General features: G+C 56.0%; 2 protein-coding genes and 2 non-coding genes across 6 annotated transcripts; 1 reads left to right on the plus strand and 3 right to left on the minus strand.

The window, feature by feature from the left end:
* Nucleotides 1-4,511: 4,511 nt before the first annotated feature.
* On the minus strand, nt 4,512-30,642 carry DPP9 (dipeptidyl peptidase 9). Of its 3 annotated transcripts, XM_059388705.1 has the most exons (17): nt 30,456-30,642; nt 30,206-30,374; nt 29,340-29,453; nt 26,593-26,721; nt 25,440-25,501; nt 23,496-23,596; nt 21,843-22,020; nt 21,509-21,671; nt 18,154-18,233; nt 15,094-15,246; nt 14,522-14,657; nt 12,749-12,894; nt 11,646-11,792; nt 10,305-10,457; nt 9,510-9,652; nt 7,901-8,012; nt 4,512-5,534 (listed from the first exon to the last, which is right to left on the minus strand). In XM_059388705.1, the coding sequence occupies exons 1-17, from the start codon at nt 30,456-30,458 to the stop codon at nt 5,442-5,444; spliced, it is 2,082 nt and encodes a 693-aa protein (XP_059244688.1). In that variant the 5' UTR covers nt 30,459-30,642; the 3' UTR covers nt 4,512-5,441. The 3 variants fall into 3 exon arrangements, with proteins under 3 accessions (XP_059244688.1, XP_059244687.1, XP_059244686.1); XM_059388704.1 differs by lacking the exons at nt 4,512-5,534; nt 7,901-8,012 and adding an exon at nt 10,052-10,183 and having other exon boundaries at nt 9,564-9,652; nt 30,456-30,537; XM_059388703.1 differs by lacking the exons at nt 4,512-5,534; nt 7,901-8,012 and adding an exon at nt 10,052-10,186 and having other exon boundaries at nt 9,564-9,652; nt 30,456-30,537.
* Nucleotides 30,643-33,785: 3,143 nt separating this feature from the next.
* LOC132009588 (dipeptidyl peptidase 9-like) lies at nt 33,786-41,278 on the minus strand. The gene is made up of 4 exons (XM_059387628.1): nt 41,093-41,278; nt 40,076-40,128; nt 37,793-37,883; nt 33,786-34,146 (listed from the first exon to the last, which is right to left on the minus strand). The coding sequence occupies exons 3-4, from the start codon at nt 37,846-37,848 to the stop codon at nt 33,786-33,788; spliced, it is 417 nt and encodes a 138-aa protein (XP_059243611.1). The 5' UTR covers nt 37,849-37,883; nt 40,076-40,128; nt 41,093-41,278.
* Nucleotides 41,279-41,512: 234 nt separating this feature from the next.
* Nucleotides 41,513-41,584, plus strand: TRNAG-UCC (transfer RNA glycine (anticodon UCC)). Its single transcript has one exon. It is a non-coding gene; the product is annotated as a tRNA-Gly (tRNA).
* A 209-nt stretch (nt 41,585-41,793) lies between these two features.
* TRNAV-CAC (transfer RNA valine (anticodon CAC)) lies at nt 41,794-41,866 on the minus strand. The gene has a single exon. It is a non-coding gene; the product is annotated as a tRNA-Val (tRNA).
* Between the last annotated feature and the right edge of the window lie 27,321 nt (nt 41,867-69,187).

The following is a 69,187-nucleotide window of genomic DNA, read 5'->3' on the forward strand; positions in this document are numbered from 1 at the left end:
GTTCAGTCTGTTGTAACAAAAGTACAGCAGACCGGGACAAACAAACACAGGTCTAATTTCTCATAGTTCTGGAAGCTGGGAGTTCAAGATCAAGGCGAGTATCTAGCAGGCATGGTGTTTATAGGCATCCCTATGCTCCTCTTCCCACTGTCCTCACGGGGTGGAAGGGATGGGAAGCCCTCTAGGGCCTCTCTCGCGAAGGCACTCATCCCATTCGTGGGGGTCCACCCTCATGAGCTAACCCCTCCCAAAGGCCCCACCTCTCCATGCCATCACATTGGGTGTTAGCTTTCAACATACGTATTTCGGATGGACGTGTTCGGTCCGCAACAATCCTGGACCAGAAAAATGGCCTCTACGTAGTAGAAAATAGGATTGTGTTGATGCTAATTTTCTAGCCAGAAAATTAGCATCAATACAATCCTATTATCTATTATCCTTAACCTGATTGCACCATGGTTATGTGGTGATGTGACCATTAGGGGAGGCTGGGTGAAGGGTCTCCAGGAGCTCCGCACTATTTCTGCAGCTTTTCTGTGAGCCTAAAATTGTTTCAAAATAAACTAAAAAGAAAATAATCCGTACATTGGGGGTTGTCAGGAAAATTAGCTGAGGAAATGCAGGTGAAATTTCTAAAAATAAGAATTCTTAATACAAGCTCCCTCCTGCCCAGACACATAACTTTTTTGTCACAAATTGCTTAAATTTTCAAGAATACAAGAATGATGAGGTCTGTAGTGTCTGGAATTAAGCTTGTTTTCTTAGTCCTTCGTTTTTTGTTTTTTGTTTTTTTTTTTAAAGATTTATTTATTTATTTGACACACAGAGAGAGATCACAAGTAGGCAGAGAGGCAGGCAGAGAGAGAGGCAAAAGCAAGCTCCCTGCTGAGCAGAGAGCCCGATGCGGGGCTCAATCCCAGGACCCTGAGATCATGACCTGAGCTGAAGGCAGAGGTTTAACCCACTGAGCCACCCAGGTGCCCCTTTCCTCATCCTTCTTGACTTGAAAAGATAGAATCCAGAAAGAAATTAGCAGAGGTAACCCCTAAGCATGGCTCTATCAAAAAACCTTTCAGGTTCTCAAATCCCTTTAACTCCCTCAGACACAGAATGAAGGTCAGTTTCAGGGAGGTCTGGAGGGTCTTCCAGCAGGCTAACGGCTCCGCAGCTAACACTAATTCCAATACTGATGTCCTTCTGGTATGGGCAGCCTGTCCTAAATTGGCCTATCTGCTCACATTAAGGAATTTCTTTCTCCTTGCAACTGCCTGCTCTGGACCCATTAGAAAATGGCTCCATAAACTGGATGATGACAGTCTTATTCTGTGTTTCACACAGCATGGTCCTGTTGGATGTCTTTCCCATTACCTCACCTGCTGTGTTTGACCTTCAGTCCATCACTCTGAAGGATTCAGTTAGTGGCCAAGAGCTGTTACTAACAAGATACTTCAGTTGTGAGCTGTTTGAGTCTCCCACTGAAGATAGGGAGGGCTGTGTGTGCATGTTTTCTTTTCAGAAAGACTGAGCCCAAACCTCTTTTGTTTTTCCTTTTTTGCCTCAAAGGGGGAAAAAAAATCACAATGGAGAGATTAAAAGTAAAAAAAATACAACTGCAACAACAAACAAAAACCACAAACCATTATTCCAAAGACCCTGCTTTTTAATCATGACATGAAAACTAGCAGTCCTTAAGGAAACCATTCAGGGACACAAATATCCATGGACATCTCTCTCTGTGTTCAGGGCACCATAAGCGGGATAGGTGTGGATATAACGGGATTGCACGGAGGAACTCCTTTCTTGAGAATAAACGGTTCTATATTATGACTGTGGTGTTGGTTACAGGAATCTATACAGGTGACAAAAAGGAACAGACACACAGTCACCAGTGAGCACATGCAAATGCTGGTAAAATCCATATAAGGTATGGAGTCTAGTTAATTGCACTGCACTCGTGTTGGTTTCCTGATATTGACAACGTACTGTGCTTAGGTAAGATGTAAGCTGCGTGAAGGGTCCGTGGGACTCTTTACTTTTCTGCAACCTCCTACATGTCCACAGTTTTTGTTTGTTTGTGCTGAAATACCATAAACATGTTGGCAGACAAAGGCCAAACTGGGAAGTCTCTGCATCCAATATGACACAGGCTTTGATGTCCATCACATATGGGTTCTTGCCAATTATGGAAGAGATGAGCTTTTCCAATAGGAAAGCATATGCACAGGCAGCCTCAAACAGTGCTGGGGACCCCCCCACCATTGACGAATCAGATTCCCCCACCAGTGGAGGAGAAAAGTGGCCCACAAAATAGTCTGGAAGAATCAAATGTCTCTACCTGCCACCTCTGAGACCTTGACCTTCTGCCAAAGGACACTTGTCCTTTTGTAGCTGCCCATTATCCATCGTCCTTCCTGTTGGCGCCCCACTTCCTTTTCCAGACCCCTTGTCAGGTAGGAAGGTGAATGACTGAAGCTATGCCAACAGGTGCTGTTTCATGGCAATCTGAATACCGACTGAGTGAGGCAGAAGTAGAAGGTTCTCAGGAAGAGTTCCTGCTTGGAAACAAGTGCAGGTTTCCAGCTGCCAAGGCTCCTGAAGCAAGCCCAGTGCCCTTTGCCACAGGTTTCTGTCCTTCTGTGATTTGTGACCAGTCCCCTCCTCCACTTTGTTGCACAGAGGTTTAAGCGAAAGGCATCTTATTCTCAAGACTGGGATTTTAGGCATGCCTGAGTGGCTCAATTGGTTAAGCAGTTGCCTTTGGCTCAGGTCATGATCCCTGCGTCCTGGGATTGAGTCCCACATCGGGCTCCTTGCTCAGCAGGAAGCCTGCTTCTCCCTCTGCCTCTGCCTGCCACTCTGTCTGCCTGTGCTCACTCTCTCTGACCAAAAAAAAAAAAAGTTTAAAAGACTGGGATTTTGGGCGCCTGGGTGGCTCAGTGCGTTAAGCCGCTGCCTTCGGCTCAGGTCATGATCTCAGGGTCCTGGGATCGAGTCCCGCATCGGGCTCTCTGCTCAGCAGGGAGCCTGCTTCCCTCTCTCTCTCTCTCTGCCTGCCTCTCCATCTACTTGTGATTTCTCTCTGTCAAATAAATAAATAAAATCTTAAAAAAAAAAAAAAAAGACTGGGATTTTAAACATTTCATTGGCTGAGCTCCCTACCCATAAAACACATTGAGATTGACAACATTGTTGTTTCCAATATGGATGACAAGGGACTGATTTCCTTCATATGTAAAGAGAGTCCACAAATCAATGAATCCAATAGATCAAACGATCTATTGATCTATAGCAATGATTGCTAGTCAACAAGTGTCTTAAAACATGAAAACATCCCCACACTTAAAAGAAAGGTGAGTTCAGATTACAGCGAGATACCACGTTTCACTCCTAAGATCAGTGAAGATAAAAATATCTGATAGCAGGTACTACTGGCGAAGGAGTGGGGAAGAGGCACACTTCACCCTTCTTGGAGCGGTTTACATTGAGGTGTTCTCTTTGGAAGGCAGCCTGGCAGTACTCTGTCAAACTAAAGAGTATGCCTTTTGATAATTCTAGGAATTTACCCTATGAACTCAAACATATGCCCAAAATATGTGCAAGACTATTTGTTACAGTATCACCTATACTGGGGGTTGATCAATAACAGCCTGTGGGTTAGATCTGGTCTGCTGCCTGGTTTTGTAAATAGTTTTATTGGCACCAGCCAAACACTCCTTTACAGATCATTGGAGGCTGCTTTTGAACTAGGAGGGCAGAGTTGAGTAGTTGTACCCCAGGCTGTCTGGCCCACAAGGCCTAAAATATTTACTCTCTGGCCTTTTGCAGAGTAAGTCCACTGACCCCTAAATCAGACCAGAATAACTGATTATCCCTTAACATGTGCCTGGTAAAATAAATTCTGGCACATTCAGAGGGAGGAAGAGAATTCGGGTGTTAATAATAGAGACCTGGAGGTGATCGCCTCTCTGGAGGGAAGGCGTCTTTTCTCTGTGTATCCTTTTGTGCTAGAGTTTAACTTGTTAAGCCATTAAAAATAAAAGCAGGACTTCTCCAAGTCCGGGGAGGGTGAAGGTGCCAGGAGAGGCCATCCTGCTTTTGGGAACTCAGGTTACCAGTGTGCAGCCGGCCTCAGCTCTCCCTAGGTCTTGGCTGCTGGGACAGATGGGAAGAGGGGAATGGCCTGCCCTCCTGAGCCCAGAACCATGCAGTCGAGCCTCTGGTCAGATACTAGGTAAGTGAAGGCATCCAGGGCTGGGTAACGCCAGAAGGCTGTGCACCATGGCTGGAGCTGTTAGGAGGAAGCCTGTGGGCTGGACCGCTGCCCAGGACATCCCGGGCTGGGTCCCTAGGGGGACAGAGCGGGGCTGCATCCCAGAACGGTCCTCCCTGGCACCCTCTGATGAGGGGCAGGCCCTCTCCGGGACCTGGCGCCTCCCAGGACCCCGGCGGGTGGGAGGAACCCCCAGTCCCAGCCCCAGGCTTGGAAGGAACCTCAGGCAGGCCTCGGCGTGTCCATCTGGAATCGTTTACTGAGTCCACTTCTTACACGCATAATTATAAAAGAATAAGAATCGACAAAAATATTTTCTTTCCATAATATGTAGAGGTGGTTCGTTTCAGGTGGGGTTTTTTTGTTTTTGCTTCTTTTCTTTTCGCCCGCCCCGCAGAACGCTTGGCAGGGAGGAAGAGGCAGGAGTAAGGATAACCCTGAGGCGGGGAAGGGTCCACTGCCAAGGCCGAGCCCCGGGATCGGGCGGGACCCGCGCTTCAAAGCCCGCTGAACGCTCAGGGGCAGGCGGGCGGCTCGCGGCCCGCTGCGCACCTCCCCGGCCGCACTTGGAAGAAGGGTCGCCCCCGCTCCCACATGTGCCGGCGGCTGGCTGGGACTCTGGGTCGGCGGCGGACCCCACGGCAGGTTCAGGCCCCCCTTGTTTTGTCTTTTAAATAATCATCAAAAACGCCCCCCCCCCCCCAACAAAACACACTCGGACCGGGGCGGGTCTGGAAGGAAAGGCGAACGCATGCTTCTGTGCGGGCCTCTGTGCGGCCGCTGCCGGCAGGGAGAGGGCCCGGCCCCGCCCAGTGTCCTCGGGGTCCCCGCCCCCCCGGGGTTCGCGGTGGAGTTGAGGCTCCAGCTCCCGGACGACGTGGAGGGGAGGAGGATGGCCTGAGGAAGTGCCTCTTGGATGCGGGGCTCGTCTCTCCGTCTTGGCAGCCGAGAAGCAGCAGGCGAAAAACCCAGGAGCGTTACAAAAAGGAGAAGAGGCGTGGGGGCAGCGAAGGCAGAGGCTGGGTTTGGGGGGCGGTCCAGCGGGGGCGGTGGGAGGGGGCGCCGCGCCGGGGGGCGGGGCTGCGGGGGCCACTGGGGCCCTCCCGCTGGCTCCCGGGTGGCGGCAGCGGCAAAGCCGTTGTGCTCTGAATGTGCGGCCGGCGGCGAGGGCTCAGAGGTGTTCCTGTAGAAAGTGCAGCAGTGTGACTTCGTAGTGCTCGCCGGACTCAGGGCAGCGAATGCTGTGTCTCTCGTTGGGGTAGATCTGGGTGGACAGAGAAGGCAGGGCTGGTGACACAGAGGGACCCTGCCCCAGGCGATCGCTGCGGGGCATCCTGCCCCTGCCCCCCACCAGTCCCCAGCTCAGGGCGGCTCCTGGGGGGGCTGTGGAAAGAGCAGGCACCCTGGACTGATGGACCTGGGTTCCATACTCCCTCTGCCCCTGCTTCCCCCAACTCGCTTGCTGTGTACTCTGGGCAAGTGACGACCTCCCCGACCACAGCCACCAGCCTGGAAAACCGGATGAAGACTGTGGACCTCTCCAGGGCTTTTCCAGGGCTGGCCAAGCTAGTCCCCGGAACACAGAGCCCGGGCATATTAGGAATGGCGCATCCGGGAGCCCACCTCTCTGCCCCAGGCTAGGAGCTGTCCCCGGACCTGGGGAGGTACAGTGAACCCACCTCAGCGGGGAGTGGGGGGGGCATCAAGTCTTTGAGACCCTTGGTGCTGTTCTTTGGAGCCACCTGCATTGGACCCAAAGGCCGAGGGAGGACCGCACCTGCCGTGCCCCACCTCCCACGGCAGGCCCTCCGCCCCAGGCTCTGCCAAGTGTTTCCTGGGTCCTCCCTCACCACCTGAGGGGGCACCGTCCCCAGAGGGGAGCCCAGGACTTGATGCCAAGGGCCACCCCCAAGGAATCACCCAGTCCCCGAGACCTGGCTGAGCAAATGTCCAGGCTCAGTGACGGTGGGTGACAGTGACAGGAACTTTTTAGATCTTGCCTCTGACCCTCGTCTCAAGCTGGGTGGGACTGGCTGGTACCAGGGCCAGGGAGCCCGTTCCTCACCTCTCCCTGCCAGCAAGATGGGTTTGTGAACCAAACCATTCCTTCCCCTCCAGGCCCACAGCCACTGTTCCAGTTCGCTACTCTGGAATACAGCCAAGGGCCCAGAGGCCTCTCTTCCTCCTCCCTTGCCTCCTTTAATCCATCCCCAGATGAAGTACAAGTCTGATCATACTGCCCCCAGCTCAGACCTCTGCAAGGACTTGCCAGTCTGGCATCAAGACCCAGTCTCCTGGGTCCTGCTGGGTCCTGGCTGCCCTGCAGCCTCCCGAGCTTCACGCCTCCCGAACTCGGGCACCAGCACTGTCTGGGACAGAGACCCTTCACACCACCCTGGGTCTGGCTGCCTGGTTACTTCTTCCTCCTTTTGGCTGTGAGGAAAGGGAGAGGCTCTGTGTGGTTTCCTGCTGTGCTCTCAACCCTCAGGCCAGGGCCTGGTCTACAACAAATGTGATGTGGGAACCAGGAGGACCCGGGACCATCAGCCTCCCAGACGTCTGTTCCAGGGTACCTGGAACCAAAGGGGGTTGGTTTGGGGTCTGCCCCACCTCCCTCACCCGCTGCCCTGCTCCGGCCCCAGCGGAGTGTCTCATGTCACCTCCAGCTCCTCACAGGGAGGCAGGGGCACAGGACTCCTGTTCCACCCTGCGTGCTAAATGCTCTCCCAAGAGAACCCACAGTTTCTCCATCTGTCAAACCGAGATATCGCACTCCCCTGAGGGCAGTGTGGGAGGCTTCTGAGAGGCAGACACACTGGCCCTGGCGCAAGTGATAAAATCTGCCCCTCTCACCTCTCCTGCTTGGCCAGCCCCTTTCCTGCCAGGGCGACTGAATATGGCTCACATCCCAGTGGGTCTCATGGGCCTCTGTCTGGAGAGGGCTACAAGGGAGCTGGGCTCATCACCAAGGTCCCACGTCTCACGGACCAGCCCCACCTGGGTACTGCAGAAGCCCCGCCCCTCACTCCAACCTCCGCCGCCTCCCAAGGTCCCAGGTCTCACGGACAAGACCGGCCCCTATGGTGGAAGCCCCGCCCCTTGCCCACCCCACCCCCATGCCGTGTCCTGGCCATCCCCTTGCCTTGGCCCCCAACTCCGTTCTGCTTACTCCATCCACCCTGGTCTCCAGCCCCAGGGGAGGCCTCCGACACTTTGCCGTGCCAGGTGTTGAACCCCCGGCCTCCCTTCCCAGGGCTGAGCTGGGTACCCCCTACTCTCCAGCGTCCTTCAAGGTCACCTCCTTGGGGAGCTCCTCTCTGATCCCAGTGACCCTGAGATGCTCTCAGTGCCCTGTACTGTTCCTTCCAGGCAAATTTCTCAGGTTAAGGTAAAATGGTGTCGGCTAATTTCTGTAACACTGACCTTCCTCCACCAGACTGAGCTGGGAGGGGGGCAGGCGCTGGCCTGTCCCCTCAGTGTGCCCGGCGTTGAGGCACCACCAGTGACCAGTACATGATTGCTGACTACATGTGGGGACATGGGGGGGGGGGACCCTGCCTTGGGGGGCGGCGCAGCGGCAGGTGACACCGCCCCTCCCCACCTGCGGGCTCCTGGAGAGGCGCCACCTACCTGGAGCTGGTAAGGTTTTCCCGCCCGGATCAGCTGGGAGACGAGGAAGTTTGTGTGGAAAAAGTGCACGTTCTCATCCAGGAAGCCGTGCAGGATGAGCAGGCGGTTGGGCCTGGAAGACAAGGCTGGGTGAGGGTCTGAGGCAGAGCCCTTTGCTCGCGCCCAGCCCTAGCGGCAGGCGGGACCGCAGCTCTGCAGCTCGCGGTGGGCAGAACTGAAAGCCTCAAAGCTGGGGGTGTGGCAAGCAGGGCTGAAGACCCCCCCACTTCCTTCCAGGCAAGGAGCAGAGCGGCGTGGGAAGGTTTCTAGAAGAGTGCCGCCCCACAGCACTGCAGGGCGATGGAATGTTCTAGACCTGCCCTACCCATTGCATTCACCACCATCATCACCACATGCAGCTACTGAGCACTGAAAATGTGGCAGGTGTGGCCAAGAGCCTGTCATTTAAAAAAATTAGATTTTTTTTTTTTCCCAGCGAGGAGGGGGAGGGGCGGAGGGAGAGGGAGAGCGAGCCCCGAGTGGGCTCTCCGAGACCTCCCGAGCCTGGGGATCATGACCTAAGCTGAAATCAAGAGTCGGACACTTAACCGACTGAGCCAGCCAGGCGCCCGTACAAGTTTGATTTTTAAACATAATTTATTGAGGGGAAATCTACAAAACTTCAAACTCCCTCATGTCCAACTGAATGCTTCTGGGGCATTTGGTGGATTCACAATGTTGGGGAGCAGCAGGTCTATTCAGCTCCAGCAGAGACCCCCGACCTTAGCGGTCTCCCCCGACCCCCTGCCAACCAGACAGTCCGCGTCTGTCCCATTGAGAGTTACTCTGTCAGTGGCTGTGAACCCACGTGAACTGACATTCCGGGGGAACATGGGGGCTCCTGGCTCCCGGACTGGATGGCACAGGCTCAGAGCTCTGGGTTTTCGAGCTCAGCTGTCCCCAGGCGTCTCCGGAGAGCCTGGGCCGCACTCCAGCCCACGGAGAGCGGCCTCACTGGGAGAGGGGGAGAGGGGCCCAGGCGGCGCCGGCCTGCACGGAGAGCCCAGCACGGAGGGCAGAGGCCCAGGGAAGTGGTTCACCAGACGGAGCCACACCAGACGGCGGCAATACCATGCTTCCCTTCAGAGAAAGAGGCCGATGGCGAAGCATGACATGGTATATGCCTCAGCCAGTCCCATGGCCCCAGATGACCGTGGGGACCCGTGTCCCGAGCCACTGCATGTCAAAGTCCACAATACAGGCCGATCTGGTTCAAGACCAGGCAACGGCCCCACAGCTCGCCCCGTGCTTGGGGAGTGAGGGAGGCCTGCGTGTGCAAAGCAGCACGACTCTAGACCCTTCTTTCCATCATTCTGAGGGCAGGCCCGAGCCTCCTCCCTCCCAGGGCACCCTGGGCGCCGGCCTGCTTCCGTGAGCAGCAGTGACACGGGGAAGGCTCACGGGGGTGTGAGGCGGCCGCAGAGAGGGAGGCCTAGGGCCCGCCAGAGAACAGCTCGGATGTGGGAGACGCCGCGGCCGGTCTGCCCCAGCAAGGGCAGGGGCCAGGGAGGGGCGGCAGGAGGAATGGGGGGCCTTGGCGCCCGCCAGGCTGGGGCGGTGGGGGCCTTACTCGTTGGGCAGCTTCTCCACGTGCAGAGCTACAGAACCCGCCTCGTAGCCCAGCTGGTTGTTCTCCGGGACGTCCATGTAGCGCTCGGTGTAGCCTGTGTCATAGGCCATCCACACCGTGACCGGGGCGCCCGCGATGGCCACCTGAGGGCCACAGTGGACAGAGCGGGGTCAGGGAGCCAGAGACAGAGAGAGAAGCAGAGGGAGAGGACAGGAGAGGAGAGAGAGAGAGACACACACACGGGTCAGGTCTCAGGAGCCCTCGCTCGCCTGCCGGCGGTCCTGGGGCCTCCCCCGAAGGACGTGAGGAGCGGGCATGCACACGGGGGGCTGGCGGGGAGGGGCCCTCAGACTGTGCGTCCCCCGCGGATCGTGCGTTGCCGAGGGAGGGCGGGTGAGCTGAACGAGTGCGCTCAGGCCGGGATCGGCCCCTCCCTGGTCCCACTGCCTTCCTGCCTCCTCCTCCTCATCGCCGCCCCGCGGTGCCCGGACAGTGCTGCCGGCCTGGGCCCCTCCCCCGACGCTCTTCACACCGTGCCCCACCTCTGCCCATCCGAGGCCGGGGTCCCGGGCTCAGCCTCCCACAGAGAGCTGCTGGCGGGGTTTTGTGCAGCCGGACGCCATCCTGGGGTCAGCAGTGGCGGGCAATGAGGAGGGGGGCTCGGCCCCATGGGGCTGCTGCGGGGAGAAACAGCCACGTGGCAAGGCCCCTGCCGAGACGCCTCTCCGGGGGGGCGGGCTCCGAGGGGGCACAGGCGGGTGCCCGCAACCAGGAGGGGGACGGGGCGGGACCCACCTTGAACACTTGGGGCTTATGGATCAGCCCCATGAGCGAGAGGAAGCCTCCGTACGACCACCCGTGGATGGCAACTCGGCTCAGGTCGATGAAGCCGTACTTCTCGGCCACAAACTGCAAGCCCTCCACCTGGTCCTCGATCTCCACCTGGCCCTGGGGGACGAGGCCGGGCACCTCTCAGAGGCCTCCTTCCGGGTGTGTGCCCTGCTGTCCCACCTCTGTCCCGTGTGGACCAGCAGCAGCTCCAGAAGCTACTCTTTTCTCCAGACCCTGTTCCAGCCTGCTCTCGGGGGTGGGGCGGGGGTCAGAGGGGCCCGGCTTCAGTCCTGCCCTGTCACCTCCTGGCTGACCCGGAGAGGGTCCCATCTCCCCTTCTGGGCCTCAGTTTCCTCATCCCAAAGCTAGGACGTCAACGCGAATAGGACCACTTTGCAGTGGGCGCGAGGAGGAAACGAGGTGGTGAGCGTCCTGCGCTCGGAGGCCTTGGACATGCTAAGGCTCGACGGACAGCAGCTGTCATCACCGTCGTCATCCTCATCACCATGACCGCCATCCTCACCGCTGTCACCACCCTCCACCATTGTCTCCATCCTCACCACCCCCACCACCATCATTCCCACCATCACTGCTGTCTCCATCACAATCCCCAGTATTCCCACCCACCAGTATTCCCACCGTGAGCACCGGCGGCTCCACCCTCCTCGCCTCCACCACCGACACCACCATCATCTCCATCATCATCACCATCACCACCATTCCCCTCAATGCTACTGTCTCCATTTTCCTCACCACCATCATTCCCATCATGCCCACCGTCTTCTCATCACCCCCACCACCATCTCCATCCTCACCACCACCATCATCATCACCACCATCACCATATCATCATCATCACCACCATCATCACCATCACCACCATCACCATCACTGCCACCACCATCACCATATCATCACCATCACCATAACCACCATCACCACCATCACCACCGCCATCACCGCCACCACCGCCACCACCACCATCACCACCATCACCACCACTTCTATATCCACCAGTCCCCGGCTGGTCCAGCCACTGGGACTTCCTGCTGACGGGGCCTACACTGCTATGTTTGGCTCATCTGGGCCTCGGGCACCGGGACAGGTGCGTCTCTGTCTCCCCATGGGGTGCGGCTCAAAGCACAGCATCAGAGTGGACATTCTCCTTGGTTCCAAAAGGCTTCCCAACTAATCCTGGCATCCTGGCTGGGATTGCCCCGAGGAGGTGTTCCAGAGCTGCCCCCGGGCCCCAGGGCTCCCCTCACCACACAGGGAAGGCCCCGAGAAACTGTGAAGACATGTTACCATTTGGTTTTTCAGGGCCCCTTCGAACCGAAGCCCTCGCTGACACGAGCCCCTGCCATCGATCACAACCACGGCGTAGCCCAGGGACGCCAGCGTGTTGAGCCGCAAATACTTGATTCCTTTGAAGGAGTTATTCACCAGCTGCACCTGGGAGGGGAGAGCGGGCAGGGGCCGTGGAGCTTTAGGGTGAGTGGCAAGGACTCCAGGGTGACAAGCCAGGCAGGAAGGGCTGCATGGGCCAGAGGGCACGGGGCCGGGGCTGGGGTCACACAGCCTCATCAGGGCTGCCACGCTTTGCTGTGAAGGCTGTGGACGGCCCCAGAAAGCTTCTAGCCATGGGGGAGTAGAAGCCCAGGTGGGGGCCCCTCCACCGAGTCTGCGCTCGAGACGGACCCCCTCCCCAGCCCTTCCCTGGGCTCAGTCCCTGATTTTTTCAGCCCCGTTCTGCCTCCCCTCTATCTGCAGTTTTCTCCAAAAACAGACAAACCCCGATGCTGTTCTCAGGCTAACTTGACGTAAAACAGTCTCTCACTTTGGCACTACTGATGTTGGCTGCCTTATCAGCCCCTGGCCTGGGGGGGCCGCGTCGCCTCCTGCGGGGCACGGACCGTCCCAGGCCCCCACCATAGCTCTGATGACTACACCTGTCCCTGGGGATCCCCAAATGTTCCCTGGGGGACAGAACCCCCCCAGCTGAGGAACCGCCATCTCACACAGACCCAAATGCCAGTCTGCCCCTGCCTGGACCTGTCTCGTCCCCTTCTCAGAGAACAGGGCCCAGGGTCCATGGTCACCTCTGTCCCCAAGTATGTGACCAGGGGTGACAGTGGGTCACTGCTGGGCAGGTGGGCCAGACAGACACCTGGGGACTGGGGGGGGGGGGTTCCCAGAGGGACAAGGGAGCACCAGCAGGTGAAAAGGGAAGGGAGCTACGGGAGAAGGTGGGGCGCCCAGACGCCCAGAGGCAGGGGAGCGAGGGCCCCCAAGGACCCTGTGTGCTCAGTGGGGCTGCGGCCCCTCACACGAACCCTCCTTCTGGCCTGGCTGGCACCTGAGTCCTGGCACGAAGGAGGGGGGGTGTGGGCGGCAGGGCTGACACCAACCTGGGGGCCTCCGTACACAAAGAGGACCGTGGGGTGCTTCTTCCCAGGCTGCACAGCGTGGGGCTTGTAGATCATGCCGTAGAGCCGCACGTCTGACCGCGTGTGGAAATGGAAGATTTCTGGGGGCACGTAATCCGGGGGGCAGCCTGCGGAGACAGAGCGGCTGTGGCTTCGCGGGCCGGAGGGCACCAGGGAGACACAGGTGGCAGAAACCCACACTCTGCGGCCCCCCGGCCCTTGGCTGTGGTGGGGGATGGGGGGCACCCCGTCTTCTGTGCTTCGTGATGGTTTAAATCAGAATCCAAGGGCCCCAAAGGACTCTGGGCAGGCTGTGGTCCCCCACGACACTTGCTGATCTGATCTCCAATGGGGGTGGCCACGCCTCTGGGGTCTGAGCGACAGCCAGTGCTATTGTCTGCTTCTGACTGTCCCCTTCAGTGCTGCCAAGCGACCCTGGTTTTCCGATCACGACAGTGAGGCCATTGTCCTTCTTCATGATTACCTTGACAGTTTATTTCGGTAAACAGAGAAAGTCAACTAAACAGAAATACGTCAACGGTCATGGAGGCTGAAGACAGCAAGTGCTTTCTGTAAAGGCTCAGACGATGAGTACTTCTGTCTCTGTGTCTTAACTACGCGGCTTGGCTGTCACAGCCCTAGCGTGGTTATGGACAGTCCCTAAATGCCCGGGAGTGGATGGGCTTGGGGCGCAGGCCATGTTTGCCCACTTCTCATGGAGGTGAGCTACACGCATGGCAAGACCGGCAATTTCTGGACGTGGGACCTCATTCCACCTGCCCAGAAGCCCAGGGCTGGGCACCAGGACGCAGGACTTCCCACTGTTGTCCCCCTTACCGGGCTGGGCGTCCTGGTAATAAGACTCACCCTTCCCTCAGTGTCCTCTCTAACCCCCGGCCCAACACCCGGCCCAGGGTTCCTGTGCGGTCCCATTCTGCGGTAACATGGGGAGAGTCAGACTGAGTGAGCTACTGGCTGGAGCCTTCTCACCGGGTCCCGGAGGGTGACGACCTAACAAGACGCCTCCCAGCCCACAAAACATCCCACAAACGCCAGGGATCCTTACTTCCTACAATGTTCTAGTAATCTAACAAGTGGCCAATCTGGGGTCAGGGAAGGGTGTTCCTTTTAGTGTGTGATCCCCGTGGGGTAGGCGCTGTCCAGAGTGTCTGGTTTTCATCCTACAGACTGCCTGCCGTGGGACCGTTTCAAAGAGAAGGGCCACATTTGAGGGAGACTGACTACAGTTCTGCAGCCAGCAAACAATCTGGGGTCACCTAAACAGAGTCTGGGCCACCCCTTAAGCTCCTGGGCAAATGGGTAAGTTGCCTCCTGTCCCCCAAGGCCGAAGGCCACGCTCTTGCCCAACCCCCAGCTCCTTGCAAAGGCATCGGGACGTGTGCCCTGCGCAGACACCCTTGGAGACAGCAGCCCGAGGGGATGAGGATGCCCCACACGGGGACCCCCAGGTCTGGCAGCTGGTCGCTCTGTGCCATGTTAACCACAGTGCACAAACTAGAGACTGGCCCAAGTGGCAGGGCGCACAGGACAGGTGGGGTCACTCGTAATGGTCAGTGATGAGCTCTCAGGGCCCCTGGGCCCCTTGCTGCCTCGAAGCTGCCGGAATAGCCCTCCCTCGCCAGGGTCACTTCACAGGGCTGCATCCCATTTTACAGACAGGCAAGCGGAGGCTCCCGGGGATGGCAGGTACAGGGAGACTTGGCCAGGGTCCCCAGGGATGTGGGGGCTACTCACTGGCCGCCTCCATCATGCTGGCCCAGAAGTGGGGCTGCTTGTGCAGAGGGTCGTCGTCGGGGCCGCTGAGCTTATAGACGTGCACGCAGGGCGGGGTGCCCACGCTGCTGTAGTGGCTGACGAACATGTCGAAGTTCTGCAGGCAGGACGGGGCGCTGAGCACCGCAACACGCGCGTCCTTCCCGACCCCCTGGCCGCTTTGGCTCCCCCTGCCCCCATCAGCCGCCAACCTATTTACTGTCTTTGCCCTGTGCGCTCACTCCTTTAAACTTCGAAACTTCTCCTCACATGAGGTGGGCGCTAGTACCATCGCCCCCATTTCACAGATATGCCAACTGAGGAATCTGTCCCCTGGCCGGGGACCCCCAACACCCAGACCCCAGTGGTAACTGACAGACCCAGGCTCATACCCAGACCCTTCTGACGCCAGAGCCTGCTCATGGTGCTGGTTCTACAACACCTGGACCGGAAGCAGCCCTGGGCACGGTCACTGCCTGATCATCTAGAACGTTCTGACAGGCTAAGGATGGGTGCCAGAGTGGTGCCCTCAGGCACATCGAGGGAGGGCCCACCTGGCTCATGGAGCAGCTGTGGGAGAAGCCGGGAGTGGTGAGGCGCACGATCTCGCCCGCGGTCTCGTAGCTGACCACGTAGAGGTGGTGCTCCAGGGGCGTGTCCTTCGTACCTTGGAAGTACACCAGCTTCGTCTGCTCGTTGACCCAGATCTGTGGGGGCACAGGGGCTCCTCGTGAAGCAGCCCCAGTCCGGGCCTCGGACTTCCCGGGCCTTTGCCGCTGCGGGGGCTGGGGCAGGGACGCAGGCCCTTCTCCTGCCCCCACAGAGAGGGCCCCGAGCTCTGTGGCGGGGACATGTGTTCTCTCCCCAGTGGGCTGTAGCCGGAGAGGAGCTCGCTGGGAGAGAAGCGCCTCTCGGACCTGGAGGGGAAGGGGCGGACTGTGCGTCCCCAGGGAGACTTGAAATTGGAACCGCGACCCCAGGCAGCCCCTTCTGGGCTCGCCCAGAGCTGCAAGGGCGGAGCCGAGGGCACAGCGACTAGGACAGAGGCCGAGGGACGGGCTGGCCTGTGCCCTCGGGCCCATCTGTCCCCGGAGCCCTGGTCCCCAAGGGGTCAGCCCACCCCTCTGACCCAGGCGCTCGGGGCTAAGAAGCGGCACCTGCCTCCTGGGTGAACCCGCCTCAGACCCCGGTGTGATGTGTAGGTGCGGAGGCCTCGGGGAGAGCGGGAAGGAATCCTGCTCTGGGGATCGGAAGAGCCACTTGCGGCCTCTCTGGGGCTAACCTGGCAACACGGGGGTCAAACACTTAATGGTGTGTTCTCCGAGGCACAAACTCTGCTCTGGGGACCTGCCCCCGAGGGCTCCGCCGGGGGATGACTTCAAGGGGGAGGACGGACGCGCTGTGTTCTTAACGTTAAAAAAGGAAGATGACTTGAATGTCCAAAATGACAGATGGGTTTCAAAATGATGGCGCACTTCTCTGCAGCCACATAAAACCATATTTTCTTAAAGAAAACAAAAACACCCCAACTCCTCCAGATCCTCTAAAACGCTGTCCCGTGGAGGGGCGTGCGGCTGTCGGAGCAATGTGCCACTCGCGATCTGGGGTTGTGCGTTCGAGTCCATGCCGGGAGCAGAGATGGCTTAAGTAAGTCTTTAAAGAACAAAACAGGGGCGCCTGGGTGGCTCAGTTGGTTGAGCGGCTGCCTTCGGCTCAGGTCGTGATCCCAGCGTCCTGGGATCGAGTCCCACATCGGGCTCCTTGCTCGGCAGGGACCCTGCTTCTCCCTCTGCCTCTAGCCTGCCACTCTGTCTGCCTGTGCTTGCACTCTGCATCTTTTTTTTTCTTCTAACAAATAAATAAAAATCTTTAAAAATAAATAAATAAATAAATAAAAAGAACAAAACAAAAAACCCTAGTGTCTCGTGGACATGTGCGCACACACAAACGCTCCGCTGGGGTTTTCGCCCTGGTCGGCCACCTCCGAGGGGACAAAGCTTCAGGAGCCTGGGTGGGGCGGGGCGTGAGAGGATCCCTAATGTCGGGTTACTTAGAACGGTTCAGTTTGTGCAACAGACACTGATGTATGCTTTGTTGCCGTCCCTTTCAAATGAACGCAGGTTTTCTAGAAACAGAGCATGTCTCTGGAAAACCCCCAGCCATGCGCAGTCACCGGCCAGTTTTGTCCCCAGGACCAGGGGAGAAGATGCACATAGGGAAGGGGGCGCTCCCCGGGCGCCTGGATCTCCCCCACCCCTGAGGCCCCCAAATAGTGCAGACGGCTCAGACCCACGCCCTGCCGGTGCGCACAGCCTCTGGAGGGGATGTGAGTGGCCCGTCTTTCCCTCTGTAACCTTGAACATGCTGCTGTGGTGTCAGCGAGATGTCCGTTAACAATAAAAATTAAAAAAAAAAAAGCTGCCATAGCTTTTTTTTTTTTTTAAACCATCTGGGTAAAAACCCAGGCATGCCAGGCCCGCAAGGCCTACGGGGTGGCAAAAGGGGAAAGTTCCAGCTGGCAGGTCTGCCAGACGCTATGCTGGGGGCTTTGGGTTACTTTAAAGCAGGGTCCTCATCAGAGCGGTCCTGCCCCCTCCTCCCGGGGACATGTAGCAACATCCGGGGACATCTGTGGCTGTCACAGCTGGGATGAATGGGGCCAGGGAGGCTCTTGCCGCCCCACGGTGCCCAGGACGCCTCAATGTGAGCAGTCCCGAGCGGGAGGGACTGGGGGTGCAGGGGCGCCTCTTAGCAAGAATCCACTAGAGCAGAGCGAACGAGGAGGCAACCTTCAACCCTCTGGTACCCTAACCTCCAACTCGCCTCACATACGGGAGGTGAGTGTGAGATCGGACCCCTGCTTCTGGTCTGAGTCAGGCGTGCCACCTGGACCTACCGCTGTCCCTCCTCATGGGCTCACTCAAGTGTGTACTGACCACTACTTCCCCTGCACGAGCAGCTCTGGGACGCACGCATGACTGGACGCATGCTAACGTCTCTCATGTCTGTCTTTGGTCCAGGAGGCATTTATGCTGGTGTGAGGTAGGGATCCGGGAAGTCTGATTAAGAGCTCACGCCATAAAATTTGGAATTTTGTAGAATTGGACCCTGGTGAAGAAGCTCTCATCAGAGGCAAGTCTTGCCGTGTTTTTATGCTTGTTCACTTGGGCGAGTGGAAGATACACCACTTGTCTCTGCAGCTGTGTCTTTGTCCCCAAACCTCCCAAGGACAGACACTGGGGCAGGGCCCACTGGATGCCACAGGACAATCCCACGGTAGGCAAAGTGTCTCATCAACTGCTCTCCCAGGGAGAGGTGATTTCATGGAGCAGGAGAAGGCTACAGGAATGCAGCAGGTGCACAGAGGAGCCCCCACGTCCTGGACTGGGCTTGTCTCCAGCTGGCCAGAGCCCTGTGGCCCTGGGCGTGCTGGAGCAGTGGACGGAGCTGAGTGGAGCAGAGCAGGAGGCAGGCGCAGCCAGGAGGGAAGAGAGAAGCCACAGGCACACGGGTCTGCAGGGAAGCTGGAGCGAGGGTATGCAAGTGTCTATGCATGTGTGCATACAAGCGTGCGTGCGGGGCAGGTGGGGAGGGTTGCAAAGAGATTCTGGTACCTTGGAGCCGTGCCTTGCCAAAACCTCCCATTCACCGCTAGTCAGCGCGATCTCCTCCTTGATGGGGCATTTAAATTCATCTGGAAGTAAGGAAAGGAAGAGATGAAGGGGGCCCCAGGCAGGCGTGAAGGGGACTCAAAGGCCCTGAGGCTAAATTCCACTTGAGCGAACTTGTCCCAGAGCCCCGTGCAAGCCGGGCCAGGTGGGAGACGAGAGTGAGCTGCCTGAGCCCCAGCCACGGGACAGAGCAGGGACCCGCCACGGAGGCTGTGTGCAGGTTCCGGCCTCTCCCAGGGAAAACCAGACAGCTGTGTTCATATTGGAAGCACGGGTATTAGAACCCTGCAGAGGCCAAACCATCAACTTCAGGGCTTGCGACCTGTGACCTCTCAGCACAAGTCTGAACTGTGGAAAACCAGATCCTGGTTAAAACCACTATGGCTAAGGGGTGCCTGGGTGGCTCAGTGGGTTAAGCATCTGCCTTCGGCTCAGGTCATGATCTCAGGGTCCTGGGATTGGGTCCCGCATCCGGCTCCCTGCTTCTCCCTCTGCTGCTCCCCGCTTGTGCGCACACACTTTCTCTAACAAATTTTAAAAATCTTTAAAAACAAACAAATAAAAAAAACCCACTTTGGCTAATCAAAGTCTCGGCTGAGTTCTTACAACATACTTTTTGGATTTTGGGGGGTAGATCTGTTTTGAATTTCCACCAGGTAAATAATTACGGGAAGCCTGCTGGCACACATTCCACATTTATTGAGACAGTTTACGAGTGATGGCTGTTTCATTCTGGACAGCTGGGTCTGGGAGGGAGAAAAGGCTCCACCTGTGTCCCTCACTCCCATGGAGGCCGGACACGGCCGACTGGTCACTCGTCCAGATCTTTTGTTTTAACCTGGAAAGCTCCGCCAGTTTGCGTGTCGCCCTCGCGCAGAGGCCACGCTCCTCTTCTCTGTATCCGTCCAGCTCTAGCGCGCGCTGCTGCGGAGGGCGCGCATGCAAATCCTATCGGTGGTGCCTACAGAAGGGGCAGGGGCAGCAGAGCCGCAGGGCACTACCGTTAAGAGCCCTGCTTCTGCTCCGTCCTCCTGCCCCACTGGGAGGACCCGGGGCGCTCCCCGCTTGCGGCCACGGTCCCTCAGTCCTCCGGGTACAAGCCGGCACCTTTCTGTGGAGGGGCTGCCGACCATGCCCACTCGGCACCCCCCACCCCCCCCTTCTCTCTCTCTCAAGGGGCCCTCCGCTGCAAAGGACACCCCGTGTGGCCCGGACACACCGCTCCTGCCGGTGCTGTTCCCACGTCTTGCCGGTCCTCCAGGATCCTGACCCTCCTCCTCCCCCAGGCCCGCCCACGGCACCTCTAACGAACTCGTGCCTTTTGGTCCAAAGTGACCAAGGTCTCGCCTACTCGGCTGTCCAGTTGGCACCTGGCAGGCCTGAGCCACATGCCAGGAAGTGCAAGCGGGGAGGGCAGGTGGGAAACCTGGGGCGCCCACCACAGAGGCCGGAGGGGCACCTGCCACGAGCCCCAGCCCGCGGCCACAGAGGCTGTGACGAGGCTATGCCCAGTGAGGTCTCCCGAAGTAAGATCAGGTGGTCCGGCCAAGTCAGACAGACAAATGGGAAAGCACAATACCGGAGAGCCACAGAGAAAGCCGCCTTGGAGATGGCCTAGCCAGCCTGTGCTGACTGCAGTACACCCCAGGTGACGGCGGTGGCAACACCCAGAGAGGGCAGTCGCTCTTCTGTCCCTGTCTTACTCGACCCCCATCAGCTTGTGGCTTTGCCTGTTCCTGCCCCTGGCTCGGCTCCCCTGGGGAGATCTGGCCCCGGGGGACACAGGGCGATGTCTGGGGACATCTGGGGCTGTCACGCTCCTGGCACTGAGTGGGTGGGGGTCAGGGAGTACTGCTCAGAGCCCGGGACGCCCCCACTGAGGACAAGCTGGCCCGGGGTCCGTAGCACTTGTGGGGGAGAACCTGAGGGGCCCTGGGCTGGCTCGCAGCCCACACTGCTTCCCCGCCCAGACCTGGCCTTTTGCTGCTCCATCCTGTCCCAAGGCCAAGACGCCGTCTGTGTGAGGACACCCACATGCCCACTGCACATGCATCTGCTCCCCAGAACTTCAGGCATGTGGACCCGCCCTCGCAGCACAGCCACTTCTGGGCACTGCCACGTGAACATGTCCAAACCCCAACTAGACGTTTCTCTCCGAAAACTGTCCCCCCCAGGTCTCCCTGTCTTACACGGACCCTCCCAAATCCCTCCAGGCACCTGCGTCTTTCCCCCTTCTCTCTCTCCGTCGGATCCACCACCGTACCACAGGGACTCGGAGGTCGAAGTTCATCCAGCATCAAAGCCACCTGCGTCAGTCCAGCCTGCTGCCATGACCCATCCCTGTCATCTCCCCTTGCCCCTCAGCTGTACCCCACACGGCAACCCCAGCGATGGCTTTAAATTGATATAAGATCAATGGTAAAAGCCCAAGTCCTCCCTGAGGACCCGACCCCGCACCAGCTGCCCCGTCTCCTCTCTGCCCTCCCCTCCTCCGTCTCTGCCCCTCACTCACTCTGCTCCAGCCACAACAGTCTCCTCTCAGCTCTTCCAACACGTCAGGCAGCTACTGCCCCAGGACCTTTGCACAGGCTGTGCCCTCAACCTGGAATGATCTGTGGGGCTGCCTCTGCCACCTGTTCTAGGTCTCTGCTTCGTAACACTATCCACAGATGTCGCCTGACCTCCCATCCTAGAAAGAAGGCCCCTCACTCTCCAGCCTCTTGTCCTGGGGCATCTGCCACCACGCTCATTACTCTCAATTGTTTTTGGATTCTTGCCCATGTCTTCCACTAGAGAGCTCTGTAAGAGCAGGGATTTTCCTTTCTCTCTGAGTAATCACACCCCTGGCACCTAGAGCAGGGGTTGGCCACATTCTCTATAAAGGGCCAGACAGCCAACATTTTCAGCTTTGCAAGCTAGATGTCACACTGCTGTCACACTACTCAACTCTGTCATTGTGGCATGAAATCAGCCACAGACACTCTGTAAAAGAATGAGCGTGACCATGTGCCAATAAAACTTTATTTACAAAAGTAAATGGGGGGCCGGATTTGATCCGTGGCAGTGGTGGGCTAACCCCTGGTGCGTAGCAGGTGCTACACAGATAACACTGACTGAATGAACGGTTGCCTCTAGTAACCTCGCCAGGCAGTGAGGGATGTTCGGGAAAGGCGGGCTTTTTCCTCATCCTGCCCCTCCCTCATGGAACTGGTCACAAGGTGGGGTCAGTGAGTAAGCAGTGCCCTGAGCCCCAGACAGCTGCCTGGGTGATCGGTGGTGTTAGTCAGGCTTTGCTCACCTTCCCCAGGGCTGAGAGGCTCACTCCAGTCGTAGCCACTGGGCTTTAAGATGGCGGTGACCTTGTACAAGTGGCAGAAGCCAGTCTTGCACTCGTTGGCACGAATGAAGCACAGCTCATCCTCTCCCTCGGACTGGGGGAAGGGATAGAAGATGTCATGAACCTGTCCGGGAAGGAGAGAGAAGAGGCATGAGAAGGTGAGGCTCTGAGGGTTGGCTGGTCTCGTGTAGAGGACAAGCCTGGTCCCCCAGAGACCCCCGCCTGCCCCAGCCCTGCCCCACTGGGGATCTGGGGGCCCGGGCGGGGTGCACACCCGGCAGCTCCCCACCCTTACGTTGATCCACACATCGGTGACCTCCTCATACACGACGTGAGGCTGGACGTTCCTGGGCACTGCTCTGGCGAAGGCCAACCGCTCCTCCGCGTTCTCGGTAACGGGGATGAACAGGGCCGGGGGCAGCAGGACGAGCTGAAGCCGCTGCTGGGGCCGGTCCAGGAACATAGCCCAGGCGCTGAGAGAGCAAGAGGGAGAGACGGTGAAGGCCTCAGGGCCCAGCAGGGGGAAGCTGGGTGACAGACGCCTCCCCCCCCAAACTTATGTGGGCCCAGAGCCGTTCCTCCTTTGCTAACATATTGTGCCCTTGATCTAGTGAGCCCGCAGCACACAGAGGTTTCCTGGCCAGCACATGCCCTCAGGGGAGCCTGGGGGGTGACAGGGCCCTATAACCCGAGTATTCTGGAAACATGCTGTGTCATCAGACCTTAGAGCAGCATTTCAAAAACGTGTGCCCATTTCTGCCACATACATGGTTCTTTACTGCCCGTTTTGCTCCGAACGAACAATGTTCTTTTGTTCTTTCTCTTTGGGAGAAATAAATTGTTTATTCTGTTGAATAACATGAATCTTTAAGGACCTGAGATGGAAGCGAACGGCAACTTTAAAAAAATCCTGTTGGTTGGGGTTCGGGCAGCTGGCTGGCTCGGCCGGTGGAGAGGGCAGCTCTTCATCTCGGGGTCAGGACTTCGAGCCCGTGCTGGTGTAGACTGCTTAAAAAAATCTGGTTTGGGAGCTCCTTTGTCATTATGTTCTATCCTCAGAATAGCTGCTTTGCTGGGGCGGGGCGCCTGGGTGGCCCAGTGGGTTAAGCCTCTGCCTTCGGCTCAGGTCATGGTTTCAGGGTCCTGGGATCGAGCCCCGCAACGGGCTCCCTGCTCAGCGGGGAGCCTGCTTCCCCTCTCTCTCTGCCTGCCTCTCTGCCTACTTGTGATCTCTCTGTCAAATAAATAAATAAAATCTTTAAAAAAGAAAAAAAAAAGCGGCTTTGGAAGAGACTTTGAAAAACCGTTTTCTGTGCTCTTTCCAACTGTAAATGGACAGGTCTGCAACGGCGGCTTGTTAGTCCCGCAGGTGGGAAACCTGGACCCCGGTGTGGAAAATCAGCAACAGAGATCACGCCGGCGAAGGACGCCACGGGCACGTGCGTGGCCACGGGCACGTGCACGCCCACGAGAGCCTGCAGCCTGCCACGGGCGCGGAGCCTCCGTCCAGGCTCTGAGCCGCACGTGCGGCCGGAGGAGCGTGCTCTGTCTGGCAAAGGGCCACCGGGCGGACGGCTCCGCTGGGCCACGCGCTTCCTCGGGCACCGGCCAGCCTCGCCGACCGAGCGTGAAAGCCGCAGCAGACGATCCGTACACAAAGGAGTGTGGCCACGTGCCCAGAAAACCTGATTTATGGGCACTGAAACGTGCCGTTCGTATCCCCTTCGTGTGCGATGAAATGCTCTCTGCCTTCGGATTTTTTTTTAACCCTGTTCATTCAGAAGCATGAAAGCTGTTCTCGACTCATGCGCCGAAAACCAGGCGCGGGGCAGATGGGGCCGCAGGCAGCGGTCTGCGGCCCTGTTTAGAGAGGCGTGTCCTCGCCATGGCAGGACAGTCACCACGTGGCGGCAGGGAGAGCCCTCTGTGCCCTGCTGGCGACACTCACTACTTGCCGTCCCGGGTCCACCCGGCCCTGGCGATGTACTCCACCCTGGGGAAGAGCGTGCTGAACGGCTGCACCAGCTCCTTCTCCTGCGTGGCCACGATCTAAAGGGCAAGCAGAGTCGGGTCACACTCTGACCTGCCCACACGCTGCCCAGATGGACGCGGGCGCTTCTGGAGCGGACACGGTGTCCCCCGAGCCCCTGTGCTGGAGTCCTGACTCCTGGCACCTCCGAATGGGGCCGGCTTCCGAAAGAGGGTGGTTGCCGCGGTCATCGGTCTAAGTGGTACCGGAATAGGGTGGCCCCAATCCCAAAAAAGGGGTGGTCTTTAAGTGGGAGGTATGGGCTCCCGGCCGCACAGGATGGCTCCTGCAGGGAGAAGGCGGCCGTCTACAAGGCAAGGAGGGAGGCTGGGAACAGCCTCTTCCTCATCGCCTCGGGAGGAGCCAGCCCTGCCCACATCACCCTATCAGACTTTCAGCCTCCAGAGCTGGGAGACCATGCACTTTTGTTAAGCCCCCAGGACGCGATACTCGGTTAACCACAGCCAGTGGGCTGGAACCAAAGGGGCTCTGGTCTGGACTGTGACCGCAGAGCCGGGCAGCCCTGGGTGACAGGGACCTGCAGATGTTGCAGCTTCCTGGGGGCTCGGGGTGGGGGTGGGGGACATGGCCTCCAGACGGCCTAGGGGAGAAAGGCAGGCAGGGCCTCGGCGTGGCCCCTGCCCCTGCATCTTCCCAGCGCCTGGTCCCCAGGGGGCACCAACCACGCCCACCTCAGGACCCAGCTCGCTTGCCGGGCCAGGCACCCCTGCAAGAGCTGGGAGAGGTTCCACCAAGCCAGCTGGTGTCAGGTGTGTGTCCCATCTGCCATAATGTTCAGAGGAAGGGTTGGGTTAGGGCCGCATCATTCCAAAACCAAATCATGAAAATAAGGGTAGCTTCCAGTTTGTTCTGAAACCTCACATGAGAAGTCATTCTGACAGGGCGCCTGGTAGGTTAAGTGGCTGCCTTCAGCTCAGGTCACGATCCCAGGGTCCTGGGATCGAGCCCCGCTTCAGGCTTTCTGCTCAGCGGGAATCCTGCTTCCCCCCCTCTCTCTCCCTGCCTCTCTGCCTACTTGTGATCTCTGTCAAATAAATAAATAAAATCTTTAAAAAAAACAAACAGGGGCGCCTGGGTGGCTCGGTGGGTTGGGCCGCTGCCTTCGGCTCAGGTCATGATCTTAGGGTCCTGGGATCGAGGCCCGCATCGGGCTCTCTGCTCAGCAGGGAGCTTCCTCCTCTCTCTCTGCCTGCCTCTCTGCCTGCTTGTGATCTCTCTCTGTCAAATAAATAAATAAATAATCTTTAAAAAAACAAACAAACAAACAAACAGAAGTCATTCTGACTAAAGTGTTCAAGAGTGTCCTCAGCTTGTCTACGTGCTCTAAACACCAGAGATGTTTCCCTTTCCAGGCCCCTCATCCTTCACAGTCATGGCCTCTCCTGCCCTCCAGACTGTGGGGTCCTGACCAAGTGCTCCCTGGGTGATGCAAACACTTGTCCCGACCCCAGGTGACAGAGAGAAGCACACGGAGCACTGACAGGTCCCATTGAGTTCTACGTGAGGATCTGCCCAAACGCTGGGGGGTGGGTAGGGGAGTGGCCCGGGTCAGAGCTCGAGTCCCCCAGATGACCACCCAACGGAGCTCTCTGTTCTGGAAACCCTCACGGGATCTTCTGCTCAAAGAAGCTCATCAGCACGGCCGCCTCAAGTGGAGACGGGGGAGGCCGGGCTCACCGCTCCTGAAACGGAGGCTCAGTTGGCCACGGAGAGTACCTGCCCTCGGAAAGGGGGTAGTGGCCTTGCTGATGCCGCCCAACTGTCCACCCATGTCCAACACCTCCCCCGACCCCTCCTCTCCTCAACCCAGAAGCTTCTCCTGGGCACCCTGTCCACTCTCACCTTGCCCCGGCCATCAGTCTGAAACTCGGCCAGCTTCAAGGCGATCTTGGGATTCTTGCTGCCTACAGAAATGAGAGGGAGGTGAGCCCGCCAGGCGTCGCCCGCAAGGGCTCAGAGCAGGTATCTGGCGAGGAGGTGCAGGGCGGTGCCCCAGCAAGGCCACAAAGCCCATGTGGAAGGGAGGGGTAGAGGGGACTGGGTGTCCAAAGGTCCCTATGTGGGTGTGTGTCACCCCTCTCGTCCAGGCACAAAGTCCCTCAGGCAGTCCCCTCTGACTTTGGACCTGGACCTTGTTCCCGACAGCACTGTGACAACTGTCTTTCCCACTTAAGAACCTGAGCCTGTGCAGGGGTGGGGAAGGCGGGTCGTGCGGAGACAGGGCATAAGGAGTGCACCTCCCTGCCTCGGAGAGCTTGACAGTTGGTGGCCGAGACAGGACACAATCGCAACAGAACCATCAATGACGCAGTGATGTGGCCTGTCCCCCACGAGCGGTCGGGAGGCAGGTGACTGACGGGTTGGGATGACCGAACGGCACTTTCCAGAGGTGCGCTGGGGCCAGGCTCCAGCTGTTTCTGCGGCCAGTCCCAAGTCTGGCCTGCATGGCCCCAGCACCTGGCCGGGGGCATCTGAGTGTCTGCTCTCCCGTCGGCCCCGTGGTGGGAGGGGGAGCGGGAAGCTGCTGACTCCCACTTACGGCAGGGGTTGCAGACGCCACTGGAAGGCTCTCTTGGGCACGACACGTAACAAGTGCTTGCCGCATGCTTCCAGGGAGGTCAAAACCAACCTGAACCTGGCCCCATGTATGTGCTGTGTGCAAATCACTCCGTATTTTTAAAGAATTCAAAGAATGTTTAAGGGGTAGGATGTTTGCTGGAGAAATCGGGACTTTTGGCCTCTTGAGAAATGGGGCAGACTCGAATCTGTGTTCTCACGATGTGACAAGGGTCTGACACGACCTTGGACAGGGCCTGCACACCACCCCCCACCACTCCCCAGTCTCCTGAGCACCGAGGCAAAGAACAAGTACCATCTATTGTGGCCCTGGTCCCGCCATCATTCTCGACCCGGCCTGCTTCTCTGGGTCCCGTGGGGCATCCCGGTTGGGGCACGCCTCCTTTGCGAGGCTCAGACCACTGCCCCACGCCCTCACCTGTCCTGGGGTATCGGTAGGAATCTGTCTTCCTTTCTTCTAGCGCGGGTGAAGGGACGTGGATGATCTCCACCTCGGACTCATCAACCTCCTCGTACAGGATCCGGAGCGTCTTGCCGCCGTCTGAACCTGGGAAGGGGTAGCAGAGGCTGCTGGGGGTGCCCCGCACCGTGGCTGCCGTCCCCCGCCCTACTCCTCCACCTTTGGGCCACTCAGCTCCACCACGGCAGGGCCCAGACCGAGACCATGAGTTTTAGGTCTAGGACCCTGGGTCCCTGGCTTACTAGACCATAACTCGTCACGTCTCCTCCAGGAGCCCGTTTCCTGACCCTGACAAAGGGGATGACAAGGGAGCCGGTACCAGCACAGTGGCATGGCAGGTGGCCCTACAGGGGTCTTAAAGGCTGAACCACGTCTGCACTGAAGTCCTGCACTGGGAGCCCCCAGAACCTCAGAATGGGGCTGGACTGGGGGACAGGGCTTTAGAGAGGCGATCAAGTTAAGATGAGGTCGTCAGGATGGCCCCGAACCAAGAGGACTGGTGACATCGTAACAAGGGATGAGGCCACAGTCACGCACGCAGAGGGACCAGCATGTAGGGACGCAGGGAGAAGACGCCGTGTGCTCGCCAAGCAGGGCGGCCTCGGGAGAAGCCGGCCCTGCCCACGCCCTGACCCCCAGCCCCCGCCTCCAGGACCGGGACAGTAAAGGCTGTTGCTGAGCTGGCCCGGCTGTGGGGCTTTGCTCCGGCAGCCCACGCAGGGCAGCACATGGGGCACAGCTCCAAAAGGCTTAGGATAAAAACCATGACAAGAAGCGCATGAATCACCGGATGGTGACAGCTCAGACTGGAATGCGGGCCTGGGTGCTGACATCACGGGGAGGGGGCCCGTGGCCATTCCTTCCGTGGCTTTGGCAAATGGGTCCCTGTCTACAGTTTCCGGTACCCTCACCTACGACTCCCAACAGATGGACCAGCGACGCCTCCAGAACCAGTGGCCCGGCCCCACCCAGTGGAGCCCCAGAGGGGTTGCAGGGCTGGCCTGAGGCCGCGTGGTTTGGGAACAGCAGCTCAAAGCCAGGGTCCAGGACTTCTTTGTCCGCTCCGCAGGGAGGATTCCTGGCCCTCAAACTCAGGCACTCTTGTGCTGCCGTGGCCTAAGAAAAGCCCTGTTCCTCCATGTAAGAGAGAACGGGGGTCACCGTGGCTGTGGGGTCTGGCAGAGGGACACGCCGGGGGTTGCTGATGGCTGTAGCATTTGGGGGGCTCCCTCAAAAACGTTCTTGAGCTCCGCCAGCAGAGCAGTGAGGGGACCTGTGAGACCTTCGAGGCCAGTGGATCTCAGCTAGGAGCCGTCCTGCATGGTTGTCGCAGAACGCTGAACTCGAGTGACATGTCAGGTAGAGGCCAGGGACACTGCTTAACACGCCACAGTGGCCCGGACGGCCCTGGTGACAGGAGCGCGAGGGAGAGAGCCTGCTCTCAGCAAGCGGCCTTATCTCACTGCCCAGGAGAAAGCAGTACCAGGCTTCCGGCCCGCAGGGAGTCAGGCTGAATGACTAAGCGCAGGGCCCTTGTTCCAGAGGCACGGGCCACAGAGGCGTGTGACTACTGCAGGCCGGGCGGAAGGAGAGGGCATGGCGTTGGCCCCAATAGCGGCGAGCCCGCCCGGCTCCCTGTGGTCTCTGCACACCTCTGGTGCCTCTCTGACGCCAGTGACCCCTCCTTTTCCTGGGAGCCGACTTCAATTTGCATGGTGGTGGCTGCTTTCCAGCATGGGATTCAGTGTCTTGCTTCTACTGACGCTTAGGACTGTGAAGTCTTCCTTTTCAGTCAGCGTAAGGATGAGGTGAGCTGAACCCAGGGCAGCAGAGTGTGGCGGACAGGGCTGTCACGGCCGTGCGCCCCGCTGAACCTCCCTGAGGCTCCAAGGCCACGGAGAAGTCAACCAGCAGTACACCCGGGTCTGACGCTACTGGCACACATCCCAGAAACAGGTCCCCCACCCTCAGAAGACCGGTCTTGCTTGACTGAATACCAGTAACGAGACAGCCCCACAGTGCATGGACAGAGAAAGACAGACACTAGGACCTGGGATCTGGCTTCCTCCAGAAGCTGCTGGCAAAACCCATCAAGACTGAGACCGTGTGCAGCCTGGGCTCAGCTCTCTCACTGCCGGACCTCTCTCACAGGCAGGATCTGGGATTCTCGGCGCAGCTGACATCGGGGGCCAGATCGGTCTCGGTGGGCACGGCTGACCTGGCCACTGTAGGACGCTGAGCAGCAGCCCCAGCCCCTCTCTACTCGAAACCCGCAGCCCCCGGGCAGGACAGTGACAAACGTCCCCAGACGCCACCCAGCGTCTCCTGGGAGAACTATGGTTAAGAACCACTGAGAACCTCCCAGAAGGTCAAGATGTTCATTGTGGTGCTGTTTAGAACACAAAGCAAAATAAAAACCAAAACCTCGAAACAACCGAAGGGTCTGTCCATGTAGAACTAATTTAAACCTACGGTGACCCATCCATGCCCCAGGGACAGTTACCATCATGCTCGTCCCCCGTGTGCAGACTGCACTGCCCCCCGAATTCAAATGTCAAATCCTATCCCAAGGTGATGAGCCACCTGGGGCCATGGGGTCCAATCGGACCTAGGACGCTAACACTGCTAGGAAAGCAGCTAAGGTTTGTTCTAGGCGACAAGAGCAGAGAACAGACAAGCAGGCAGACAGGGAAGTAGGTACCTACCCTCCCAGGAGGCCGCAGGGCACCACCAGTAGCCAGTGAACCGGTCGAATTCTTCCTGGATGACAAAGGTGGCCACGCCTGCAGACCTGGGGTCATCGAGGACGCTTGGCGAGCCTGCACGGGGAGGGAGCCACATGGGGTAAGAACATAGGGCAGAGCAGGCCTTTGCCCCCAAGCACTGTGGATGTCTGGGGCCGGAACATCCTACAGGTGAGGGCGTCAGGCGCACTGAGGGGTTGACCTACATCCCCAGCCCCCATCCGCTCCATTCCAGAAGCATCCTCAACCAGCTGGGACAGCAAACGTTGTCTCTGGACGTGACCAGTGTCCAAGCTGCCTGGGCTGAGCAGCTTCGGTTTAGAGAGAGGGCGCTGGGGCTGTGGGGGCAGGATGGGGGCCATGTGACTGGAGGCCACAGCCAGTGCAGAGCCCCACACATGTGTGCTGGGGGATGCAGTCACTCCTGGGGAGCAGGAGGTGAGGGGAAAATCCAGGGAGCACATGAGGTCTGAGCCGGACCGGGCGGTGTCAAACGGGAGGGAGGAGGCAGGAGGGCCCACATGAGCAGAGAGGCAGAACAAGCGCCTGGTGGGGGCCACAGGCCACTGGGACTGACTGCTGCAGAGGAAGCCACAAGCCAAGCAGGTGGGCTTCCCATGGGGCCAGAGCGGGCTGCAGCAGGACCACACAGGAGGGCGAACTGGGCCGGCAGGGTCCATGCTGCTTGGGGCACGGGGATGATGGGTGGGAACGGGGGCCGCTCTAGGAGCTGTGCCAGTGGCCATGACGGCCATCCACACGGGTGCTCTGGGTCCCCGCCACCTCCCCAACCCTGGCCCGGAGCGCGCCCCCTGTCCTGGCCTCACCTCTGTGGCAGAAGGTCAGCCGCCGCTCCTCGCCTGTCTCGATGTTGGCCACCCACAGGTCATTGCTGTTGATGAAGGAGAAGAAGGCGGGGTCGGCAGGGCAGATCTTGGGGTCCATCCGGGGCCCGGTGCATTGGGTCTTGATTTCCAGGGGCTTCATGGGGGACACCTGGGGACACAGAGGCCTGGCTCAGGGGAACAGGAGGTCGCCCAGCCCCCGACCCGCCCACGGCCAGCGGCCAGGGCTCACCATGAACCCGTTCTTGCCCCCGTCCCGGCAGTGGAAGAGGCTGTTGCTGGCCTGGAAGAGGAAGAGGCCGCTCTCGCCGTGGAAGTCGTAGGAAGTGATGCCAAAGACCCCCAGGCGCTTCCGCTCCCGAAGGAGCTCCTCCTCCCGAGAGTAGACCCCGTGGTGGGGCGTGGCCTGGGGACACACAGGGACAGCGCTGCGTCAGCCAGGGACCCCAGCATCCTGGCCGCAGATCCTCCGGCCTGGACATTCCTGGGAGGAGTCTGCCAATCTGCCTGCGGTTCATGCCAGAGAGGGCCCAAGCCCGGAGGCCATGAGGGCACGCAGCAGGCATGGGGTGACGAGGCAGACTGACTTCTGGGCGCACTGGAGACTTCCTCCTCTCTGGTCCCATCTCTAGGATTCCTCAGCCCATGTCTGTCCCCAGAGCCTCTCCAAGACAGACAGAGCTCTCCCCACCCACCGGCACGGAGGGCCACCCAAGGGGTACTGTTTCCTGGTCTCCAGTGCCAAGCCCGCAGACGCACTCCCTCCTGCCCCCATCACCATCCTGTCCACCAGAACTTGCCCACCAGAACTGAGCCCACCCACTGACACCCGTTCCTGCTCTCTGCATGCGGGGAGCCGGGCAAATCCAGGACCACCGGCCCGCCCATATGCCTAAACCTGGGAGGCCTAGGGAGATAGACTACTGCGGACACCAAGCAGCCTCCCTGAGAATTCTGAACACGATGGGGAGGTGCGAGGAACGCTGACACCCAGAAAGGCGTCTCTGAAAAGCAGAAGCCAAAGCACAACGCAGCCCGTCCTTGGTCGGCCTGGGGCGGACCAGGGACAGCAGGAGTAAGAGCTGCCATATGGGCGCAGGGAAACCCAAACTACGCCTCCGCCCGCTCCCCAGCAAGGAAACCCAGACTGCGCCTCCGCCGCCCCCCACCACGGGCCGCTGCGCTGCTTTCCCAACCAGAAAGAAGTCAACCTCCCCGGACACAAAGCGGGCCGCGGCACTCCCCAGCCATCTCCCCAGCCCCCCAAGCCAGCCGACTGCGGATGATGTTAATTATTAGCCCAGTTAAAGGACCTCAGTCTTTGGTGAGGCCTCAAAAAGGAAGAGATGCTTCTGGTAAGAGCTCTTATGGGAGCACCCACTCTGGGCCTGCAGAGTGCCGGGAGGAGTCTGCCCCGGCCATCGGGCAGCCCCCCTCCCCACTGCCAGGCAGACTGTCCCCCACAAGGCCCGTGGAAATGAACGGGCCACACAAGCACCATTTCCGTCACCGGGCACTGTGGCCTCGGGAACCAGCCTGATGGACACGTGACTCACGCTGCGCCCGGGCTCTCCTCTAGGTCACAAGGACACGAGAGGCCTCTCTTCCTTCTCAGGGACTCCCCGAGCTGTTCCTGAGTCCTCTGTCCTACACGAGACACCATGTGCAGGGGACTGGCTGACCCCCATGGAGCAGGGAGCCGCCACCATCCCATCTTCCTGGCGACAGAAGTCCTCTGTTCACGTCCTTAGCGTGAACATCTGGGAGAGCCTTTCGAGAGCCCGGGCCGGCTGGCTCCCCGCAGAACGGCAAGCTGGTGCCTGCTGAGAAGGCAGGGGCTGCCAGGGGCAGCACAGGGGGCAGGCTGCGTGTCTCAGGGCACCCTGAAGGCACTGAGGGACACGGACGGGTGACCAATGTCACCTAAAAGAGGCAGGATGGCTCCGAGATGTCCTAGGAAGGTTCTGGGGTCTCAGCCAAGCCCACAGCAGTCTCGAGCTGCCCACACCCAGTGTGGCAGGCCTCCCGCAGTCTGCAGGGACCCACTCACCCCAACACCCCCCCCAACCACGGACTGCAGACAGTCTGCTCTACGCTGAATCCATTGGTTCCCCGCCGCCGACATTCGGGAGCTCATCCGTCTCTGCTGGCGGCTGCAGCCCAGCAGGAGGCAAGCGGGCAGCAAGGAGCGTGTGTGGCGAGGAGCACGTGCCGAGCAGATGCCCGGGCCCCACGCGGCTCCAAGGTTCTCGGGGCCAGGACACAAGGCCCGGGGTGGGGGCTCTCTGGCACCCGCCGTGTCCTTCCTATGAGGTGCCCCCGGTGGCTCAAACTGGCTCCGGGGGCTGCTGTCCCTTTCAGCGGCGCTGCGGGTGGCTGGACAACGGCCCCCAAGTGCTCTGGTCCTCGTCGCCAGAGCCTGTGATTACGTTACATCCTGCGGCGAGAGGGACCCCGCAGGACGGGATGAAGCAGAAGGTCCGAGCTGGGGAGAGCGGCCTGGACAACCCAGTTGGGCCTGATATGGGGTCACGAGTCCCCACCACGGAGCTGGGGGGGTTTCAGAGCCCAGCGGCCAAGAACAGCAGGGCAGCCACGGGCCAAGGAGCACAGGAACCTCCAGAGCTCAGAGGAGGCAAGGAGCCGATTGTCCCCCAGCCCCTGGAGGGAGCACAGTGTGGCCTTCCACACGCCTTGATTTGGGCCCCAACAAACTGATTTGGGGCTCCCGGTCTCCAGCACAGAAGCAGCAGCCACTGCAGCCCACAAGACCTGGCCCCGTGTAACCCCGGGAGCCACGCCCCCTCAGGTAACAACGTGGGAAGCCCGCTCCATCGGCGGCTCCCAGGCCAGAGTGGGCAAGCCCTTTCCTGTAACACGCGCGTCTTCGACTCTGGGGGCCACACAACGCCCAGAGAGCCACCACACACTGAGCCCTGTTCTAGATCCCTCCTTTCCAAACTCCGTGCCCGCCGGGCCACCGTGTGGCCTCCACATGCCTCCCTACGAAGAGGGGCTGCATCCACTCTGGGAAGGGGAGAGCCGGGCAGCACCCACGGCGGTCACTACTGGCGCCCTCGGGCGGAGGACAGCCTGCATTCACGACCGCGTGCCACCCCTCACCCAAACCCTGCCAGGAACCAGGCTGGCGCGAGGCCTCCCTGGTGCCCTGAAGCTCTTACCCAGCTGGCAGGGAACACAAACCCGCCAATGATCACAGGCGGCGTGTGAAGGGCCGCAGCCAGGGCACACACCCGACAAGGGTGTCAGCGGCCAGGGCACATGCCCAACGAGGATGTCACTAGCAGTCTGTGTGCTTGTGCCAGTATATAGGGCGGGGTGGCAACCGCGTGGCCAGCCACCCTCTGTTATTAGCTCGCGGCACGCACAGTACACAACCATGGCACCCTTCTTTGAGCCTCAGGGCCCCTCTTAGCACCCTGGCCCATGGCGAGTGCACACTGGACTTACTGGTGACCCCACCGCTAGGAGTCGTTCACTGGCCCGGCCCAGCCGGCTGGAACCGGAGACAACCTCAGGGGCTCAGAGCCACATGCAAGGCCTAACCACAGCGCTGCTGCAACCGGGGGGCCGGCCCTGCTCCGCTCCCCTCACACCTGGCCCTGCGGGCGCGCTGCACCAGATCGTCACCGTAAACTGAGAGCTTACCTAGGTAGTAGAGGCGGTGGGAGTGCGGGCTCGACTCGTCTGTCTTCTGCACGAACTGGAAGTCATGCGGGGCCTTGTTGACAATGAGGCCCGAGTTCTTGCGGCTGCCGTGGATGATGCTCCGGAGCCCGTCCCACGAGTGCTTCTGCACCTGGAAGCGGGATGCCGGGTCGTCCATCTCGACCGTGTCACCCCGCTCGGACACCGGTGCCCCGGTGGCCATCCTCTCTGTCCCCTCGGAGTTCAGCGAGAAGCTAGAAGCAGGAGGGGACAGGGTGGGAAGAGGGTGATGCACAAGTTTCGATTACAAGCTGGCCCCTCGCCAGACACTCCTGGCCGCCGCCCAAGACAAGCCCCCACCCGTGTACCCCTTGCCAGCCCCCCTAAATATGTCCCAAATTACTGTCTCTTTCCAGCGACCACAAACGCTTCTAAGATCCAAGCCGTGGTCACCTCTGATTTTAAGAGACCCAAACATTCAATGCAAATCTGATCTCATCACTTAAAGTTCTTCCTTAGTTTTACCACGACCCCTGGGGTAAAAACCAGTCCTTGTCATAGGCTTCAAGGCTCTCTGCCCTCTGGCCCCTGCCAGCCTCTCAAACCTCAACCCCCTTTATCAGTCCTCCCGCCAAAAACAGCCTTGCCTCTGTGCCGCAAACAGGGCAGATCCCTTCCTACCCCCAGGGCCTTTGCATGTGCCACTTCTGCGCAAAACACTTTTCTCCTCTCTTTGCTTGACTAACTTCTAATCAGATCTCAGGGTAAACATCTCTTGGGTCCTCAGAAACCTTTGAGAACCACCTGTGCCAAAGCTGGTCTCTCCAATAGTCTTTCACACATCGCACCCCAACTCTGTTACCCCTACCCTCAGGGCATTTGTCATAATGGTTGGTTGTTGATCTCTTGTCCCATTCGCAGGAGTGTCCCCAAAGTCCGCACGAGGGCCTGACTCCCAGCAGGCATTCCACAGAGGGCCGTGGAAGGACTCTCTTGCATTAAGCCTGCTGGGAAACACTCACGTGCAGAGGACTGAGCATAAAGAATTGACCGGTAAAGCTTGTCACCCACGCCATCCCACTGGGGGTTCGGCGCGGCAAACTCTCGTGCCCCGCCAGAGGGGCTCAGGGCAACAGGTGGCTGTGAGCAGGGAATATGCAAACCAGGTGAGGGCGTGGACGTCCTGGCCTCTCTCGTCCGGCTCCCCGAGCGGCTGCGGCCGAGGCGCGCTCGCTCCCTTCTCCCACCCTTGCTGCTGAGCACATTTCTTGACCGGACTGGCCTGGCCAGGCAAATATTTGTCTTAGGGAAATCTAAACACAGCCGGTGACCCGGTTCTGGAAGAGCTGGGTCTCCAGTGAGGCCAAAGTGAGCAGGGCAGCCTCCCTTTGCTCCACGGCCACAGAATGGTCGAAAGCCTTGCTGGATGCTGGGTCTCCTCGTGTTCCAGGATTAGCAGCTTTGCTTGGCGGGCAGAGTTTGGGGTTCCCTGGCCGGAAGTGGGAGTTGCTACTTCCAGACCCCGGGCAGGGACAGCACAAGTCAAGGGCTTTTAGAGAGGCCCCAGGCAGAGCTGTGTCCCCCTTCACACGGGTGCCCGCCAGTTCCCAGAAGGCCTCGCCCCCTGCCAGGAAGAGTCCGCCACTGCCCCCTACCAACCCCAGACCAAAGTCACCATCACAGGAGAAAGACCCCTGTCTGCTACCACGAGAGGGAGCAGGAGAGAGACACTTCTAAGCATGGCCTCTGTGGGCCGATCTTCAGAGTCCCCTTTCCAGGCCGACCCTGTATCAGAGAAGAGCCAGAAACGCCTCCCTCGCTCCATCCTCCGTGACCCGGCCAGGGCTGGGGTGGGGGCAGCAGAGCAAGCCAGGCCTTCTTGCCCGCCAGCCACGAAAAAGCACATTCAGTCCAGTACTTCCTACGGTGGCTTTGAAGACACAGGGCCCTCGGGTCAAATAAGGAGAGCCAGGGAAGACAGGAGACTCCCCGAGGATCAAATTTGGTGCTAGGGCGGTGCTGGGCACGGGGAGTGCTAGGCAGGGGCCAGGACGGGCTGAGCACTCCAGGACCCACACGGCCCCAAGCGCTATTGGCAGCAAGCCCGGCCCCCCACCCCACCCCCGAACCTGCTGCCACAATCCAAGCCTTGCTCACAGCAGAAAAACAGATCACGACCTCCAGGGCTCCCACAGGGGACCCCACAAGCTAAGGGCCTGGCAGGGGCACTCACACAATCACAGGGCTAATCTCCATAGCAAAGAACAATTAAAAAAAAAAAAGATCTTGCCTCCGATCACTGCAGAGAGCCCAGGGAGCAAGAATATGATCCAGGAGATGAGAAATGAAATGAAACATCGGGAGAAACTTCTAGGAATCTTCTAGCTGCGGCCAGGCGGCCTGAGCTCCCAGACAGGCCAAGGCTTGGTGCTACGCCCGGGGCCTCCACTGACCTCCCTCCTCCCCAGAAGCAGAGAGAGACTGCCGAGGAGGCGGGGGACGAGGAAGAGGTTAAGTAACCGCGGCCCTTCCTAGGCCGGCCTGCGCCGGGCTTCTCCACTCAAGAGTTTACACAGCTGGGGAAACGAAAGTGGATTCCAAGCCACTCGGGCCGGTCCACCTCGCTTCCTTCTGTGGGTCAGCGGGACACCAGCATGCAGCCCGGGAGCTCTGGTGCGGGACGGTCAAGGCCCCAGGGGAGTTCAGAGACCTATCAGCCGTAAGTGGGCACTCCAAGAGCCAGGACCACACCGCCCCCCCCACCCCAGCACGGCCCCAGGGCAGCCACCGGAGACCCAGGCGGGGCCTGAGACCAGGGAAGCAGTCGGAAAGCAAGAAGGAACTGCGCACTCTGTGCTGGGAGCATTCAGCTGACCGCAGAGTGATGCGACAGGAAGGAAGGCGGGCGACCTAGCTCGGGAGGAAATGCCCGAGCAGCCCTGGGACACGCGCTGAGCCCCCGCAGGTGGGGGTTCCCCAGAAACAGCAGGCCATCCTCTGCCCTACCAGGGTTGCCCCGAGCACCATGTTGGCCCTCCACAGTCACAACCAGCCGTACAGACTCCGCATGCAGCCCGGCCTGTACCCGCCATGGACCTGCTGCACTCGACAATGGGGACTCGGGTCTCCAATGCTAACTGACCTCCTGACATGTCTACTACTCACTGGACACTGGGAGCCTGCGTCTGGGGAACGAATCGCTGTACTCAGCATCACCCCTGTCTTCCAGAACCTCTCAAATTCCCTTCCTGCCTCATGGCTTGTACTTGCTAAAAGGAAATGAATCCAGGAGGGGCAGAAACCGACGGTGAGGCAGGCCCGCTCCACAGGGACTTGCTATGGTCTTCCTCTCACGCAAGGCCCCAGGCACGAGATTCACCAAGTGCCCGAGCCTCACGGGTCCAACTATAATTACTTCCAACTACAACCTTGATGACTGAGCTCAGGGGTCATGCCGCATTTGGGAGGCCGCAAAGTAGGCTCAGGTCAAATGACCTGCCCAACGTCACCCCCACAAGGAAGCAGAAGGGACCCCACGGCTATTGGACCCAAAACCCACATCCTAACCACCAGGCCACTGGTTCTCAGCTGGGGCTGATCCCGCCCGAGGAGGCACCAGGCAATGTCTGGGGTGCTAACGTCGAGGGGGCCGGGGCCAGGGGTGCTGCTCCACCTCCTACAGAGAATGACTTGGGCCCTGTGACAGCAGTGACCGGCTGAGAAACCCTACAGCAGCCCACATGGCCTCCTCAAGCAAAACAGCCAGAGGCTTGGGGACACGCAGAAAGGAAGGGGCGGCAGGGCATGATGGGTATCCTCCCAGACCTATGACATCGTCAGAAATTTGGGAACCTCTGAAACGTGCTCAAAGATCAGGGCTTCCGAGGCCACACCCCTTACCTTCTCCAACCTTGTGTGTTCTCGTGGTCCAGGCGGAGCTTCTTAACCTTCCGCATCAACCACCCGGCTGACCTCAGGAGGGTGGGGGAGCCTACGGGAAGAGAGCCCCAGGGCGGTAACTCCAGGCAGTCTGGGAACGCACACTCTCGGCCCTCCTCCCCTGCCCATTTCTCTCGGGACACCCAATGCCAAGGGCATTCTGATAAGGCCCTGCCCAGAAATTCTAGAAGGCGCCTGGCATTTGCCAGAAACCAGCATCTTTTCTGCCACGCAGGTGCAGTCCTCCCAAGGCCAGCAGTCCCTGAGAAGAGGCCAGTTTCAAATGATGCCAGGGACGGCACCCTTGGTGCTCACCAGAAACCGACTCATCCCTCGTTCCCCGCTGTGGCCACTCTCTGACGGCCTTCCCGACCTCAGCTCCTCCCTTTGCCCTGGACCACAATCTCCAGTCATGCTGGCCTCGCTCTCCCCTACGTACTCGGACCCTTTCTCACCTTAGAGCCTTTGTTCTTGCCAGTCCTGCTGCCTGCGGTGCCCTCCCCTGCTTTCCCGACCACCTGCCCCTCCTCTCCTCCACGCCTCAGTCTCGCCCCTTCCAAGGTCTTTCCTGGTACCCGATCTAAAGTCGCTAACCCACAGGGTGCCTGGGTGCCTGGGTGGCTCAGTGGGTTAAGCCTCTGCCTTCGGCTCAGGTCATGATCCCAGAGTCCCAGGATCGAGCCCCACATCGGGCTCTCCGCTCAGCAGAGCCTGCTTCCTCTCTCTCCCCACTTGTAATCTCTATCTGTCAAATAAATAAATAAAATCTTTAAAAAAAAATAAATGAAGTCGCTAACCCAACACACACAACACCTGGTCCTCAGTGTGCCAAGGATGGGGGAAAAGTTGAGTAAGATCCTCAGGCCATCACTAGGCACTCGCATAAGTCTCTGATGGGTCAGATGTTACGACCGCGGCACCTGTGGGCCACCTCCTCGCTCCCTCCCACTTAGTTCACGGATCTCAATGGTGCAACACCCTAGGACCTCAGTAAGTCAAATGATTACGGAATACAGAGTCTCTCGGTGGTCAACTGATTCCCCTAACCTAATTCCCCTATTCCACAAACAGGGCCAGTTCTGCTCCCAGGAGCCATTTCCAGGCGTCACGACCAGGAGGCATGGTACCAGCTCGTTGGCCAGGGAGGGTAAGCGTCACAGGGCATACAGGACACTCGCCTCCACTCCCCACTGCAAAGATGGCTATGGGTGCTGAGGCTGAACCCCGGCTCCAGTAGAGTGAGCACTCTTCACCGGGATGTCAGCTCCGGGGCTGGGGGGTGTGGGGAGCAGGCCTACGTCGGTCCTGTCTCCTCTACTTCTCTGAGCCCAGCACCATGCCTGGCACACACGAAGCATTTTTGGCCAAATTATCGAGACCCTGTCCTTCCCCGAATGCTGTCTGAAGTCAAAGGGAGCCCTGGTTTGGTCAGCAACCAAGCCCCTTCTCGAGGAGAAGCCAGGCCCCCCGGTAGGCAGGTGCCCTGATGCTTCAAGAAGAAAGCAGCACATGGCCCCGGGACAGAGGCTGGAGGGGACAGATGAAGCCAAATGTCACCTTAAGCAGCACTGGTCTCACTCGCAGTCCTGTGGCGAAAAGAGGGGTCGCTGTTGTCAGAGATTGGGGTTCAAAGCCTGGCTCTACAACTTGTGGTCTCTGTGACCTTGAGATGCTGCTTAACCTTTCAGTTAATTTAGGTTAAGTTTAACCTCTCGGTTAAATTGTGTCTCAATTTCCCCAGCTACTGAAGACATTACCTACGCCAAGGGCTGCTGTCAGAATTAGGTGCTCAAGTAAAATCCTAGATGTGGCAAAATCTAGATGTCAGCTAATCCCGTCAACGAAACAGGTCGCTGAAAATCCCAACACGGGGAGAATTGGACCAAAGCTCCTTTTAGAGCCAAGATCCCGGCAGCACGCCCTGGGTTAGGTGTGTGGGGGGGGACAGAGCCACACCTCCACCCCTTCTGGCTGCCGTCAGCATTCCCCCCGATTCTCCCACAATCTTCCAGGGGGTTCTTCCTGGGTAGCCGCTGGAGATGCTGGATGGAAAGAAAAGTCTCCAGCAAGGGCCCACAAAAACCACAGCCACTGGCCTGGGTCCCAGCCAACCGCCTAGGAGGGCAATGACCTCAGGGTTGTAGAAAACCACTTCCTGCAGCCTTCTGTATCCTGGAGCACGAAAATGAATCCCACCAGCCCACATACCCGCCATCACGGTCACCCCACCCCACCCCAACTGACCTTCTAGAGGGTCCAGAAAGCCTCCATTTCAGCTGCAGGCGTGGGACTCAGACCTGGACGGAACCAACGGGTCATTAATGCAGCAGGTTAATGGAGGGGCGGGCTATCGACTCGCTCTCCCTGCAGGCGGGAGTCCTGACCCGCGGCCCAATCCTCTCTACCTGAACAGGCTCTAGAGATGCCTCGGGACCCGGCAGTGCTGTCTGCGGGCCCGAGCTGCCCTCGGGAGAAAAGACCTCCCACCTGGCCCAATTTTCCCGGGAATCAGCCAGGGACTACACCGCAGTGCACACCTCCAGGGCTTCAGTCCCAGCTCCTGGAAAGCGCGTTGGTTCTTGCCACCGAGACAAGGGACTCCCTCACGGCGGGGCGGGCGGGGGGCCAAGGGAACGGGGCCCTTCTGATGGCTCCGCTGCAGCAAGGATGGGGAAGGGTCAAGGCCGGTCTAAAGCTGCGTGGGAAGACGGTGGGCGGCGGGACCCGGCCGGGGGGGAGGCTGAGAGAAGGGCCTGGCTGGCCCCTGTCGGGGTGTGGGCTGGGGGAGGCCACGCGCTGGGGCGGGGTGCGGCGGGGCGGGCAGGAAGCAGGTCCGGGAGGCGGCCTCCGCTCCCTTACGGGGAACGTGTGTTTGCTTGGGGAGGGGACCTCCAGAGCCCGCGGGCAAGGAGCGCGCGGCGGGTGCGGCCACGCCCGGAAGGGGCCGCGGCCGGTGGCTTGAGCAGCGACCCGACGAGCGCGGAGGCTGGGTCGGGGAGGGACGGAGAGGTGGCCCGGCCGCCGCAGCAGGCGGGAGGGGAAGAAGGGCTGACGAGGGCCCCGCGCTGAGGGGAAACCGAGGCGGGGGCTGTTAGAACGGGGAGTCGGGTCCGCGGCAGGGCCGGGGTGCGGGGAGGCCGGGGCGGAGGGCACCCGAGAGGCGGGTCAATGGCGGGTCCACGGTCAGGGCTGAGGGGGGGCCGGTCGATGGCGGGTTCGGGGTCGCGGCCGAGGCCGGACGGGCGCGCGTGCGCTGCTCACCGGGCTCGGGGCCGGCGCGGAGTGGCGGCCGGGCTGGGCAGGGCGTCCCGGGGCCGGAGGGGCCTCACACTAGAGGCTCCATGCCCGGGACTGCGGCCCCGGAAGTGGCGGGCGCGGGGGACAGCAGCAGCAGCGGACACGGGGGAGCCGGCGGCTCGGGCCCCTTTGACCCGGAAGTTGAGCTGCCCAGGCGGCGGCCTACAATTGGCCCGCGCCCGGGCGGTACCAAGAGGCCCACGGCGCTAGGGGGGGATTCGCCTGTTCGGTTCTTGCGGGCAGAGGCTTGGAATTTCCCTGGGGCGGCATCTTCCGGCGCGGGGAGGGACGCTGAAGAGGGACACCCCCATGCAACTTGGTATCATCCAGCCAGACCCATAATACTTCTACTAATAGCGTCTGGGAAAGACATAGCCCGCCGGAGCGTTGGTGGTATAGTGGTTAGCATAGCTGCCTTCCAAGCAGTTGACCCGGGTTCGATTCCCGGCCAACGCAAACAAAAGGGTTGAGTTTTTTTTACTTTTACCATAACTTATTTAAATTTTGTTACTAAAAGCGCCCGATTGGAGCTTTTCTTTTTTTTTTTTTTCTTTCCCCCCAATTACCCTGGGGTAACTTTTAAAACGACGGGAGAAATCTAAAAACCACGGGTCAGGAATAATCGGTGCCACTTTACGATGCTACAGCGAGCGAAAACGCAAGTGTGTTCCCGCCCGGGATCGAACCGGGGACCTTTCGCGTGTGAGGCGAACGTGATAACCGCTACACTACGGAAACCGGCAAGGGGAAGGGCCCCGGGGGCTTTCATAGAGCGCGCGGTTTCGAGGATTCCGGCTCTTCCCTAGCTCCGGGCTCTCCGGCTGGGGCGGTGCGCGCTGGGTCTGTCCGAGCTGCCCTCGGAGCTCTGCTTTTGGGGTTTTTTTGTTTGTTTGTTTGTTTGTTTTTGTTTTTTGTTGTTTGCTTTTTTTAAGCTAGGAGGAGGACCGAGGATAAAGGCAAGAATTTAGGGTCACATTGCTGAATAATCTGCCCCCAGCCCTCCACCCCAAGACCGGGATTAGAGTGCGGGGAGCGAGGCAGTGGCTTCAGCTTCAGCCAAAAAAAAACTCAAGAATCAAGGTAAATGATGTTTGAATGCACGATACCAAGAGACCCTATGAGTGGCCGCACAATTCCGTAAGGAACAATATATCAAAACTAGAACTCGAGACAGGTTTTGGCACTGCCTTGCCGAGAAGTCCTAATGGGGTCCGAGGCAAGTGCAAGAACGTGTGCCCCTCTGTATCTGTTCTCGTGCATTCTTGAAAGGCGATTCCCCCTTCCCCCCAAAAGCATCTTCTGGGAAATACTGAAACTTAAAAGTAGGTGCTTTATGATTCAAAACATGAAGAACTTTTCGTCATGTCACTTTTCTGCGTTTAATGGAACAAACACATGGATCCCATTTGCAACATTTACTTCTGGGGAAAGATTAACCATTGGAAGTTACGTAAGACAGTTTTTCGGGATGCCTCAGAGCCTGGTAGGGCAAGCACTGTCCTGGCCACAGAGCACAAAGACCCTTCTATATTCTTTTCCTGCTGCTGCTGTGACTTAAGACCACAGACAGTGGTTGCAAAAAACCACAAGCTTATTACATATGGTTCTGGAAACGGGAGTCTAAACCCTGATCTGGAGTGACTAGAACCCAGATGTGGGCACGGTTGGCGCCGGAGGCTCCAGGGACAATGGCTTAGCCGGACTTTCCCAGCCTCTGGAGCCCTGATGGCCCCAATCCTCTGTTTCTGTTGGTGCCCCGCCTTCTTTAATTTGGAACTTCTTGCCTCTCTCTTGTATGTGACTCCATGAAGTCCCCCCCCCACACATATGCAAAATAAGCTTCCCATCTTGAGATTCTTACTGCGTTTGCAAGGTCTCTTTTGCCGTGTGGGGGAGCCTAGTCACAGGTTCTGGGGGTTAAGATGTGGCCTTTGCAGAGGATTATTCTTCTCTCCTTATTGGACATCATTCCCTAACATCCTTTTTGATGGCAGTATAGTAGTTCATTCATTCATTCATTCATTCATTCAACAATGATTTACTGACCACCTACTATGCGAAGGGGGCAGCGCAGCAGTCCCAGCTATCCTGGGGGTGGTGATGAGGGGGCTAATTTGAGGGAAACTTAGACCCTCCTTATGCTGCCCTGCCCACAGCTTCCAACCCTCCTCTCCAGATGCCTCCTCTGCCTCCCCTTCCCTCCCTGGTTGCCCAGTCTGGGCCTTGGCCCTCTTCCCTCCACACCCGCACCTCTCCCAGGCCACCTTGTCCTCTTTCGGAGTTCAAACCTGGTGGACACCCATAGTCCTGACTCCCCCCAGGGCCTCCCCTGAGCTCCAAACTGGGATCCAGCTGACCCTCAGTGTCTCCATGCAGGGCGTGGGGGGGGGGTGTCATGGCTGTCCCAAACTTATCATGGTCCAAACTGAACTCCCTGCCTTTCCGGAACCTGCTTGCTATGGACTGAACATGGTGCCCCCGGCCAATCCCTATGTTGAAACCGACTCCCAAGGTGATGGTATTGGGGAGGTGGGGTCTTGGGGAAGGGGTTAGGCCCTGGGGATAGAGTCCCCATGAATGGCATGAGTGCCCTCATGAGAGAGGCTCCAGAGGGCTCCCTGCCCCTTCTGCCCTGTGAACCCACGGGGAGAGGACAGTGGTCATTGCCCAGGAAGAGACCCTCACCAGACATGGAACCTGCCGGCGCCAATCTAAGACGTTGCTCCTTCCTCCATCCCCCGAATGAGCTGAGGACGGGTGGTCTCCTTCTTTCCAGATGCTCAGCAGAACCTGGGAGCTGCCCCGGCCTCCTGGCTTCCCCACCCATATCCAATCACTCAACAAATCCAGTTAGGGCTGCTTTCAAACCACACCCAAAATCAGATCATGGCTTCCCCTGGACGGCCATCTCCCTGGTCCACCCAACCATCATTGTCCTGTACCCCTCCCTTCTGTCCTGTGCCCTGGCTCACGGCCTCGCCCTCACAGTCCATCCTCCCTGTGGCGGCCACCTGTGAGCGCCCGTGAGCACCTGAGTCAGGTCCTGTCCTCCTCTGCCCACAGCCCGCCAGGGCTCCCACCTTCCTGCGGTAAAAGTGGACATCGTCGCTGAGGCCCACCCAGCCCTTGCAGGAAGACCTGTGCTGGTCCCCTTTCTGCGCTCACTTCTTTCCCCTTCACCCAGCCTGCTCCAGCCACATAGGCCTCCTCACTGGTTCCTCCAACTGCCAGGCAGTGCCCTGCCCCAGGACCTTTGCACAGGCTGTGCCCTCTGGCACAAGCATTTTCAGAACTCACTACCTCTCCTCCTTCAATTCTTGATTTCAATGTTACCCCCTCAGAGGAGACTTCCCTGAGTTCCCCCCAACTCGGCACCCACAAATTGAGTGTCTGTCACTTCATCGTGTTCTTTCGGTGGCTTATTTGTCTCTGAAAAAAATCACATTTGTGGGGTGCCTGGGTGGCTCAGTAGGTTAAGCTGCTGCCTTTGGCTCAGGTCATGATCTCAGGGTCCTGAGATCAAGTCCCGCATCAGGCTCTCTGCTCAGCGGGGAGCCTGCTTCCTCCTCTCTCTCTCTGCCTGCCTCTCTGCCTACTTGTGATCTCTCTCTGTCAAATAAATAAATAAAATCTTTAAAAAAAAAAAAAAGAAAAATCACATTTGTGGATTTGTTTGCTTGTCTGTCTTCTGTCTCCTCCACTGGAATATGAACTCCACCAGCTTTTGCGGGCTTTGCTTGCTTGTTGCTTTGTTTGAATCTGTTTTGGTACGTATGTGTCACTGTGGGGTCAGCAAAAGTTTCTCGAAATTATGAGCACATAAGGGTTGGCCAGAGTAGAGAAGACCTGGGAATGGGAATGAAGTAATACAGGTGGGCTTCCAGGTGGAGGGGAAGTAGCTCAGAAAACATGTCATCTCCCCCGTGAACCCCATCAAGGTCTGAGAGCTCATTCATCTGCCAAAACAAAACCAAACAAAACACAAACAAACGAAAACTTTAAATGATTTCTTGGGTCATTCAAACCCACGTGGGGCAACTGATGTGTTGGGTGACATCCCATCGCCCCTCCTCTCAGCCTGGGTTTGCCAGCAGGGTCAGAGAGGTGCCCAGGCTGAAAAGGACGCTACTTCCTTCTTTCCACCAGGTGTCAGCAGGAACACGACCGCCAGGCATCATCCAGCGTCCTCTGCCTCCCAACACGGCCCCTCCCGCTGCCCTTCCAGCCCCGCTCTGAGCCCCAGACCTCAGCATCTCCAAGTCAGACACTCCACTCCCCCAACACACACACCCAACACACATTTGCTGGAGTGTCCCTGTCCCCAAGCAGGTCACCGCGGCAGGCAGGATTGCTGGCCTGTCCTACCAGGCGTCTACCCATTCCGGAGGTTGGAGAGAGGAAGTGGAAGGAGAAAATAGAGAAAAGAAGCAGAGAGGGATTCAGTATTTCCAGTCTGGGAAAAGTCTGTTGCAAAGGCTGGCGTCAGATCCCTTTGGATGTCTGAGAATAACACACACGAAGTAACAGAAATAGATACTAGGAAACATCCTAAGAAAATGTCACACTTTAAACTCATTTACACTGCTAGCCACCCCATGCTACGGGCACTCTCAGCAGCATCATCGCTCTTTTAATGTTGAGGAAACAGGCACAGAGAGATTAAGTAACTTGCCCAAGATCACACAGCTTGTAATAATGAGTCGAGATCCAGAGGCCCCATCCTGAGACTAAGCCATCTTCTACAAAGACGAAGTTCAAGGTAATCAGATACCTGAAAAGAAAAGCCTGTCGAATCTGAACCAGCCATTAGAAGATCTGCTCTGAGCCTCGTCAGGGTCGTGCATATATTAAGACAGAGTGGTCTGGTGGGTTTCCAGGCAAAAGAACAGAGACAGCCCAAATGTGCTCGCACAGTTTCATGAACGAGGAGGCACTCTGTCTTCTGAGCTGGGGCAATGTGGGGAGTTGTGTGTCCTAACCTGCCATGTACGGAGATCACTGCCCGAAAAGGGTACAGATAGAAACACGTCCGGGCCTATGCACAGAATATCCCCGGATGGAATCTGTAAAATGCCGCCAGAACGGCTGGCTGTGGCCTTTGGGAGAGCACAGGGGTTGGGAGCGGGGCTGTTGAGGGGTGGGAGGCTGCTGGGGACCAACTTTCCACTCACACACTTTTATTCAAGTTGAGTTTCTATTTCAAACATACAGAAAAGCATGTAGGGCAATAGAATAATGGCTTTCGAACAACATCCTCTTTTTTTTTTTTTTTTTTTAAACAACACATTTAGATAAAGAATGCTCCCCAGCATACAATTTGGCAGCGCTAGGGAGAGAGCCGGGGGACTGAGCTCGGGGGAAGAGCCCTCCTCTGCAGCATTACAGTTAAAAAGGGTTGACACCACATGCCTCTGGCTGTTCGTGGCTTCGGGCCGTCCCCGGACCAGATCAGCTTGCGCAGAAGTGAAGTTCAAGGGAACCGAGGTAACTGAAAATAAATGCCACCGGACCTTTCCAAATGGGTGGGAGAAAAGCTTCTCCTACACTCTTTGGTCCTGTCAAATTACAATAAACCAAGTGTTAATTTCATAACAAAAACCCAGTAAAAATGCTAAGAATATAGACTACAAGCTTCGAGTTGTTTAAAGATTTTTTTTTAAAGATTTTATTTATTTATTTGACAGAGAGAGATCACAAGTAGGCAGAGAGGCAGGCAGAGAGAGAGAGAGAAGGGGAAGCAGGCTCCCCGCTGAGCAGAGAGCCGATGCGGGGCTCGATCCCAGGACCCCGAGATCATGACCTGAGCTGAAGGCAGAGGCTTCAACCACTGAGCCACCCAGGTGCCCCCTAAAGATTTTTTATTTATTTGACAGACAGATCACAAGTAGGCAGAGAGAGAGAGGAGGAGGCAGGCTCCCCACCAAGCAGAGAGCCCGGTGTGAGGATCGATCCCAGGACCCTGGGATCATGACCTGAGCCGAAGGCAGAGGCTTCAACCATTGAGCCACCCAAGCACCCCAGCTTTGACTTGTTTAAAAGACATATTGAGCCATTTCTGAGAGAGTCAACTCCCTCTGTGAGCTGGCACTTTTTCAATGAAAGATTAGTAAAGAAACAATGATAGTTAGCAGGTTAATTAAATAATGGTAGTTAAGGGGCCAGGTCCCAAACGAGGTGTTTCAGTCCCTCCTTTATCAGATCTGACCCGATGGGAGTCGAGAGTCCCATGATGCCCATTTCACGGATGGGGAGAGTAAGGCTCAGCCGTCCACGTGACTGAAGGAGCAGTTCATAAACAACCTCACTCGCCTCACCCCCACCGCCGCCTCTGCCATTGCACTTTTTCAATAAGAGGAGTCTTTGCTATTGACAAACACTTTAAATTATTTGTTTCTTCAGTGTTGGAACGGCAGTCATCCTGTTTATTCTCCAGACCCCCCTGGTGCTGCTTTGACTCCCCCAGGAGCTTTGCAGTAGCTGAGAATTTCCACTCCACTTCACAGTGGCAATCTTCATCGATTTATGAAATGATGCCTTTTGTCTGCAATCCATCACATTTCCTGCCACCTCCGGGGGTCCCTTAAATCCGGCCTCACGCACCATCCCTGTAGGTAATAACCTGCGGGGCACTGGGCACTCTTCCAATCGCTACCATCGTCCCACAGCACTGTGAGGTGGGACTACCGATCCCATTTGACAGGTAGAGAAACTGAGGCCCAAAGAGATGAGTCATGTGGTTGGCCAGCAGGGAGTGGGGGGGGATTTTAACCCTGGCATTCTGATTCCAGAACTCACCTTCTGGACTGTGAACCCAGTGCCCGTAAATATAGAAACCAGTCCCGAAATGGCGACAAAGCAGGCTTGTTATTTCTGCGGTGGGGATACAGGGACAGTAGGCAGAGAGGCAGAAGCCCTGAGCGGTGGGCAGGGGCTGCCGAGGGGAGAGACTGGAGGACTCCGGGGGGTGAGGCTTTCCTCCCCGCCTCCTTCCTTCCATCGCCGCCCCTCACCCCCCTGCATCTCGAGGCGACTGCATCGTTCCGGGATGTTCTTAGTTCTGTACGATGAAACCAGCGCAGTCTGAAGGCTAATGTGGGGAGAGGTCGGAGGTCAGCGCGGGAGTGACAGAGACACTTGAGAAAGATCCTCGGTCCCCACGTCTGTCTCTCCGCGTCCCACCCCCACGAATCTGCTAGAATTTCCCCAAGACTGGGTTTCTCGTTCATTCTCTCTTGAGGAGCCTGGTAACCTCAACCTCACTGTGTAAGCCTGGGCAGGTGGCTTTCCCTCCCTGAGCCTCAACTTCCTCATCTGTGAAATGGGGTTGATAATAGCGCCATCTCCTGGAGGGTAACAGGAGGGACGACATAAACGAAGGGCAAACCCTGCGGCTTGGCACATCGTAGATGCTCAATCCAGAGTGTCCGTGGCCATTTTTATTTGGCCCCCTGGCTCCACTGCACGCTCTCCGTGCACCAGATCTACTCATCGCCCAGCTCACTCCCGGAGGGTCCATAACAAAAAAAGAGCACTGGTGAGCCAACAAGCTCGGCTTGTCTGCAGCCACTTGCAAGATCAGGCAAGACAGGTCTTCCCCTGACCTTGGTTCTCTCATCTGAGTAACAGGGGTCGCACCCTGTGGTGCTCAGGAAAGACATTAATTCTATGAATGAATGAACTCCCTTCTAGAAACTTCTCTCCTTTTGAGGAAATAAAGCGGACTTGCCCAAGAGAACCCTGCCTTTGCTCTCTCTGCTCCCTCCATCCCCCGCCCCCCGACACCTGTGACAACCCTCGTGCTGGTCCCTTGACAAAGGCCCACATGCACAGCTCTGCAAACCAGGGAGCCCCGCGTGTTATCCCCGTCAGGTCCCCCTTGCAGAGCCCCAGCTCTGTCAGCAGGACTCGGAAGCACCTGGAATACATCCCCAAACCCCACCACAAAACTTGACCTTGAATTTGGGGCAGAGTGAGGAGACAGAGTGGGAGAGGAAGGCAGGGTGACCGGAGAGTGGCATGGCACTGGTGGGTATCTCGGGTCACTGGGGAGGGGTCAGTTTGAGCAGGGGACACAGGGGGACACCAGATCCTGGTTCTGGGTTACATAACCTCTTCCTCAATGGCAAGACAGGCTCATGAGTCTTTCTGCTCTTTCATGCCCTCTGCGGGGGGGGGGGGGGGGGGGGGGACCGGAGCCCTCCAGAGCAGACCCGGGCTCTACAGAGGGGGAGTGAGGAAGCAGGGGTGGAGGAGGCTGAGAGGAAGCAGGGTGAGGGTCTGTTTATTGGCTCTAGTCCCTGTCTCCCAATTAGACCAAATGACAGTAGCCCGCCCTTAAGGACAGCAGGCTCCTCGGGGCATTGTCTCCAGAGCGAGCTGGCGGCAGCAGGAAGTGGGCCGAGGGCTGGGGGGGCCCCTCTCAATAAAGGAGCCTCCCCAGCTAGCCAGGCGGGAAGGCAGGGTTGCTGCGGGCCTGGGCTGAACAGAGCTCCAATGAATTCAGCTCCACGAAAACCAATTAAAGCCAGCGGGGGACCAATGGGAGACCCAGGAGGAAGAGGGGGAGGAGACCCCCACTGGGAGCACATGGAGAGAGACCTGTGTGCAGAGACACACGATGGGGGCATCTGGAACCCCCAAAACACAGAAGGGACAAAGTTCTGTCCTTGTCCACGCCCTGCCCCCAGGGCTCCCACCAGCTCCTGATCAGGAAGACAGGGAAGCCAAGGAGGCCCAGAGGGTGACAGGGCCCCTTAGGGATACGAAGTGTGAGGGACAGCTGCGAGGCACCCCCTTGCCCTGTGCCGCGCGGCCACCCAGAGTGCTGAACAAGTGGCTGCATCTCCTTGATCAACAAGGGTCAGCTGGCCTGTCCCTCGGTCAGCAACTCCTCTGGGGTCCACTCCTCCAGGCAGCAGGTGGGGAGGGAGAGGGACCCTCCCTGAGGAAAGCAGGCCAGGCCTCCTGGAAGCCTTCCAGGAATGCTACAGGCCCGGGGCTGGGGATGCCCCCATGCCCAAGTGCGCTCCCCTCCTGCTCCGTTCTCTGACTCCCCCAGCCCCGTAGGGCGCTCCCTCCCCTCCCTGAGCCCCACCTCTGACACCTCCTTTCCTTGGGCCTCTTCTCTTCTCTGAGCATACTCAGACTCCCCTTTCCCCTGCCTTTCCCCCTCCCCCTTTCACCTGTGGGGGTCCCCTGACCCCCCTCTTGAGACCTCTTGGGCCCCCCCCATCCCTTGGACTTGGGCCTGGAAGTCCTCAATGGGGCCTGGCTTGAGAGGCTGCATGATTCTTACCCAGCCCGGTTTCTGGGGTTGGTGGGGAGGGGCAGGAAAGATTTCCCATCCAGCTGTCCTTCTCAGCACCCGAGCAGGGGGTTTGTGGGCCCACAGTCAACATTTCCTGGGTGACATAGGATAAGGACCACAATTTGGGACCGGTCTGAGGCTGTCAGCTGTGGGGAGGTACACCTGGGGATCTGGTGCACGGAGGTGGGGAGCATAGCTTGTGTGTGTGTGTGTGTGTGTGTGTGCCCCCACTCACAGGAGCTGCCATCTGCACACACACACACACACACACACACACACACACACTTTTGCCCACAGCATTGGTGGCTAGGGAGACCCAGAGACTCAATGATGAGAGCTAGACAGATTTGGGGAAAAGTTGAGAGCTGATGCCTGTGTAACAAGAAGACAGCCCTGTGAACATGCTGCAGGAGGGAGAAGCAGGTGCAAAGGCCCTGAGGCAGAAACAAGCTGGCTGGTGGGACATGAGCCAAGTGATGGCAATGCTGAGTGGGGGAGGCCTGAGGCGTGCCTGAGCTGCGGAGTGGCCACAGGGCTTAAGAAAGCGCATTCTGGAGCCATGCTATGTGCCTTCCAAGTCAGCTGGCTGAATTGGGCCTCAAGTGACTTTCATGCTGCATGCCTTATTTTGCCCACCTATAAAATGGGTATAAAAGAGTATCTGTTTCCAAAGGACTGCAGGAGGGAAAAGGAGTCAAACAAACTCCCGGGGCCAGATCCGGGAGCTGGTGTACAGTGAACGCTCACCCCATGTTCGCGGCTGGGGCTGTCGCCACTAGCGTTACAGGTTTGACTTTCTCCACGATGGGACTCATGACAAAATTGTAGGTGAGAGAGGACAGAGGCAGATTTCCCATTGGAAAGACTTCCCTGGAGCTCTCTGGGGAGCCCAGAATGTTCCGTGCAAGCAGCTGGATAGTGTTACACGGTCCACACATACCTATGAAACTCACTGAACTGAACACAGAAGACTGGTCTGCTTCACCATGTGCGAACAATGTCTCAATCAAAAATAAAGAAACGCCAGAAAATTCTCCCCACGGGGAGCGCGGGGTAGAAGCCTGGGGTGAGGGAGGGGGCAGCACAGCAAAGAGGTTTCTTTGAACCCTGATATCGATGCCTTTCCTGGCCATCTCTGTGCCCCCATCCTGAGCTTGGCCGGGGGTCCGAAGTGTCAGAAACCCATAGCACAGAGGCCTGGAAGCCTGAAACCCTGAAGGCTGGCTCTCTCCCTGGCCGTGTCAGCCATGACCGAGGCCAGCTGTGTGTCATCGGGGCCAGGAGACACAGGCACGGGTACGAGGGGGCCGCCTTCCTGCCTTTGTGAGTCTAAAAAGGGATCCTTATGTCATGGGTTCAGCGTGTTCAGGGAACCCCCACGTGTGACCTGGGTTGGGACTAGGATCTTTGCCGATGTCATTAGTTAAGATGAGGTCATCCTGTATGTGAGGGAAGAAATTCCTCTGACTTTAACCCCCTGAGTTCGGGGTGCTCTGTTACAGTGGCTACATACCAACTCAGTAAGACAAACCACAGAAAGCACTTGGCACTGAGGACACCGCTGTTCGGCTGGTGAAGCCGCTGGATGTCATTTGACATTTTTTTAAGAAGATTTTATTTACTTCTTTGTCAGAGAGAGAGCATGAGAGGACGAACAGGAGAAGCCTCAGGCAGAAGGAGAACCAGATGTCCCCGCCGAGCCGAGAGCTGGAAGCGGGACCTGATCCAGAGGATCCTGGGGTCATGACCTGAACCAAAGGCAGATGCTTAACCGACTGAGCCACCCAAGCCGAGATCATTTGACATCTTAAACATACATTTTAGCTATCATCATTATCATCGATAAATAGAAGAAAACAGCAGCCACTCATCATCTCACTCCCCACTGGTAACTTTTGGGGAATGTCCTTTTAGATTAAAAAAATAAAAAAGAAAGAAAAGAAACATGTATTTGGGCACCACGTATGGGCTATTTAAACAAACCAGTTGTGAAAAGACCTTGATGAGTTATTAAGGTGGGTTATTAAGTGGTTATTGCTAAGTTTGGGGGGTTTTTAGAGTAGTTGTGATGTTGGCATTATGCTTTTTAAGAAGAGTCCTTATTTTTGGAGACTATTGAAATATTTCTGACTGAGATGCCATGTCTGGAATGGGCCACAAAACAGGGCCTTGGGGATGGGGGGGATGGGGACTCACTGTTCTGCTTTTCTTCCCTTTGTGTGTGTTTTGAAAACTCCCATAATCCATTGATTATAAAACCTTATGGCCGGGGCACCTGGGTGGCTCAGTGGGTTAAGCCTCTGCCTTTGGCTCAGCTCATGGTCCCAGAGTCCTGGGATCGAGCCCTGCATCGGGCTCTCTGCTGAGCAGGGAGCCTGCTTCCCCTTCTCTCTCTGCCTGCCTCTCTGCCTACTTGTGATCTCTATCTGTTAAATAAATTTTTAAAAAATTTTAAAAATTAAAAAAAAAAAAAAAACAACCTTATGACCCAGCCATTCTACTCCTGCGTACTTGCCTCAGAGAAAAGGGAATGTGTATTCATGTAAGGGCTTATTTTGCATTAATGTTCATAGCAGCTTTGTTTAGCATCAACTGCTACATAATTATGTATGTGGTCTTTATCCCAGGTCCCTGAGGCATAACCTCTAAAACCCGATGTCTCCCCAGTGACAGGAGAGTCTGGTTTTCACCCCAGGGCTGGGCCACACCCAAGGCTGGGGGCTACTCCTGCAGGAAGTAAGATGTTCAGCCTGACCGTTCAGTAAGATGTCAGCCTGACCTGGGGGGGACGGTTGGGGCTGCTGCAGACTGAGCAAATGTCACGGCCAATGACTGCATCCGTCAGACAGATGACATGAAACACCAGTAGAAACACTGGATGTCTGGGCACCTGGGTGGCTCAGTGGATTAGATGTCTGCCTTCAGCTCAGGTCATGATACCAGGGTCCTGGGATCGAGCCCCGTATCGGGGTCCCTGCTCAACAAGGAGTCAGTGTCTCCCTCTCCCTCTGCTCCTCCCCCCGACTGTTTTCTCTCTCTCTCTCTCTCTCTCTCTCTCTCAAATAAAACCTTAAACAATAACAACAACAACAAACCTCTTGACGCCGGAGAACGCGCCCTTAGCTTTTGGGATTCGCAGTTATCCTGAGTGGTTAGTGTTGTAATACCACACACACACACACACACACAACTAGAAATGACCCAGATGTTATCCCAGGTGATTGGATCAACTGTGGTATGTCCACGCAATGGAGTACTACTAACCCATAGAAAGGAACCCACTCTCATAGTTACGCTGAGCCTCTAAGACAGACAAAAAAGTGCATACAATAAAATTCCATTCATAGAGAATCCCACAGGACCCCACTCCCAGGAGGTCCCCAGAGGAGTCCCGTCCACACAAGCAGAGAGGAGATGGTGGGAGCCAGGACTGGGGCAGGGGTGAGGATTCGGTGCTTCCTAGGGACAGAGTTTCCGTGTGGGGAGATGGAAAGTTCTGGAGACGGCGGGTGGGGGTGGTTGCAGGATGGTGTGAGTGTGCTTCACGCTGCTGAGCTGTGCACTTAAAAATGATCAAAATAGGTCTGGGTGGCTCAGTTGGTTAAGCTGCTGCCTTCAGCTCAGGTCATGATCCCAGGCTCCTGGGATCGAGTCCCGCATTGTGTTCCTTGCTCAGCAGGAAGCCTGCTTCTTCCTTCGACTCTGCCTGCTTGTGTGAGCTCTCTCTCTCTCTCTTTCTCTCTCTGAAAATAAATAAATAAATAAAATCTTAAAAAAAAAAAAAAAGATCAAAATAGGGGTACCTGAATGGCTTAGTCGTTAAGCATCTGCCTTTGGCTGGGGTCATCATCCCAAAGTCCTGGGATTGACCACGCATCGGGATTCCTGCTCAGCAGGAAGCCGGCTTCTCCGTCTCCTACTCCCCCTGCTTGTGCTCCCTCTCTCTCTCTGTGTCTCTCTCTGTCAAATAAATAAATAAAATCTTTTCAAAAAATGATTAAAATAGTTAATTTTATGTATTTTGCCACACTTTTTTATTTTTTAAGATTTTGTTAATTTATTTAAGAGAGGGAGAATGACAGGGGTAAGGTCAGAGGGAGAAGCAGACTCCCCCGCTGAGCTGGGAGCCCGATGTGGGACTCGATGCGGGACTCTGGGATCATGACCTGAGCTAAAGGCAATCACTTAACCAACTGGGCCACCCAGGCACCCTTGCCACAAGTTTTTAAAATGGAAACAAAGGGGCACCTGGGTGGCTCAGAGGCTTAAGCCTTTGCCTTCAGCTCAGGTCATGGTCTTAGGGTCCTGGGATTGAGCCCTGCATCAGGCTCTCTGCTCAGCGGGGAGCCTGCTTCTCCTGCTCTCTGCCTACTTGTGATTTCTGTCAAATAAATAAATAAATAAAATCTTAAAAAAAAAAAATAAAATGGAAAAGAAAAGCCATGATTTTAAATAGATAGACCAGAAAAACAACCACGGCAAAGACTGGCTTGGCTGTAAGGTGTCACCAGAAATATTGTACCCAAAGCAGTTGGCCTTTTTCTTCGTGGTTAAGTTTCAGAACCTGGGTGGGACACACATTGGTAGTTGTTGGTCTCATCTTAGCAAAAGGCCTGACTCCCCTAGAGGCCCTTGAGGTCATGACAGTGGCTGGTTTTAAATTCTGCCTGGAAATAGTTAGTTCTTAAAAGATGTTCTCCAGGCCTGACATGCAACCTCCAGTGACTCGATGAGCACTCGAGAAAGACCTTGGAGTGGCCAAAGAGAACTGTGGCAGGAGGATTAGAAAGCCACTGTCCCCAGGACCCAGAGGTCCCCTTCCAGGAACACTGTATTAACCATGCCTTTTAACTTCTGATGCTCCAATATCTGGGGCCTTGCTGACGGTGGAGATTGGCCCCTTCTTGTCCCAGGGCCAGCCTGTTCCCAGAGACAGTAAAGGACCTGCCTTGAGTAGGCTTTTCAAAGACAAATCCTGGTCTCTTGGGGGGCTCAGTCCTTAACGTCTGCCCTCGGCTCAGGTCAAAATCCCAGAGCCCTGGGATCAAACCCCGCTCTGGGCTCCTGCTTTGCAGGAAGTCTGCTTCTCCCTCTCCCACTGCGCCTGCTTGTGTTCCTTCTCTTGCTATGTCTCTCTCTGTCAAATAAATAAATTAAACAACAACAACAGCCAATCCGGAGCCCATGCCCCCAGCACCTCCCCTGCGGGGCTTTCACACCCCGGGTCACTATCTCTTGCCCAGACCCCTTGGACCGGTGCCACACAACTAGGAACAGCTGTTCTATCCTAGAGACCATTGAAGTTATCCCAACTCGCCCATCCTAAACATGCTAACCCTGCCTTACCCTTTTCTTACTGTGGAAACCACCATCAAGCCTCTTGCCCGAGTTGATGCCAAATCTCAGACGTGTCTGAATAGAGGACAGCCTAGGACAGGCCCCCACGTCTCCTGACTGTCCTGCTGCTTCCCAGTTGGGTGGCCCTGTGTGGTATGGAGAGCCCCCGCCTTTCGGAAATCCTAACAGACTCTCTCTCCAAGGGCAGTCCTCTACTAGTCTGTTGGCTGTCATGTGCCTTAGATTTTGTTTTAATATACTATATTTAAAAACCCATTTACTTTTTTAAAAAAGATTTTATTTATTTGACAGACAGAGATCACAAGTAGGCAGAGAGGCAGGGGAAAGCAGGATCCCCACCGAGCAGAGAGCCCGATGAGGGGCACAATCCCAGGACCCTGAGATCATAACCTGAGCCGAAGGCAGTGGCTTAACCCACTGAGTCACCCAGGCACCCCCATTCACTTTTTTATAAAATTTTGGTAAAATACATGTAAAATGTATTTCTCGCTATAGCCCTAAACTTCGCGCCGCCAGGTAACCATCCCCAGCACCCATCACCGGATCTTTTTCATCTTCCCAAACAGAAACTCTGTCCCCAGGAAACTCGAACTCTCCATTCCCACCCTCCCTCTGGCCAATCAAAACAGTGTGTTTTGAAACATGCGCGCTGCAGAATTCTCCCACGCTCGTGTGCAGCCGTGGTACCTAGGATGTCCTTAGGGCATCATTCAAAAGCCACCAATATGTTCCCTAATAGGAAACTGGCTCAATCAATGATACATCTGTAATCTAGAATGCCAGGGGAAAGAAATATAGGATCTGTGAAATGGGGCGCTGGAGGTTCTCACTGAATGGGTCTGGAAAAAATCTCCAAGATGGAATGCTAAGTAAAAAAAGAAAAAAAAAGCAAAAAAAAAAAAAAAAAAAAAGCAGGACACTTAGGTGGCTCAGTCGGTTAGGCATCTGCCTTTGGCTCAGGTCATTATCGCAGGGTGGTCATGGGATCGAGCCCGCATCCATCAGGCTCCCTACTCAGCGGGGAGCCTGCTTCTCCCTCTCCCTCTGCCTGCAGCTCCCCCTTGTGCACTCTCTCTGTGTCACAGAAATAAATAAAATGTTTAAACAAACAAACCAAAAAAAAGCAGGGTACAGACCTCACAGAGGCATAGAGCAGGCGCACAGCATTTTACCTTTTCTGTAAAAGGGTGGAAATACTGTATCATATTTTGAAACTTGCTAAGAGAGTCGATTTTAAAAGTTCTCATCACAAGGGGGAAACTTTGTAACTATGTGAGGGGAGGCTGTTAGCTACAGTTACTGTGGTTATCATGTTGCAATGTATACAAACATAGAATCTTAGATTGTACACTTTATATCGATACAATATTATTTAAATGTTAATATATTTATAAAATATATTTATGAAATATATATTTATATTAATACAATGTTATAAGTTAATTATATCTCAGTAAAAGTGGGGGGAAGCAAAGGGTATTATACATACACATACCCCCAAAAAGGATACTTATTCTTACTATTCTTACTTACTTATTACTATTTAGTAATTAGTAATTACTAAAATAGTAATTACTATTACTATTACTTACTTACTTATTCTTACTATATTCTTACTCCTCAGTAAGAATATATCTTTCTAGGGGTGCCTGGGTGTCTCTCTCAGCAGAGCATGTGACTCTTGGTCTTGGGGTTGTGAGTTCAAGCCCCATGTTGGACATAGAGCTTAGCAGAGTCTGCTTCTCTCCCTCTGGCCCTCCCTGTGCTGTCTCTCTCTCTCTCTTTCTCTCAAATAAACAAGTAAATTTTTAAAAAATGTTTTCTAAGAGAAAAGAAAAAGCGCTAGTCTGTGGATTTGGGCAAACGGGAAAGAACTTTAAGGCTTGTCACACATGGTTCATCTCTGTACATTTTTCTATGTGTAGGTACATTACACATTTTATATAAAATTCTTTGTTACAGGGCACCTGGGTGGCTCAGTTGGTTGAGCGGCTGCCTTCGGCTCGGGTCGTGGTCCTGGAGTCCTGGGATCGAGTCCTGCATCGGGCTTCCTGCTCCGCGGGGAGTCTGCTTCTCCCGCTGACCTCTCTCCTCTCATGCTCTCTCTCTCTCTCTCTCAAATAAATAAATAAAATCCTTAAAAATAATTTAAAAAATTCTTTGTTACAGATTATGTACATATATGTATATATTATGTTATATATATTATTTGTATATATAATATATACATATATAGTATATAATCTGTAACAAAGAATTTTTAACATATAATATATAACTATATCTTACATATTATGTGTTATATATATTATATAGTATATATATATATATAGTATAATACATAGTAAGTAGCATCCGTATGTATCACATAATACACACACACACACACACACACATGCCAAAGTATAGATTTGCATATGTATATTTGCCCCAATAAGACTAACATCTAGAAAACCAAAGAAACCAGTAGCCGTGGTCCCACTGGGAGAGGCATCTGGGTGACCAGGGAGACACTTTTCAACATAAACTCTTGTGTCTCTGGAATTTGGCTCCAAATGCCTGAATGCCTTCTGCAACAATAGAGCCTATTTTTAAAAAGTAAAAGCGGTAGATTTACAGGCTCCGATCTGGAGTGATGTGGGAGATGGGGTCGTTGAAAAATCGGTGAAATGATGTTTAGTACATCTTTGTAAACTCAGTAAAGCAAGTCTGGAGGAGGCGCGGGCAGGGAGGAGGGAGAGGCAGAGAGAGGGGTCCAGCCCAAATTCTCAGAAAGTGTCCGCCACACTGTTCGCTGAGGCCGGATGTCTAGAAAGTTCCTGGCATGGGTGGAGAGAGGGGCCCGCGCTCCTTAATGAGCGCTTTAAACAATAAGAGCATACGGTGACCTTATGGCTAATCTCTCCCCTCTGTGTTCCAAATCTTTGCTAATGAACATGCATTGCTTCTGTGAACTGTGTTTACAGGGATCCTAGGGTCCCCGGCAAGTGTCCCCAGGTGACACAGATCAGGCTGCAGTGAACTGCGTGTGCGAGCTTCCGTTCTCCTGAGGAGGCGCCGACCGTTTATTGACGGTCTGTGCCTTTCCTTGGGGATACGTCTATTCCAATCATTGGCTTTTAAAACTCTTTCTTCCTTGAATTATTCTTTTTGTCAGCTCTGGTAGAGCTCCCAATCCCCCTGCCTGGCAAGGAGCTGTTCTCCCCACTTCCCAGACGAGGAAGCAGGCTCAGCATCTTGGCCAGAGTCACAGAACAAGACAAGTCATAACCAGGTTGGCGTAACCCTGGCGACAGGACGGAGGTGGCAGGGCGCCTGGGTGGGTGGATGGAGGGGCTTGTATCGCAGCTCAGTGCAGAAGGAAGTGCCCTGGGGAATTGGAGAAAAATAGAGAGGGAGATGGGGATTCTCTCTGGGGAGGCAGAGGCTGGTGCAGAGGGCAGACCCCTCCCCAGACCGGCCTTACCCCCACCGATCCCCTAACATCCACCAAGTGCACACACACAGGCACGCACCCACATGTTAACTCATGGGCCACACTGGACACAGGCAAAGTTTTGCGTGCAAAGGCTGGCACACGCAGGCCCCCACAGGCACACGCAAACACGCCCAGCCACATGCAAGCGTCCACACTCTGCTTCTGAGTCTTCTAAAAATCAAAGCTTTGGTCAGATTCTAGCTCAGGCAACTGTCTCCTTCTGGCTGGGCCCCCAGGGCACTTGTGTGTGTGTGTGTGTGTGTGTGTGTGTGCGTGTGTGTGTGTGTGTGTGTATGCACGCGCATGAGAGAGAGAGACAGAGACAGAAACGTGGAGATGGTGTAAGACCACAGGACAGAGAAATCCAGGGACAGTGACAGACAGCAGCGGGCGGACAAGGGGGAGATGGAGATAATAGGACGCCCTCCCCCTGTTCGCTGGCTGAGCAGGCCTCCTACTGCAGTCCTCAAAATAGGCCCTTGAGATGAGGACTGTTTTGACTGAATTTTCCAGAAGAGAAGGTGGAGGCTTGGAGAAGCCAAGCCCAACTCTTAGTGCCGTGACCGGGATCCCACTGCAAGTCGGAGGCTGGGGTCTAGACCAGTAGCTCCACTGGGCTGGGCTGCACACCTTTGTCTTGCTTTCACTCACGCGGTCTCACGTAACAAGCCAGGTCGCCAGCTTCTCCGGGGACAATCCCGCAGACAAGGCCGGGCGGGGTTTGCTTTCCTGCCAGGGGCCGGCTATGTGGCCGGGCGCTGCTGTGTGTGTCGTTTGCGATGGTCGCATCCGTTTCTGCACGTGCCTGCGTATTTGTGACTGTGAGTCTGTGTGCGTCCCGGTGACAGGTGGCCCCTGACTGTGGGTGTGAGTGTGTGTGAGGGTGAACGCACAGCCCACACATGTTGGTATGTGGTGGCCCCATCCTGGGGGGCATTTTTGCAGGCTGTGAGGGTGCAGGGGACTGTTTATTCATTTGGGGGGAGCTTGCCCTGTTAGTTCCCTGTGTCCCTGTGTTGTGCAGGGAAAATACAGTTTGTTTGCACCATGGTGTGGCAGGATCACTTGTGCCCGCGCCGTGTGTGAAGACTCTGTGCCGATCTCCTGGTGCGTGGCCATGTTGGAGAGATTTGTGATGATGTGTGTGCACGTGACTAGGTGTGCCCAGGTGTGCATGAGCATGGACATGTGGATCTGTGAGCCTGTCCCCAGGCGTGCGCCCCCATGTGCACTTGCGATGTGTCTGAGCACGTGTGTGGACACGTGTGCCAGCACTGCTGTCTGTGCGTGCGTGTCCTGTGAGCGTGCATGAGGCCGTAAGTACATAAGCCCATGTCTGTGCAAATATGCGTGTTTGTGTGTACATGTGCCTGTGGCTGAGGGAGTGTGCGTGCGGACATACGCCTGCACACGTGTCTCCTGGGCTTGGGTGTGAATATGTGTGCGCATGCGTCTGTAAGTGGGCGTGTGTTGGTGCGTCTGTGGCGGTCTGCGTGTATGCACGTCTGTGTGGACGTGAGTGTGGACTCTGACTGCAGGTGTGTGCTTGGCTGAGCTTGTGCCACTGTGTGTTGCATCGCTGGGCCATCCTGTGCAAAGACCTTTGTCCTTGGCCTTGGGCACTCTTCCTGCTATGACTGTGTCCGAGGCCTTCTGCCAGCCTGTTGTGGCTCTGAGGGCACACCTGTGTCCCAGGGACCTGGGGGGATGTCCCAGGAACCACCTGAGCAGCAGAAGGGTGCCTGTGCCCACGGGCACGTGTAGCTCCGGGGTGACTCTGAGTGGGAATGTGGGGGTGGTGCTCTCTGAGGTGTGCAAGTGTGTGTGCAAGGGATCCAGTCCAGTCTCCTAGCCCCTCCCAAACAACCCAGTGCATTTTCCCAGGACACTCCAGGCCTGCAAGGGAGGTGGATGCTCCTCCCACTTTACCCGCCCCCCTCCCCCCCCCCTCCCCCCCCCCCCCCCCCCCCCCCCCCCTTCTCCCATCCCCCTCCACTCCCCTCTCTCCTTCTCCCCCCTCTCTTCCCACTCCCAGCTCCGGGAGGAAAGCAGTGGGGAGAGAAGTGGCCGCAGGCTGCCATCAGCTCCAACAGGCTTAAGTGGCCCATTTCCTGGGCTGCCTGGCACCCTCCGAAGACACCATTAGGGTAATGAGCTCTCAGCCCCTCCCAGCCCCAGTGCCTGGCTACCAAGGAGGGGGTGTCCCAAGCCCACTGGGCTGCTTCCCTTCCGCCTGCACTTCAACTTGGGGGGGGGGGGGGACAGGGAGCAGGGAGCCAGGAGGGAGAGCTGCAGAGATGCACACAGGGTCAGCTGGGGCAAGAGAGACTGAGAGACACAGAGAGACAGAGACACAGAGAGATAGAGACACAGAGAGATAGAGACACAGAAGGACAAAGATGGAGAGACAGAGACAGACCAGAAGTCCAGCGAGGAGGGGAAGGGGACTGAGACAGAAAGGGAAACATGGTAGACGAAGAAGAGACCATAAGTGGGACAGGCACAGAGTCAGGGAGGGCCAAGAGAGATAAAGAGATAAGACAGAGAAAGGGAGAAATGGAGACACATGGAGACAACCGCATGTCCGAGCACACACACACACACACACACACACCAAACAAGGTGGAAGACACTATCTTTCATATGTTTTTCCAAGATTTTATTTTATTTTTTTAAAGATTTTATTTATTTATTTGACAGACAGAGATCACAAGTAGGCAGAGAGGCAGGCAGAGAGAGAGGAGGAAGCAGGCTCCCCTCTGAGCAGAGAGCCCGATGTGGGGCTCAATCCCAGGACCCTGAGATCAGGACCTGAGCCGAAGGCAGAGGCTTAACCCACTGAGCCACCCGGGTGCCCCCAAGATCTTCTTTTTAAGTGATCTCTACACCCAACATGGGGTTCAAACCTACACCCCCGAGATCAAGAGTTGTGTGCTCTGCCGACTGAGCCAGCCGGGGCCCCAAGACGCTGGCTTTATAACCCAGTCTCGGAAATGACAATCATCACCACTGTGTGACCACATGTACGGGTCACACAGACCGACCCTGAAACAGGGAGGGAGAAGCCTACCCGAGGTGTAAATATCAAGAGGTCAGCTTCACACCCACTGAACTGGATTTGAGTTCCCTCCTCTGAGGCACGGGCTCACCAGCATCCACAGCACAGCAAAGACATGCTCATCATCCAGGGTCCCCTCATTTAAAAAAAAAAAATTATTTTTCTATTTATTTGAGAGAAAGAGAGAACATGTGAGCTGGGAGAGGGCAGAGGAGGAGGCGGAAATAATCAGCAGGCTCCTGGCTGAGCGTGGAGCCCGATGCAGGGCATGATTTTAGGACCCTGAGATCATGACCTGAGCTGAGGACGCTTAACCGACTGCGCCACCCAGGGGCCCCCCAGTCTCTTCATTTTGAGCCAGCTCTCCAGGGGTCCACAGATGGATACTTGCATTCTTTAGGGATTTTTTGGTTACAGGGGAAAGGTACTCAATTCAAGCTGCCTTGAAAAAGATATGTAATAAAGGGGCCTTGCTGGTTCGTGGAAGTGTGAAGTACAGGTTTAATCTCACGAGCTTCAGACATGGCTGGATCCAGGGACTCAAACATGATCATCTCTATCTATTCTAAGATCTGATATGATTTAATTAATTTAATCCTCAGAACAGTGCCATGGGATATGTGACAAAACCAAACACAGAAACTTAGGTATGTATATTTTCCAAGAACCCACAACCCTGAAGCAGCAGAGGGAAAGATTTGATCCTAGGCAATGTGGCTCTAAATTGAGTGCATTTAAACACTATAGTATAATGCCTCAAACCCAGAGAAGCCTCCAGAAAAAAAAAAAAAAAAAAAAGGACCAAGAAATGTCTATGGTTGTTGGACCATGTTGGAGCCCCTAAGGACTCTCCAAGTGAAAACCACTTCAACGTCAAGGCAAGCACACTTGATAATGTTAAAACAAGCTCTGGGAATACTGAAAACTTTCCGAGCCATGCAGCCACAGGAAAGCTGTAAAAAGATACCTGTGCTCTGAGATGTGGAAGACATTGGTGTAGAGGCTATGGGCCAAGAGAACTTTGAGCACGAGGCTGACTCAGGGGCTCCAGACTGCACTGCCTGGACTCAAACCTTGGCTCATCTGCCTCCTGGCTGTGTGACTCTAGGAGAGCAACCTACCCTTTCTGTGCCTCAGTTTTCTCACCTGTAAAATGGGAAGGATAATAGCACATTGCATTGATTCTGAGTCTCACGTTTTTTTTTTTTTAACATCAGTGAGAGCAAGGTCTGCTCTATAATCAGTAGCACATCAAGGTTTCACTGGAATGTTATTATTTTGGGGGGGGTATCTGGTTTCAGATGGGGGGCCTGTTATTTAAGATGCTCCTCCCTCTCAGGACCACAGGGCTGGACATGTGATCCAGTCTGGCCAATCATAGCATTCCATCCAGTCGGCCACAGGGATGGATTCAGGGATGGGCAGGTGATCCAGGCTGAACCAATCAGATACTTCCCTGGGACTCTCCTGTTGGATCTAGTGCCCACTGGCAGTAGATAGAGCTTGCCTTGACTAATGTTCTGGCATTTTGTTTTCATCTGGTGTGAGTTTCATTTCTAGAGAACCTCCCCCTTCCCCCACCCCCTAAGTTAACCACCGAAGATTCCCATTCTTCTCCTGGCTGACTTACACTTTCCTGCTCCCCATGAAGTCAGACAGGGGCCCTGAGATTTGCTCTGACCAATTAATGTGAGCTGAAGTGACATGTACTCCTGCAGGTGGAAACTTTCACAGCCAAGGGACAACTTGTCACATTGTCTCTTTCCTTAGCTACAGTGACCAGCAAGCAAATTTGAGATCGTGCTGACTCCACCAACCTGTAGTGTAGGAGGGATACACATTTAGTCCTCAGCCAAACCCCATCAGAGGGACGAGCACAAGCAAGAGATGCATCTTGGGGTTTTGAGCCACTGAAATTGGGGGGATGTTTGTTACTCTATGCAACCTTAGCCTCCCCTAACGGATACAGTCCTCAGCTTCTGAGATCTCATTGTTTCCACCAGAGATATAACCAGAGATTTCACACAACCTGGTCCAGTGTGACATAGCCAAACTATTCGTAGGTCCACAACTAGGACAGTAGAGTTAATCTGTGTCCCCCATGACCTTGACAACACCAGCCACTGTGTGCTCTTCATTCAGAAATTCAGAGACAGAGTTGAGGGCTGGAAAAAAGCGTCGTCCATGACACAATCTCCCTGATGTCTGTACATCTCTCCGTCCTTTCTCAGAGCTGGCTCTTCCCAGACCAGAGATATTTTAAAGCTCTGCCTCTCAACCATTTTGCCGATGACTCATTTTTATTCCTATTCTAGTAGCAATCCTGCACACAGAGAAATGTTCTCCCTTTCCCTCCTACACCTTTCCCCTCCCCCCCAGGCACCAGCAGGAAAAGAGCTTCATCTGGCATCCTTGTGTAGGCAAGCGCTCTGTCTCTGATGGACTCAGTTTACCTCACTGTAATTCAAAAGTAGTTTTTTTGTTGTTGTTTTGGTTTGTTTTTTGTTTGTTTGTTTGTTTGTTTGTTTGTTTTTGAGGCCCATTCCAGCTCATCTGTCCCATTTGGCTCCAGAATTACTGTGTTTTGCTTTGGTCAAGCTGGGAACCTGATGTTATGGGAATCATTTTCTTTAAACTAAACTCTCTGCTTCATTCTGTGTAAAGCAGCCATCTGCGCAGACCTCACCTGCCTTACTCACTGGCTAAGATTCTGCGGGTTGCAAGTGACAGAAAACCCATCTCAAACAGGTTTCACTGGTCAACCACGGTCAACCACAAAAGCAGCAAAAATGATTCCTCTGCCCTTCCTTTTGTTGCCCACAGGAAAATGGTACCTGGGCCCTCACGCCTCTGTTCTTACCGTATCACTATGCTCAGCAAGAAATATATCATGGACGTGGCAGAAACACAGCCTCTGCAGAGAATATCGCATGACTATATTCCATCAACAGAACGGGACTGTGTCCAGAGCTCAGCTGCAAGGGATTCTGGGAACTGTAGTTTCTAGCCTTCTGGCCACAGCAGGGCAGCAAGTAGAAGGCGGTTCCGGAGGTTCCAGCCCATCAGCCTCCACACAAGGCCCCCGACAAGTGGGTGTGACCAGCTTAGACCTTCCAGCCCAGCTCAGTTGCCCTTCGAATGCACCCGCATGAATGAGCCCAGGCACAAATCACTCACCCAAACCACAGAATCATGGCAAATAATAAGTTGTTGTTGTTTAAGTCCTTAAGTTTTGGAGGTGGCTTGTTACACAGCAGTAGGTAACTGATACATTACTGGCTTATTAAAAGGAGGCCTTTGAATAAACTAACTGACTGGTCCTTTTAAGCAAGCAGACACAGGCTTCATAGAGGCTGAAGATGCTTAAACTGTTTCTCTCTCTTTCTCTGTCGCTCTTTGTCTTTCCTTCTGTCTCTGTCTCTTTGTCTCTCTCTGGCCCTCCCTGCCTCTTCCCTCTGCACCTCTGTGTCTCTGCCTCCCTCCCTCCCTCTGCCCCCTGTAAGCTTGGGACCCTGGGGTTTGGAGAGAACCCCCACTGAGGCAGGTGGTCAGACAACCTGATACCCAGGGGGGATTAGCTGCTCTGCCCCTCACTCCCCCATGCCCCAAAGGGATTTGATGCCTCTGCCTTTTTCACTCCACCTTGATTAAATTTCCTCGTCTTCACCTGTGAAGTCCCACGCATTCACCGTTCACCGCAGCTGGTCCTGGGCTTACTCTGTACACGTCCCCGTCCCCTCCAGGTCCTCCTGGGTCACCAGACAGCCACATGCCTCATAACACCGCTGCACCTGCCTGGGTCTCAGGATCTGAGCTTCTCAGCCCCCCACCCCCCACTCTGGAACACACACACACACACACACACAGCACCTGGATCTCCCTTCTCCACCTGGGAGACTTGGGGCCTCCACCATGTTCTCAGTTAAAATCATACTTTTAAAAAAATCATAGGTTGTCTGCTTACATTGTGTCCCTTTTGCTCCTACTTGTTTGGAGGAGACACAAACGTGTGAAATTCGGGTTTCTCATCCCCAGATTTTTTTTTTTACCTTCCACTTTTTAAATAATTATAGGCTCCACAGGAAGTTGCAAAAATAGCACAGCCGTCCCTTGTGCCGCCCCCCCCCCCAGCTTCCCCCCTGGTAGCGTCATCGCATGACTCGAGCACATCCTCAAAATCAGGATCGCTACAATACCGTCAACCACACCACCGGCTTTCATCTTCCCATTTTTACTTCACGCTCCCCTCGTGCACACACACCTAAGTACGTGGTATATATGCACATACATGACCCACTCGTGTACCCATGAAGATACACCTGGGTCCAAGCCCATGAGTCACTCACACGCAGCGTTGCGTGCCCGTATATGTATGAGCAGGTTCAAACGCACGCACAAGCGTGCGCAGTCATATCCTCTGAGGCGGATGAGCGGGTGCACACCGCTAATCACACATGTGTCTGGAAAGCAGCCCTCAACCACACATGGGACTCATCGTGTGTCCACACCCAGCTTTGAACACCTCTATAAAAGTCACACACAGGTGCTGACATCCGTGCATCGCACACACACACGCACACACACACACAGACCTACAATCACTTACACACACATTTGGACACCCCCACGTATATGCACACACACGGCCATACCATGCACACACGCACCCACGCACGCAGCTTCACACATACACTAACGCAGGCTGGAAAAATCCACACAGTGAGTTATGTTAATATCATCAGTGCCCACCCCCCCGCATCCTACTGGTCACCATGGTTTCAGGAGGATGTTGCTTTCATTTGCCAGTTGTTCTGTCCCTCCCCTGCCCTCTCTCTCTCTGTCTCTCTCTCGGTGTTTGAAGAAAACTTTTGCTGCCTTGCTATAAGTTGTTCTGGCTTTGAATTGAATAGGTATAGAAATACAGTGTAAGTTCTGGAAGGGAAGAGAAATAAAGCTGTACGGCAGCCCAAAAGGGTCACCCTTACAGGCTCCTCTTCAGGCTCTACCCTTATTCTGGTGTTGGAGAAAGAAATCCAGTGCCTGGGGTGGGGTGGAGGGTTGGACGTGGGACTGCTCTCCCAGGCCCCTAAGCAGGTTGTCAGGGTCCCCTTGCCCCTCTCCCTGCCTGTCGCTCTGCGGTACTTCTGATACTCTCGTGTTTTCCCTTTAGCCCAGTCTCTCAGCCACTTCCCACCTGGTCTCTTGATCCCTCCTCAGCACCCTCTCCACTAAGAGATGGTTCTGTGTATCCAAATCTGACCTCACGCTCCACCCCTATAAACCCAGCCCTTCTGAAAGCTCACCACCATCTGTCTCACCTCACCGGCCAGAATCTTGGGAGTCCCCTTAATGCTTCCTCTGTTTCCATCCCAAGTCCCACTTCCCCACGCCTAGCTGAGTCTCAGCTGTGGTCCAAATCAGGATCCTCCCAGCGACATGTCCAGCCAGGCTCCTTCTCACTCACTTTGCCCCTTCCTTTGTTAGTGCCTATATCTCCCTTTAATAGATCATGAACCCCATGAGGACAGGGATGTTTGTCTATCTTGTTCATTGCTCATTTGGAACAATGTCTGGCACACAGCAGGTGCTCGATAAATGTTTGCTGAATGAGCAAATGAATAAAGATATTTCTAACCATCAGGTCATGCCACCAACAGAAAAATGAGTCAGTGTGGGCCAGGCTTCTGGTGTGATTAGAACAGGAAAAAAGAAGGGGTAGAGATGATCTTACTCATTATAAAGGGGGGAGGTTTATGGTTAAGAACAGAGTGAGCTCATCCTTTGCAGAAGTGAAGTTCATGAACATGGGTCTGCATCCGTACAGAAAAGGCTCTGGCAGGGTGTGCTCCAAACTGTCAAGAGAGATTCCACTGGGTGGTGGGACTAACTGAAATATTTACTTTTCCTCCTCACATCTCTCTTTACCTTTATTCACAAATTGCATTGAGCTTAATAATGAGGTTATTAACTGCCTTGCAGCTGGCGGTGATAGATAAGCTGTCATTTAAATAATAGTTTAAAATGAGCATATTTGGATGCTTGGGTGGCTCAGTGGGTTAAAGCCTCTGCCTTAGGCTCAGGTCATGATCCCAGGCTCCTGGGATGGAGTCCTACATTGGTGGGGGTGGGGGTGGGGCTCCCCTGCTCAGCAGGGAGCCTGCTGCATCCTCTCTCTTTGCCCCTCCCCCAGCTTGTGCAATCTCTGGCTCATTCTTTTTTTTTTTTTTTAATTTTTTTTAAAGATTTTATTTATTTATCAGAGAGAGAGCGAGCACAGGCAGACAGAATGGCAGGCAGAGACAGAGGGAGAAGCAAGTTCCCTGCCGCACAAGGAGCCCAATGTGGGACTCAATCCCAGGACGCTGGAATCATGACCTGAGCCGAAGGCAGCTGCTTAACCAAATGAGCCACCCAGGCATCCCATCTCTGGCTCATTCTTTCACTCAAATAAATATTGAATACATTGGACAAAAGATAAAAAATAAAATGAGCAGGACTGCTGATACGGCATTTCTACCTCTGACAACTCACCGTTAAAGAACGCAAAGTGAACTTGTAGAAAGAACTCGGTGACAAAGTTGCTTTGCCCCTGAACTGAACGACCTAGATGTCCAGCTTCGGGGACTCGTTGCTCAAACTGTGAGAGAGCTGAACCAGGGAACAGAGCCGAAGAGAGAATCTCAAGTCATGAAAAGATGTTTTCCATCTATGAAGGGCAATAATGTGCTGGATGATTCCATTCTTGTAAACACACGAAGGAAAAGGGACAGATTACGGACAAGATGGGGAGGATGTTAGAAATCGCTGGCAGCAACTCCCTCTCGTGGGGTGGTCGTGGGTGACTTTTATTTTCTTTGT

The sequence above is a fragment of the Mustela nigripes genome, chromosome 2, assembly GCF_022355385.1.
Source record: "Mustela nigripes isolate SB6536 chromosome 2, MUSNIG.SB6536, whole genome shotgun sequence".
Classification (NCBI taxonomy): Eukaryota; Metazoa; Chordata; class Mammalia; order Carnivora; family Mustelidae; genus Mustela; species Mustela nigripes.

Coding starts and splice junctions, on each gene's coding strand:
- DPP9 (XM_059388705.1), bottom strand. Junction 25,502..26,592: donor CTACCGATACCCCAGGACAG/GTGAGGGCGTGG, acceptor TCATTTCTGTAG/GCAGCAAGAATCCCAAGATC. Junction 9,653..10,304: donor ATAAGCCCCAAGTGTTCAAG/GTGGGTCCCGCC, acceptor TGTGGCCCTCAG/GTGGCCATCGCGGGCGCCCC.
- LOC132009588 (XM_059387628.1), bottom strand. CDS start 37,848: ATGCGGAAGGTTAAGAAGCTCCGCCTGGACCACGAGAACACACAAGGT. Junction 34,147..37,792: donor AACACACAAGGTTGGAGAAG/GTAAGGGGTGTG, acceptor TCCTGCTTCTAG/CTTCTCGCTGAACTCCGAGG.